Source organism: Homalodisca vitripennis, chromosome 4, assembly GCF_021130785.1.
Source record: "Homalodisca vitripennis isolate AUS2020 chromosome 4, UT_GWSS_2.1, whole genome shotgun sequence".
Classification (NCBI taxonomy): Eukaryota; Metazoa; Arthropoda; class Insecta; order Hemiptera; family Cicadellidae; genus Homalodisca; species Homalodisca vitripennis.
The window spans coordinates 56,881,476-56,953,564 of NC_060210.1; the positions used below are offsets into that span (position 1 = coordinate 56,881,476).

Consider the following 72,089-nt stretch of genomic DNA (forward strand, 5'->3'; position numbering starts at 1 on the left):
GGCCAAGAAACGTTTGTTACGGTAGTGAGGTGAACTGTCGGCACTGATTGATCATGTAGGTTTGATTTAAATAAAGAATTAAATAATGCAATCTCAGAAAACAAAAAATCAATGCTAATCTTTTTAGACCTCAAAAAAGCCTTTGACTCTGTTGATAGAAATAAGTTAATAAATAAATTAGAACAATTAGGCGTTAGGGGCATCGCCCTTACATGGTTCCAGAGTTATTTTACCAATAGAAAACAATATGTCTCAATTTGTAATGTTAGTAGCGATGCAATTAATGTAGACTACGGTGTAGTTCAAGGGAGTACACTTGGGCCAATTCTGTTCTTATTATATATAAACAATATTGCCAAGCTAAATTTAAACGGGAAAATAACATTATTTGCCGACGACACACTTATTTTTCTAAAAGGAAATATATGGGCGGATGTGAGACGAGAAGCATTAAGTGATTTAATGTTACTGAAAAAGTGGTTTGATCAGAATGTCCTTTCCTTAAATATAACTAAAACAAAATTTATGCCAATCTCTTTGAATCCTCAGTCGGATTATGTCTTAGAAAATCTGATCATATATAATTGTGGAAATCATAGTAACAGTACCTGTAATTGCGAAGCAATCGAAAAAATAAACTCGTATAAATATCTTGGCGTTATTATAGATTTCCGTTTGAAATGGTCAGATCATATTGAATATCTCAAACAAAAGACCCGAAAGTATATCTTTGCCTTTAAGAATCTTAGGGTTATTCTTGCTGTTCAAGAAATGAAAATGGTATATTATGCATACGTGCAATCTCTTTTTGCATTTGGGATAATTTCTTGGGGGGCAGCTTATAAATCAAGTCTTGATCCTCTGTTTACGGTTCAGAAATCAATTTTGAAAGTAGCTTTTAAAAAATGTCATAGATTTTCAACATCCATTTTATTTCAAGAAACTAAAATTTTTACAATAAGACAACTTTTTATAAAATTTCTTTTAATACACATGTATAAAAATTTAGATGATTTATTTGAAAGAACTCAACACACCCATAACACACGTTATTCTAGATCAACAGGAATTCTACCACTGCAATTAACTAAATCTTATTCAAACACCAACTCATACTATCTAGCCCACGTGCTTTTTATTAATATAAGTAAACAGTTTCCTAATTTTAGTTTTTTCAATGAAATTTCTACAATTATCTTTAAAAGGAAAGTTAACCAGTGGATATTATCATTGTCTATTGAGGAGGTCGAGGCAGTGTTGTCTACGAACTACGGGCGGACAGTTTGACATGTGAACAGCCACCACTCCTATCCCATCATTATTCATTATCACTACCCCATTATAATCTGCGGTGACCCTGCTTATTTACCCTTGTTGCTAATATGTAAATGTTTTTAAAATTAATAATATTCAATTCTTTAAAACAGGTACATATTAAAATTACACGGTTTTTTTCCTTTTAATATATTCATCCCAGATTCACGTGTGTATGTGGTATATAATAGTGTATTATTTTGTATTATATTTTATATTCATTTTTTTAATGTATATCCAGTCCGTTATTTCTTCAGGCGTGAGCAACTCGAGTCTGCGCACAGGCATCATAGCCCATGCAGGCTCATTTCCCGAGGACAATGTTTATACATGATGTTATTTTTATGATGTTTATTTTATGATGATTATTTTTTATGATATTTATTCTTTGTTCTCATTTCAAACTACGTTCGGTAATGTAATAAAAATTTTTTAGAAGTTAATTGTAAAGTTTGGATTGTAATATTGTACATATATCTGGGAAATAAATCAATTCATTCATTCATTCAGGTAAAAAAGTTGGGGAAGGGGCGCCAGGGACTGAGTCGCTCCATGGCGCCAAAATCCTCACTACGCGACTGGCCAATACATTTAGAGATGTATGAACATACACAATTCCATCTTAATTCTACTTAGACAGGCAGTTGTAAAGTCTGTTGAATAAGAGGAAAATATATTAACAATTATACTAAAGCTGTCAAAAGATTACACTGTACATACAAAAAATATCTGGATTGTGTTATTAATAAAGAATTGTTTGATTTACGGCTTTGAGACTTATTATCTTTTTAAATAGTTCTGCCGTGATGCTACACACTTTGCTCTGTGCCGTTTCTACTTCTTAGAGCATGTTTTGAATTTTTTTAAACCTTGAAAACTTGTTGCGTCACATTTTATTATAACTCTGCAATATCTTCAAATCTGTGTCCTTTCACCTGAAATTTAATCTGGGGGAACAAAAAAATCAGGTTCTTTTCAGAGCATTGGATGAGATTTTCAGCACCTTTAAAGTCTTTTTGCTAAGGTGAAAGCAATTTGAGGACAATCTTTGGAGAAACATATTTCAAACCCAAATCATTCGGTCAAAATTTGTGAGTCAAACCAAGATTCCTATATCCTTACTGATCTGCATTACTAATTCCTGCATTTTTTATTGTTTTCATAACTTTGACTCATCATGGGCTTCACTGCGCTTTTGGCACTTCCGCAACAGTTTTTTATGCATTTAAAGCACTCGTAAACTTGCGTACAACTCATACAGTTTTCACAAAAAACATTTAATAACTTCGTAAGTATCTCCAAGCGTTTCACAACACTGACTACCGATAAGGCTACCCTGATTATTTCCGACATCAAAATACAAAGAAGACCTCGATACACATGGAAACAAACTGATATAATGAAGGAAACAGGATTTTTCCGGACATTTGCCATCGTTCAGTGAACGCTTTGGTATGATTTGATTATTTTAACCTAGTTTGTAATTATGTATTAGGTTAGTTATTACCTGAAGAAGAGATCATATTGCAGATCTCGAAACGTAGTGTTACTGATTTCTTGTTTCACTTAACGATGGCAAATGTCCGGAAAAATCCTGTTTCCTTCACAATCCTTCTATCGTCAAAAAATAGCCTTCAAACAAAAAACTGATTATGTTGATCAACAAAGATTCACCAAACCTTGTAAAGAAGTCAGATAGAGTACAAAATTCTACTCTAATGTTTTGTTACTCTGCAGTGTTTATCAACAGAGGTTATGATACCAATCGTGATACTCTTTGAAAAAATTTTATTTTAAGTAGAAAAACATGAACCATTTTGAACTCACATTCATGCTGACTATAATTTTTAAGATTTTTTATTTTACAGGTAATATTTTGTGTGTATCTTAAAATCAAACTGAAATTTTTAATTCAAGGTCTTGCTCCGGCCTTACTAAAAGGCGTTCAGAGCCTATTGTCCAGGAGTCCACTGTGTCATTCCCAGGAATTCCTTCATGACCCAACACCTAGCAAAGGACAAGTTTCTCCTTGCCAGTTCCATTAAAGCATTCCATTGTACCAATTCATGCTTGTGTGCAATTGTACGGAATGCCGAGTGAAAGGATGTAGTTTGTAAGATAAATACCGTTAAAAAGTGGTATATTGACTATTGATTGCAATAGCCTACAGTGTGTTCCAATTTTTATGCATCTAAGGATTCTTGAAAACAGATACAGCAATGATTACATTTTTCAAACTGTTACAGCTCTCTTATTACTTTTTACATGAAACTTCTAGTTTTTAAATATAATGAAAAATCTCCAGAGACCAGTAAGTAAGGTGTAGTTACAGTACATTTCTTTTAATACAAGGACTCGATTTTTACGGGAAAAAAGGAGATTTGTTACTGATTTAAAAAATACCATATGTGTTTGCAATTTGCTTGTGGGTTTCGTCAAATAATTCAAAAACCCTCGTTTTTGTATGGTTGAAGAGAATTTTTATTAGACTATATGGATGGTTAGTAAACCTGTCTTATATTTCACTACACATAGCTTGGAATCAGCTGTTTAGTGAGGCAGAAGTTACATGACAAGGTTAGTCTAAAAGTGACAGAAGCACAGTAGCATGCTATTTTAAAATGTCTTTATAATCATATAACAATAAAAATCATCATATAAAAATAGTTAAACAACCTAATTAAATTTATAATGCAATTTTGTTTATTCTAACTAAAAAAAAAATTATTTTCAGAATGACCCCTTTTCTGTATCGTGTACATCTTATGGTTTTAACGTTAAAGTACAATAAGTTGCGTTAAATATACTCTACGTTTATTAAATGAGTTTCTTTGCCATACACTCAGGCATGTTAGTTATCATTTCGGCAACAAGGATGTTTTTGTATTGCAATTTGTCCTGAGGAGTAGGCTTTAACACTTTTCTACTCTAGTAGTTTATTGCAAAACATTGTATTTTATGCGACGTGATCTGTGAATGAAGATTAACATGTTCGTGAATCCCACCTGACGTTAACGCTGAGTTATGAAAGGTTGCCATCACTTGTATAGTGAAGTTTATCTAGGTTAGTTCTATCCTAGTGTTACAGCAAGCCCCCCCCACTAAACACGCAATAATCCATTGGACAATTTAAGTTGAACAACCGATCGTCTCAGGTCTCTGCCACTATAATAGGCAGAGCGGTATTGGCCACGATGCAAAATGGTAATTTTTGTGTTTAATGTTTATTCAATCACCGAAATGGGGTCGCCAGACGAAGTTTTCCAACTCTTATTCTTGATTGAAATCTGCATTTAAAAAATACGTGTTATATCCATTGTGCAGGCATGTACAGTGTTCACCCTATAAACGGACTTAGAGTTCGGTTAGGTAAATATTATAATCTGTTTGACAGTTTGATCAGAAATACAACTCGGTTTTCTAGGAACACCAGAATGTCGGTTGGAATTTTACGAGACTTGACAGAGACGAAAATAGTGGATTTGCGACAAATAAAGACATGATGCATAGAAGTGACAGAATGAGTTGAGGGTTGAGTGGCAGAAGTAAGTTTTAATGTCTGGATTTGGTGGTGGTTCAGTGGCACCGTATGGCACCACCCTCACGTCAGTTGAGACCAATGTCAAGCGTTCTCCATAAAATGTGCAATCCAAACATTAAAATGTTGGGTCGCCGCTCTAACATTCACCGGACAACGCTCGTATCGCAGCAGAGCCTAGGTTTAGTCTACGAACGCTTGTTCCTCAAACACACGTTCCGATTGGTCATCAGGGTACATAGGTTAAAACAAATTAATTGATGTAATGTTTTGATATTACCTTCACATCAAAACCTTGGCTGAATCAGCTGTGTTTACACTGGTGAAAAGTTACTGGAGGAAATTCCATTAGTTCTCTAATTACCTATTCGTCTGAACGATTTCTACACACACGTAACGATAAATCGGACAGTTTTAAATATTCAGACAAAACAATCCATCGCGTATGAGAAGCCTGCCTCATGTTTTGTGCCCATGACTATAATCTAACGAAAACACGGCTTGAACCGCAGCCTTTCATGTGTTTATTTACATTTTAATGTAAGGAGGTTTCTGGCTGTTAAGAAATTTACAGCCTGTCAAACCTGATTGTGGGATTATTTTCGAGGGTTCTAAATAAAACTGCTCTGAATATTTACCGCTCAAATGTATCCTTTCGATTTTGATTGACCTTGTTTTTGAAGGCTCAGATTCTATAGGTCAAACAGAAAGTGTTCAAAGACCTTCAGTTCATCATAGGAGGATTAATTGTGTTCCCTACCTGCCCAATCTAGTCCTGTTCGTGTACGATATCCGAGTAACCTATTTACCTAAACTAAACTTCCGGAGATCGTAATGTACCGACCCAAAACTCAGTGTACAATGCTACTTCCAAGAAATCTAATACTTACGGTCTTACCTCAATCTCGATGAACGCCTGCTGCTAAATTGGGACTTACAATCAAGTAAGGTACTGTAAGTATCAGATTATGTATCTGTTTAACAAACTTCGGGGGACATCACCGTTGCAAGTAACTTAATACTTACGAGCACAGCAACACTTCCTTCTACCCGATCTAACAAGTTGTGGAAAATGAGCTTGAAAGTTGATAGCCTGAATAAAAAAACTTACTATTGAAAACTTCACTTACTAGGCCTAAGAAATTAAAGAAAACCTTTTCCCAAATTAGGGCTATTAAAATTTATCGCCGAAAATAGTTTTCCCCACCACAAAAAATCAATTAAGAAGCAATTTGTGAAGAAAGACTTTGTTTATATTCAGTTTATATATGATATTTTTCAAATATCAAATATGAACTTGAATTCATTCGAAAACAAATTTTATTGATAATTTTGCTAAGGTGTAATGCGGACAGACAGACAGAAAGGAAACTTTTACATCCGCGCGCAGGCAAAAGAGAAATTGTGCCAACCTACTGAGTGATGGCTTAAATGATGCTCAGCCTAATCTCATGTATGGATATGTTCATGTGCGGCCATAGAACATATTCTTGTATATGTAAAAATTAATTTTCATGTAATTATTTAAAGTTTACAGATGTAATCTTTCTTTAGATATCTTGCCACCTGATGCATTCAAATTTATAATCTTAGATATTTATCAAATCCAGAAAATTTGAATTTTTAAGCATTCTGAACATCTGATACTGATTATCAATAGTATTCTGCCACAAATTTAGCACTACATCCTCAGATTATACTCAGGAGGCTAATAACAATAATTAAAGATTACTTGTAGGTCTTTGTGATTGTCTTCAATCATCATGTGTTATGTTATCTTGGTGTTTGTATTTGTTTCACATGTCACTTGTCAACAATATACTATGGTTATGAGTCACTTCAGCTGTAGGTATAGGTTATGTTAGAGTGCAATATTTCACAAGAAAGAATTTTAAGTTTTAAACTATTTTATTACCAGTAAAGTGTATTACTTAAGGATTGTGTAACTTTTTCTAATAAAATGAGCTTCCTTGATAGTATATTTGGGAAGAAACCTACTGTAAAAGGTCAGTTTAAAGGCTTATTCTTAGTTTGTATCAGAAAAACATATTTCTGAAATTTAAGAAGGGCAAAGTTGAAAAGTTACTTTGTTTGGATTTAAACTTATTAGTTTATATGTCAGTACCATTCCTAGGGTTTGTGGTGCCTGGTATGATGTCTCAAATCCGCTCTCCACTAATATAAAATGTAAAAAGTTAAATTCATATAGCTATCTTTACCTAAAGAATTGGAGAGATTTTAATAGCGGCCTTTACTTGTTATTCAATAGTTAGGTATTTATTTATAATAGCGTGACCATGGAAAATGGACTTTTTTTCATGGGTTGGGCATTTATAGCCAAGTATTATTATCACAGGTGCATATAAACTGGGGGGAAAGTATATTATTGTATTATATTGATGCCTCTCGGGCATTATTGCATTATATTGATGCCTTTGGGGCATTATTGCGTTAAGGAGCAGGGGCATCACGTGATCTGGGATTCGAATTTTGCAAGCTCGAGTTAATTTTTTTTCTAAAAAAGCAAGCAGTGCGCAGCAGTAACTTATCACTTACCTTAATGAACATCCAACACAAAGGTGTGCCATTACCACTACTGAACTAGGAGGTTAAGAATAGACACGGAGGAACAAAATAGTTCAAAATGGCGTCGCTTCTTTATTTGAGAGAGCCGCGGAGTAATACCAAACTGTCAAATATGGATAGTGTAGCCAGTCGTACTGTCAAAAACAGAATTTTCAGAGGATTTAAAAAAATCGTAACTCCTTTGATTTTCGTTGCCGATGAATTTTTTCTTCACTATTATTTTCAGGAAAAAAATTTAACATACCTTTCCATGGTCACGTTATTGTAAATTGATACCAATAGTTATTATCGAACAATTCAATTTGATATTATTTAATCCTAATTAACAAGAATTTTTATATTAACAACAAGAATATTCCCTTGCCAGAATCAACAATGTAACCGTTTGTTGGGTTCCTGGTCATGAGGGGATTCTTGGGAACGAAAGAGCTGATGCCCTGGCCAACCAGGGCTCTGCGGTGTTCCAAGGTGTGAATCCTGTAGGGTTGTCTCGAAATGGATTTGCGCGGAGCATGGGAGAAGATGGAGGTTGCATCCGGGTTTGAGAGTGAGTAGAGTGGTATTACAGTCACCTTCTTCCAAGGTGGCTTCGGACCTTCTCTCATTAAACAGATCAATGTCTTCTAAGGTCATTGGTCTCATCACGGGGCATGGTCACCTGAGGAAGCATCTACACAGAGTTGGCATCCTTCAGGAGGATCCGCTCTGTGGAAGGTGTAATGAGCAGGAGGAGACTGCTGAGCACCTGCTCTTTGATTGCCCTGCAATAGCAAGAGAGCGGTATGCCATCTTTGGTAGCATGGACAGGGGTGGTGAATTTTCCCAGGAGGACCTGATAGGTTGTTTTCGGCGGTTTGTTGAACTGCTGAAGTTGTAGACTGGTAGGCCTCATGGCGTTTCCGGGGTGCGCAAAAAGCCCTTGAGGCTTAAGTGCATAGCAGTAGGCCGCCCCAAGGGGAAAAAAAAAACCTTTTGAGTGCCGCAGCATCGCTAATTCTGACGGTACAAAAAGTGCATAAAGTGGGCGTTGCTAATTTTGACCTTTCGTATTTCAATAAATTTTATTTAGTAGCCTATAAGGTTATTTCGATCTAACCAGATATATTCAATAGGTGCCAAACTATCGATAAATACGAGTTTTATGTTGTTTCCCTACTCTTAGATTAGTGAAACATATGTCGTTTGGGTACTTATCAGGAAGCCACTATTTTTGGACAAGTTTTCCTTATGGGGGATATAGTAAATTACAGTATTAAAAAGAACTGACTTTCTTTAACCTAGGCTATTTTTAAATTTACAAATTATTACGTCAATCAATGAAAACAAAAACTAAATAAATGTTTTATTATTCGAAAGTGACACATATGTTTCATGCGTCTAGGTCTACTTGAAGGGTTGCTCGTGTAAGTGTATTTGCAGGCGATTTGGCGATAGGAAGTATGACTCATTGAGAATTTTTTTATTTATTATGGAAGAAAGAAAGTATTAAGAACATACAATGAAGTTTATTTTGGTTCCCGATAAGGAAAACTCGTCCAAAAATAGTGGAGCTGAAATAATACCGAAGTACCTATGCGATGATTTTGTCTTCCAGTTACAATGTAACGTACAAGTACTGTGTTGTGTAGCGGCCATTCTTGTTGTTTATGTGTTGATAACCATGCATTTGAGTAAATACAAACTAAAATAGTAACTTCTTTATGAAAGTAATGTAGTGATTTGAGTTTTGTCCAAGCGACAAACGTGAGTTTTAAGTGTATAATAGGGTTATTTTGGTTTCTACAAAGTTGCTGACACCCATACAAAAAAAAAAGGAAGCAAGTATTTGTCTGTACATTTACTAATCATATTTATTTGTACATTTACTAATCATATTTATTTGTGTTTTCTTGATGTTTTATTTGATGTATTGTGAAAACCACACTATTATAATGTAATTTCTAAATTCTGACAAATGAAGTATAATTTATAAAATGTCGGTACCGGGCAGCATTTTGTTTATACATATAATTCCATGTTTGTTTTTATTGTAGAATGATATATTATACATGATGGGTTTTATTTAGAATATAATGGCCTTTATCATGGTATAAAGAAAAAAATCTTAAAAATACCGTATATACACTAAAATAGGTTCAATCTTCTTTTCATAAAAAAGTAAAAAAAATTTTTGTAAAAATTTAAATATTTTTATAAAGCAAAGTTTGTTTGTAACAATTGTCTTATATTCTTCATTTAATTAGAAAACAAAAAACACAAAAATCATTGAAATCTGTTGGATAGTTGATTTACAATCAGCTTTTTTCCCAAAAGCTTACAAATATGCTAAAAATAGCCCAGCACTTTATGCACATGACTTGGGAAAATGCCTGGGGCATTCGAAGGATTAACAATTACAATTTTTAATAAAATAAATTGAACAATAACATTACAAAATAACAAAACCAACTTTGGCCTAGACATATATGACAGAGAAACTTATATATAATTGGTTGTTATATTATTTATTTAGGTCTAAGATAGCATTGATGGCATTCATGATATGTAATAAATAACTTTAAACGTAATCTGTGCTGTATATAATAATAATAATAACAAATTATTGAGTAGCTGTAATTTTATTTTGTATGAATACAAATTATTCTTCACATACAAGATTATTTATGTAAACGTAAAAGAGCCTTTAACAGATATAAAGGGTTGTCATCGCCCCTGCAAAGTGTCTCAAGCTCGGGAATTTTAACTATCGTACACGAAAATGCGCAATCAGCAACTAATAAACTCCAGGAGCTGGAGTTACTCTGTGACGAGCTCAAACCGGATATTCTGCTTTTATCCTAACACGGTTTTAATGACAAAAATATTGATCTCTTTGTTATAGAAAACTACACACTTGCCAATAGTCTTAATAGGACCCACTTTAAAGGAGGCGGCATTGCTGTTTTTGTCAAACCATGTTTTGAATTTAAAAGGTTGGATGCTACTCAAGTGGAGGTAAAAAGGTACTTGAGCTCTCGGGTATTTCTGTTAGTCTCAGTAATGGTCGCTCATTCTCGGTTTATGTGGTTTATAGATCTCCAGAAAGCTCAGAAAGTAAATTCTTTGAATATCTTGAGAATTTCCTAGTAGAGTTAACGTCAAAAAATCGACAATTTCTGGTAGCTGGAGATTTCAATATTAACGTATTGAATCAGGGTTGTAGCAAAACCAGAAAGTTCCGAGATTTACTGGCTAGCTTCAATCTGGGATGGTTGGTGAATTCACCAACAAGAGTGTTTGGTGGTTCTCAGACAGCTATAGATAACGTTGTGACCGACATACCCGGGACGTTCGTGTCCGTTGTAGCCACTGCCATATCTGACCATGATGCGCAATTAATCAAAATCAGTCAACAGGTTAAAAAGACACAAGACGTCACTGTATATAGAAGAGATACACGTCCTTCTAACATTAACCTGTTAAACAAAGGGTTGAATCGAGAACTTTGGCAATTCAAAAAAACCCAAAACTCGTCAGAAATGTTCGATTATTTAAATGATTGCTTCATTTGTAACAATCTAAATGTATATTATCCATTAAAAAAAAATTAATTATAAAGAGAAAAGAAAAACTAATTGGATTACTCCAGGAATAATTGTTTCTAGAAATAATTTACGGTTGTATTCAAAAATTCAAAAATTTTGTAAAAAAGTATAAATTAATCTATCGAAAGGTTATTAAAGCGGTCAAAGCCTATGAATTTAATAAAGCAATTAAGGAAACAAAAAATGTTCAAAAAACCGCTTGGGGATAATTTAAGCACAAAACTAAGGCACTCAATAAACCTATAGAAATTGAAATCAATCGGGAAATTATTAAGGACCATTCAGATGTGGCAAACATTTTTAATGACTTTTTTTGTAATGTTTCAAATCAAAATCTTTGCTGTTCTTTTGAAACGAGTCAAACGCCAAGTCCCGTCATGTCAATGGTGTTAACTCCTGTAATAGAGGAGGAAGTGGCTGGCGTGATGCGTTCTCTAAGGGTGTTGAAGTCAACTGACGTAAATGGCGTGTCGACATGGCTTTTCAAGCAATGTTACATGCCTCTGCTGAAACCACTGACAATGATAATCAATACATCTTTCCAAGAAGGCATGTTTCCTACGGCACTGAAAAGAGCTGTAGTAATTCCAATTTTTAAGAAACATGATCCGTTGAAAGTAAATAATTATCGGCCAATCTCAATCCTACCAGTGCTAAGTAAGGTTTTTGAAAAACTTTTCTTAAGTAGGATGCTAAATTTCTTTGAGAAAAATAATATATTATCTCCAAATCAGTTTGGCTTTAGACAAGATAAATCCACAATCGATGCAATCACGCATTTAATTGAGCTGATTGTTGATAGCTTGGACAAGAAAACAGTAACGCTCAGCGTTTTCCTTGACTTGACTAAGGCTTTCGATTGTGTAGATCACAGCATTCTCCTCAACAAATTGCACAGTAACGGTATTAGAGGTTTGCCGCTGAAGTGGCTTCACTCATACCTCTCTGATAAAAAAACAACAAGTATCAGTTCAAAATTCATTTTCACGTACAACCAGTCTTAGATATGGGGTCCCTCAGGGATCCATCCTCGGACCAGTTTTGTTCCTGGTGTACGTAAACAATTTGAATTCAAATATTCATAAAGGACACATAGTCCAATATGCAGATGACACGACTCTCTCTTTCACATGCAAATCAAAATTTCAAGTTGAAATTCAAGCTTACGAAGAATTAAATGTATGTACACAATACTTTGAAAACATAAACTTGGAACTTAATTGTTCGAAAACAAATTACATGGTTTTTGGTGGAAGCACTGCACCATTTCAGTACAGACCTACTGTGATGTTGGACGACAAGGTCCTGGATGAAGTTGACTGTATGAAACTCCTGGGAATACACCTCCTGGGAATACAACAATAGAGGGTTGATTTGGAGGAACCATGTGGACAGTGTTTGTGCGAAACTATCAAGTAATATTTATCTCTAGAGAGGTCTTGCCGAATACTGTTCAGATCAAATAATGAAAATTGCATATTACGGTTTGGTCCACCCACATTTATCCTACGGTATTATATTGTGGAGTGGCTGTTTAAATGGCGACTTCCACAGACTTTTTGTCTTACAGAAGAGAGCTATCAGAATTATTGCTAAATTAAACTTCAGAGAGTCGTGTAGAAATTCATTTAGGGAGCTCAAAATACTAACATTGCCATGTTTGTATATACTGGAGACTACTGTACATTGTCGGTTTAAGAGCCAAATGGTTCGAGGTCGTGACATTCACAACTACGATACAAGGTATCGAGAAAATGTCAGACCTGCTCAGCATAGATTGAAGATACGAGCAACTTCCTTCTCAAGTCGGCATAAAGTTTCTAAATGGGCTCCCTGAAGAAATAAAATCAATAAATGATCTAAATCGGTTCAAAATTACATTGTACACTTTTTAGTGTCTCATTCATTTTATACAGTTGTTGAATTCATGGACCATCTCACTAGCTTCAATGTGCGGTAGTACATGGGCGCTGACATCCAAAGTTATTCTTTATTATATATTAATTTTACTGCTTGACAACTTTTATTGTTAACTAAACTCGATATTGTTTACGATATTTTAAAAATTAAATTGTTAGCATAAGACATTTTATTATTTTAATGAATATACAATTATTATTATGTGACGCATGCTATGCAATGTTAAAATTGTTTCTGGCAATAAAAAGTATATTGTATTATTATTGTATTGTACTGGGTGGCGCAAAAAGGATGGTCGGATTTTAAATAACTATAACTCCATCAGTTTTACAAATTAATTTTATTCAATTATGTAACTAAATGCTCCCAGGCACCCAATTACAAGAAATAACCTCCAGAATTCATGTACGGAAAATAACTTCCGGAAGATGATGTCCTTCCTCGGTGATGCATTCCACAAGTCTTTCCTTGAAATTTTCCATCACTTTCACTACAGTTCCTTCTTGAATTGCCATAATTTCTGCACTGATTGCCTCCTTCAGATCAGTTAAGTTTCGGGGCTTGTTTACGTAGACTTTTGACTTTAGGTATCCCCAAAGAAAAAAATCACAGGCTGAGAGGTCAGGTGATCTAGCATGCCAGTGGACATCTCCAAAACGCGAGATGATGTGGTGGGGGAACATCCGCCTTAAGACACACATAGAGTCATTGGCTGTGTGGGCCGTGGCCCCATCCTGTTGAAACCAAATTCGATCTCGATTTACACGTAACTCTCGCAGTTTCGGCCCCAAAAAGCTACGTAGCATGTTAACGTAACGTTCCGAGTTCACAGTGACTGTAGCGTTGTTCTCCCCAAAAAAATAAGGACCAACAATCCCCAATTTTGACATTCCACACCAGGCTGTTACTTTAGCACTATGAAGAGGCTTTTGGTGCAATTCTCTGGGATTAGTTGCTGCCCAATACTTACAGTTTTGTTTGTTGACATAGCCGTCTAAATGGAAATGGGCTTCATCTGACATTAAAAGCACAACATCATTATTAGAGCACAAAATGTCCAACATTGTTTCACAAAATCGTCTTCGGTGCTCAAAATCACGATCATAGAGCTTTTGCGTGATCATAATTTTGTATGGGTGAAACTGTAACTCACGGCTTAAAATGCGCTGCAACGAACGACGGCTGAGGCCTAAAGTTTGAGCACGACGCGTAGTGGAACGACGCGGACTGTGAAGCACTGACGCTCTAACATTCTCAATGTTCTGTGGAGTAACTGCCGTACGTGGACGCCCAGTAGATTTACCACTCATGACAGACCCTGTTGTCCGGAATGCAGTCACCCAACGTGATATGGATCTGCGATCTGGAATGGGTTCATCGCGCGCTACAACAAAACGTTGTCGAAACAATCGTTGCACAGTAATAAAAGATTCATTATTTCTGAAAAACTGTTCCACAGCAAAAACATGATGCTCGACTGTCCATTGTGCCATCTCATGGCAAACTGGGTGTAATGGCCGACTTGCAGACGGCCGGCAGTGGTCCCCCCTCCTCACCTTCCACTGGTACTATACAGTTCAAATCCGACCATCCTTTTTGCGCCACCCAGTATTTGTAGTAAAAATGCAATTTGTTAGTCTGTTATTGGTGATTAAAATATTTAGTTATTAAATAGCGATTAAAGAAATAGGTTTAACTTGATGGATGACCTACAGTTTTCGGTCCTTTTATAAACTGGCATCACTTGTTTGTGGCTTCATTCAGATGGGTATCTAACTCGTTTGATCATCTTATCAAACAAAAATGGGTACTTTGGTATAACAAGTCCTCACGTGATCTGAGCTTGGATTTGGGTACTAGGGACGTTTTCCTTTTTCGCCAATGTGGTGGCAACGAAGCTTGCACTGATAGCCAGGTGCATTTCTGATTGGTACTTTCCCGACCTCAGATCACGTGCCAGATCATCCAATGTAATCTGACATTGGAATAGTTGGATGATCTGGAACTTGATCTGAGGTCGAGAAAGTACCAATTGGAAATGCCCAGGTGGCTATCAGTAAAAGCTTCGTTGCCAGCACGTTGGAAATTTAGAGATGGAACCAAAATTCAAGCTCAAATCATGTGAGAGCATGTAAGAGTTATCTTTAACTTTAGTACTACTAGTAATATATTTATGGTAACCTAAGTTAAACCTACTTATATCATGTAATAGGTAGACGTAGTAGATAAGGACAGAGTGCCCTCGATCTTGCCGACATCACTTCCTTTTGCGAGACAGGAAACAAGAATCGGTCGTCATAAGGACATATAATTTTCACAATACATCAAATAAAGTCTTTTTTTTTAAATAATAAAGTCTTTTAAGGCCCTGGTAAGAAAAACTCTTTAAAAAATAGTGGCTTCTGGATAATACCAAAGTATTCAAAATGGTTAAATTGGGTCCATTGTCACACTTAAATTATTTCTGTTTTCAAAAATTTCTCATGTGGTATGAATTTTACTATATAATAGTTGCAATATGTGATTGTTGTATATATAGTTTTTACAAGCAGTTATCCGCAGCTCCACACACAATTTCGTAGGCTTTTCACATGAATGAGTACTTTTGGTTCAAGAGAACTATGTTTTTGACGCCAACGTTGGGTTTACCTTGTAGCCATAATCAAGAAAATCTATCAAAAAGGATATATTAATGGCCATTGTAATTTACTCTGGTTTTAGTATTTACTTGTTCCATAGTTGATTTTACCTTGTTTCTCGATTAAGAATAAATATATATATATATATATATATATATATATATATATTTATTATATATAGAAGTAGGCTTGTCAGACCTGTGTATGTATGTATATATATATATATATATATATACATATATACATATACTTGCTCCCGGCGGAGCAAGTACTTTTTGCGATTCAATGTTTATTGAAATTATATATATATATATATATGTATATATATATGTATATATATATATATATATATATATATATATATATATATATTACTTCTCTCAAAAGACAACTAAGAATGGGTTTTATAACAGTTTTTAAATTTATAGATAAAGTTAGGGATAATAATTTTGTTTTTGATATTTGCATTTCAGTACTTACCAAGCACTGCATATTTAATATTTGGTAACATGTACTGATAGTATATTTTTACTACAATTTATATTTTTTTGTCTTGATAGTTATTTTACTCTATGCTCAACAGCGTTTGCAGAAAAGGCTTAAATAAGACGTGTTTTTACTACCAAGCTTACTCTTATATTTTCAAGACCATAAATGTAAACAAATTGAAAATAATGGTTAAATTAATTAGACATATGGTTGTGCTGTCCTAAAGCAATGTTTAAATAGAAGAGTTAATTACATTTGACAGGCACTTTAATTAATATTTGACAACTTTGAAACCAAGATGAGATATTTCACTGCTTTAGTAATCAGTGAGGGGCGTAGCCCAGTGGGATTTTTGAAATAAAAATAGGTCTTTTTATATCTCGGGGACCTTAAGAATGTCCATGTAAAATGTCAATACAATCAGTTGAATAGTTGACGTGTGAAAGCAAAACAAACAAATACACATTTATAATATTATTAGGATTTATTCCTGTGTGAACCTAACATTGTATTACAACATATTAATAATTAATGTTAATTTCAGAACAACAACGTGAAAATGATAAAGCCTTGCGAAAAGCTGGACGAGAAATTGAGAGAGATCGTAGAGAATTGGAGAGGGAAGAAAAAAAACTGGTGAGCAAATTAACTTGAAAGAGATCTAATTTTGTACCATAGTATTTTGCAGTAGAATGATCATAAACACTATCCTATCCAATATGTTGTTGTAGAAATCTAAACTTAAGTGGTATGGATTATTTTGTGCAAAGAGAATTTGAATCATGCTATTGCAACAATAAACTTCAATTTTTAAAGATTTCCGATTTATTGTTCTATCTTTATATCTCCATGTGTTTAAGTGAGATAAGTTAATGTGTAGAGAAGTTTTCTGATGTTCATCACTTTCCTTAGTTAGTAAACAGTTCACTGTTTATGTTACTGTTCCAGGAGACTCCTTTTTGGAGGTAAAGTAAAATTCGTTTTCAATCAGCTATAAGGGATAAAGTGCAGACAAATATTAGGTTTTCTATAGAGTTTCACCAAATACCCGGATATGGTAGGAAATAATTAACATTTTTGTTTTATTCTAAAATGTTATAACATGAATCCAGATGATGCAAGTGTATTCCATCTTGGAAGAGTAAGATGATATATCATGCAGAAATTAGGATATTTCCAGTGTTTATCACTTATCCTTGGGATGCTTGAATGCAATGATAATAATAATAAATCTTTATTGTGCAAACAATTTTTAAAATTTCATACAAGCATCAGTATTTTGTATTTCTGTATACAGAAATCATCACATACAAATTTTTACACTTTGATGTTTCAGCGATCAATTCATTTTTAAGTTTGGAATTTTTGAAATTGATGAAACATTGAGTTGCGTTGTTGCATATTTAATAATGCCCCAGGCAGTTTTGGAAAAATTTTCATAATTTATAATTTTGTTTCAATTTTATGTGCTTTGGCTGATTTTATTGTTTTACGATAGATCTTTTTGAAATTTCAAAGAAAGTTTTGAATTGTTCATTCTCAGTAACATTCACGTTAGGTACAAGACATATATATATATATATATATATGAAATTATCCGATAATTGGTAAAATGACTCGTGAATCCAGCAATGTCATTTACCAATTGTCATGTAAAGACTGTCCGAAAGACTACATTGGTCAGACCATAACTCCATTGCACATTAGAATGAACAAAAATCGCAGCAATACAAACCTTTAAATTAAATCCAATCCTATTTCGGCCCATGCAATGCAGTATAACAAAAAATTCTATGAATGCTTTTCTCTAAAAAGTATTAACAAAATTCAGAACCCCCATAAACTTAAAATAAATTATTTCGAAATAGCTCATCAGAGGGTGCTACAAACTAAACATCCAGATGGTCTAAATTTAAGATATGGATAGCATTATGTATAAATTACACTTTACAATTTTAATTTATAACATTACACATTTAACTACAAATTTATTTTATAACTTTATATTCCTTGTATTAAGCAAAATTATTTACTCTTTGTACGTAATTCAAAATTAGTTTTATTACCATATGATGTTTCTTTTGTTTATTATTTTTTGTTGATATATTTACTTATATCTCTTGGAAATGTTTTAACCCTTCCCATGCGGAATTTATCTTTCAATTTTGACTCATAACACCTAATTAACTTTAAATTTTTTTTAAACATTTTACCAACTCTAATTTTTTTTAGTTAGTGGTGGCTATTAGGAATAAAAAATAATACAGTATCACAAAATAATCAGACCCCTATAATTTTTAACAAATTTTCAAATTTTACAAAAAATTGTCAGGTTTCGCCATTGCATAGAACAATATAGGTCTATAACGACACAACAAATAAAGTATTAACAAAATAAAAAGATAATATAATGCTAAATACAATAGGAACACGAACAGTAAATAAGGAAATATGGCAAAACAGCGTTAAACACTAAAATATGCCGTGCCGGGATATATCCGTTTACCGCGTAATGGTTCGCCGCGGACTGAGGCTAAATCACGCCACGAGGGACAAAGCCACGCCCTCCCACCACTGTGATGCGCCAATGAGGTTCAAACTGTAACATCTGCTTTTCGGAACAAGTATTAAACACTCCCTTGAACTCTAGCGGATTCGATGGCAACTAAAATTTATTAAATAACACAAAATAGACTTTGAAGGATATATCCGTTTACCGCGTTTCGGTCAAAATTAGGCCTAACGGATATATCCGTTTGCCACGTGGTAAGGGTTAAGACGAAACATAGAGGATTTTTATGTTCCTTTTTTCTATTTTTCTATTCTTATTGAAGATATATATATATAATTAATTAATTTGAGGAGCATTTCAATTTTGAATGTGATGATTTTCATTCTTAAAAGTAAAATTTCACAATATTTTGTCAAGATTTCAAATTTATTTGTAATAATGTAATACAAGAAATATCTACACTGGATGGTCTATGTAACATCTTATTGTAGTGCATATTCTTGTTGAAGAACACAATAGGTTGAAAACGATTGTGATCAGCACATTGAATGTTGTAGGAAATGGAGATAAAGAAACTCGCTGCCCAAGGAAACCACGATGGGTGCAAGATGCTGGCAAAGCAACTGATACAGATGCGGAAACAGAGAAACCGGACCTATGCCGCAAACAGCAAGGTGCGCTATTGATTTTTTACATAAAGATTTTCTTTAAAAATTGAAATTGAATTGTCTTAATTTAAAATTTAATTATTTAAATAAAATAAATTTGATTGTCCCAAGTAGAGAGGTATATTGTAAACACACAATTAATTATTAGGCTTAAGTAGTTTTATTATTTAAATTACTGAAGACATAAAATAAATTACCTTTAAAATTATTTATTTCATGGTGATAAAACAGTTTATTTTGAATCTATATATTAAAAGGACAACTCATATAATTAAATTCAAAATCCTTCATGCAAAATTTGAGATAGCTAATAAAATATAAAACTTACAATAATAACCTTACGGAGTCCTAAAAGTATTTTAATTTTTAGTTTTCAATTTATTTCATCAGTGAAATTCATCTAATTATTTGCAATTTAGAGTTATTTAAATAACAAACAACGTGAAACTCACATGAGGGTTTTTTATAAAAGTAGATGCTGATCCCCTTTTAAGCCTTATTCTGCTCGTCTGCATAGTCCAATTGCCTATCAAATAGAGTAAGGGGGAGAGTCAGTACAGTTCAAAGTCAATAGTACTGATAAAAAGTGCTATAGTCACAGACAGGTTTTGACCCTATGCTGTATCTAATTAAAGATCCAAAGTCTGAATTCTTAGACCTCTCGGCCATTGACTCTCCCATTTTAAGTATGAATATAGTAATAACACATTAAACTTTAATCTCTGTTCTTAGATAGTAAAGTAGTACTTTAAAATAATTAAATGATGATACATAAATGGAAAACATTTCCTTATTCCATATATAATCATACAAAACATTCTTAGAGTCGATGGCTTCAATGATTCAACTCAAATTTTTCCAAATAAAGTCCTCTTTCTCGTGTTAGCATGGAAACATCCTAGTGTTTGAGGAAATTAAGGAACATCTTCAAGATTGACTGGTGGGAAAACCCACTGTAAAGAAATACCAGAATTATTTTAACCTCATGTAACTTTTGACGATACTTTCTGATTAAATGAAGGCCACCCATACTGGTCATGCTGTGGCTCATAAGCTTTGTGGCGTCTGCCACTTTTATTTTGATGGCCTGTTCTCGGCCACAGCTGGTTTTGTTATTTTGCTTTGGCTAGGTTGTTAACCTCGGTTAACCTCGTTAATAGATCAGCTGTTTTGTTTACTAGTGATTACCTGTTGCTTATGAGTTGATTAGCAAGAGGTTTTAGCTCTCTTCTCCTTCAACAGTCTTCGGATGAAGACGTCAATTGCCTCTGTGGACTGAAAATTAGTTACTTTCTTCAAAGCTGGCTGCTCTTGACCAACTCAAGAGCTGTGTACAGTATGGGACCAACAATAAAACTCAAGTGTGTACTTGTTGGTTGGCTTAACAATTCCCTCTAAAAAACTATATCCACTAGCAGTGTGAAAAAACTAATTGGAGATTTTTCATCTGGAAAAGGAACTAAAAATCCTTCCTGTCTAGTAAAGGAAATATTATTCATTCAAATCCGGTTGTGAGTACTTGAATGAGTCTGTCTGGTACTTCACATTGTCCATATTGTCATCCTCATTGTCTGAACTCAATACTGGCTCTGTTGTACGCTTAGAACTTGTTTGTTGTACACCACTTGGTCCCGGGGGAACATCCATTGTGTTGCACAATCACTTACAACTATAAAAACATAAAAAATTATGAGAAAGTCTAATGTGAAAACAAAGTGCATAAAAATGCGGGACAAGTACCTCCCGAGGAGTGAAAAATACGGCGTTGTAATAGCTCGACTGCTGGCCGCATACTGACCTCATTTCAGAACAAAGGTTCTGTGGTAACCATAGTTACCGCCCGCTCCTAGCGCAGCAAAGCAGTGGTAACCATAGTTACCGCCCGCTCCTAGCGCAGCAAAGCAGTGGTAACCAGAGTTACCGCCCGCAGCGAACTTGTTAAATTCAACCCTAAATGTTACAGCTTTGGAAAGCCAAAAGTCTTTGTAAAAGAAACTCTTGAATGAGTTTAAGAGTACCTAACCAGGCTGACAGAAACACCTCTGGCCATCAGCCCAGGGCAGCATTGATGAGATGTAAACAAACAAAAACATCTCTCAGATAGTATCTATTAGTAAAGTTTACAAATTTCAGAGGATCTGATCAAAAATGTTTGAGAGAGCTAAATTTACAAGATAAAATACAATTACAAGATAAAACATGTAATATCGAGTACAAACGAGCCAAACATATAGTTTTTATACATGCACTGTCGCAACATGGCCAATTGCGCTTGATCTTGAATGACTCTGTGCATACTGCTGGCCAGATGTAACTTACCCCGACCTTGATAACTATCTTAAAGTGAAGAAAAAACATATCCTATAATATTTACAGTATGATTGCCTAACCATAACAGCCCAGCATGCTCCGAATGGGTGGCCTTTGTTTAATCAGAAAGTACTCCTTTTACTCAATTATATTTCTGAAGGATATATCAATAAAGATTTTTCGAACAGCTTGTTTGACCCTTTTCAGCCATAAAGACTGAAACTGAGCTGGTATTTACTTTTTGGGGAATTTTCGATGAGATTTAAATAAAAGCTATCATCTCATTAGTACAAAAATATTGAGTAGAAATGGTGAGATTGCAATACTCAACATATAAATTTCAGTAATAAAATTACTTTATTATCGCAATTTATTATATAATGAAATGTTAAAATTGATTTACTTAATTATACTAGAGATTGTTTGGAAGAGTTTAATACAGGTTTAGTTGTTTTATAATCAGTACGTCTTCTTAGTGACTACATTTATAAAGTTTTATTACTGATAAACAGCCTTTTTTAATTAGGGCAGACAGGTAAATGAACAACTACGTAATATGTTAATCAAGTGATCAATAAGTAGCATTCATAAAGGAATAATATTTTATGGATAAAAAAGTTACTTGTATTACTAATAGCCTATTACGTTTTATAATAACTCACCTTGTTATTTAAAAATGTTATTAATTTATAAAGTTACTTAATTTTTTTAAGAACTGTATGGGTTTGATTATCTGAGTAAATTTTGTTTTATTTGAGGATTCTTTTTTGTTGTTATATATTACAGTTTTATTGTGATGTATGGTTTAGATCCAAAGCATTGGTGCACAAAATAAAGCAATGGGAGCAAATGTGGCATTGGCCGGTGCTATGTCCACCACAGCTAAGACTATGAAGAACATGAACAACATCATGAAACCTGAGGAGGTGGCAGCTAACATGCGGGAGTTCTCCCAGGCCAACATGAAGATGGACATGACAGAAGAGATGAGTGAGTTTTGGTGTAAACTAGTTTTATATCAAGTACATTTTTAACCTTTATGTTGATAACAAAGGTGTGGTAAAAATGTATTTTATCATTTTTATGGCCATTTAAACCAAAGTGCATAAATATGTACTCTTTAATAATAAGAATGAACTGTTCCAATACACACAGTATATAGTAGAAAGGATAACTATATGAGATCTGTCCAAAAAGTATCCGACTGCTGACCAGTAGGCGGCCGCGGCGTAACCAAAATTTTGAATAAGACACTCCACATTTTTCCTAATTTTTGTCTCTGTGCATGAGAAGATGGGAGTTTTACAATGGATTTCTTTAAAGTAATGTACAAATTTGATGGCATTTGTGAAACAGGTAAAAGACTGTGTTTTTTCCAGTATTTTAATGTACTCCATTTATCGTAATATGCGTACAGCATTTTATAGAATAAATCTATCTCATACATATATTTATTATAATCTAAGATCGTTGCAGGTTTTTTTTATCTGTAGCAACCCTAATATGCCTTCTTTTCGAATGTTCAGAGTTTAACACATTCACTTCCAGAGCTTACGCAAGCTGACAATGTTGCTCAGTTTAAGACTAGACATTGTGCCGCCTGGGAGCCGAAGTATTAAAGAAACAAGTATGACTTTTCTCTGTTTGCTAACATTAAAATTTCATTTTGCATACATTGCACGTTGAACTTTAACAGCATCAGGAAGCTCTTTCTTTCTTTTTAATTGTCCTAGTGAAAAATAAGTTTCATGGTTATAAAGTATTTTTAACTAGGGAATGTTGGTAAAGAAATTGTCAGTGAAAATTGGAAGCCTTTTTTTAGGCTTTTGCACATAGTAAGAAGTTATTTTAAGTGCATAGTACAAAATACCAATATGCTTAATTTTTTCCCTAGCCACTTTTCTCTTTGTAACAAAACAAGCTTAAGAAGTCATTTGAAAATGAATCACATAATATCCAGAATTTGATCCCCCAATGGTGGTGGTGTTTGTTGTGGTTGCATTAGAGATGTTTTGGACTTTGTTCCTATTAGTGATCCGTCAACAGACAGTTGTTGGTGTCCTACATAAAAGCATTGAAACAATAAATTGCAGCGGTCTGTAACAGGCTGGAATTTAAGTGTATAGTCAGGTTGTGGGAAACTTTGTACTGTCAGTAACATAAATGAATTGCAAGAGAGCCTGAAATCTATTTTGTATAAACATATTTCATAACCACAGTGTAAATTGAGATTTTTTTTTGTCCAGTAAGAAGCTGTGGTCAGGTTTTTTTATAAGACCCATGTTTTTTGCAGTAGTGAATGCCCTTATTTCTGAATAGGTGTCAGGAAGCCATCCTTGCAAGCGGCTGAGCTGATATATTTTCTCCTTTGTTAGCAATAGTTTGATTAGCACATTTGTTGGTTTCAGTGACCAACATCAAGGTAAGAGTTTATGTAAAAAATAAGTTAAAGTATGAAATAGGAGATGCAATAACTGAAGGGATACGTTTATGACAAGTTGTCTCATTATAAGAAAAGTCATGAATAAAATTGCTAGTCCATTTTACAGTAAGATTTACTGCCAAATCTCATTAGCTTCATCATTGTCTTATTCAGACAACTTTTCACTAAAGACTCACCTGTCAACTGTAGGCCTGACAAAATAGGCCTTATTGAGTGTCTAGGTTGAGTTGAAAAATCACTGTCACAATGTGGGCCTATGATCAGGGGATTACGATTTAAAAATCTCAGTTGTGTGCCCTGTTCTGATGTGTAAGTAGGGTCTTATTCAGTGTCGTCATTAAATATATCAGATGATGAAACACAATAAATACCAATGTTTTTTTAGTTTTATTTATTGTGTTATTAATTTATGACATAATTTGTTAATTAAAAAAAGTCAGTGAAAACACATTGGTTAGTAGAGTGAAACGCCGCCTACCGCATCAGAATACGACGATCCAGTCAGAAATGGCAGCGCATAATGTACTTCACAATGTGTACCTAAAACAAGCCGCCATTTCTGATTGGATAAACCTTTTGAGATGCGGTTTGAGGCATTCAACTCTACTAAGTGAGCTCTTTCAAATGAGGTATCACTCGACCCATGCTTCAATTTAAGATTTCCATGTTTTCCTCTGTGGGCCGTCCCCCCATGGTTGGCATGTCATGGTAATAGCAAGGAAAAATAGTTTACATAGCCATATGACACTGTGCAAAGTTTATAGATGTTATCACCTATGGTTTTTAAAATATTAAGCCGTACCCATACTTTTCAAACACCCTGTATATATATATATATACTAGCTGTTTCCCGCGGCTTCGCACGCTTTTCGTAAGTTTTGCCCGCGTATGAGCATTTCTGGTTGAAGTAAATTATATTTCCAACCCCGATGTAGATTTTACCTTGATGTCACGATCAAGAAAATATGTCAAAAATGTATTGTACATGCATAATGTATTTTATTACAAAGTGGTCTACCACTCAACCTTTAAGTTCAACCAAAAATTTAGTTTAGACAATTATACATCATAACTTAGCGCCTTCAAATAGTGTTTCACTGTTTAATATACGTATCTATCTCGTAATTGCAGGTTATAATGTGCAGGCGCTTTGAAAACTTTTCTTCATTTTATTCATTTATATTCACGACATAAGCGAATAATTCAGATAATAACTATCCTATCTTCTAAGTTAGACTAAATTACGGATACATGTGAAATTTGATTGAAATTGGTTCAGTCGTTTTGGAGTTTATTGGCAACATACATCGTGACTCAAGATTTTTATATATATAAGATATATATATATATATATATATGTATAAATTTTACAAAGCACTTAACAGATGCTAACCTCTAAAACGAGGTAAATTCATCAATGTGACTGAATAGACTGATATACACAGCAAGTTTTGCGCCAATCAGGCGCAAGCTGATCACTGCTAGCTGCAGTTGCAACTTTTTTGTGTTTTTTAATCATAATCAATACAAGGTAGTATATGAATTATATATGTTTTATTCTAGGATAGATAAGCAATTAAATATCTTTATAAACATTATGGAATGTATAAGGGATTAATTAAATTTATGAAAACAGTCGGTGATGACAGACTGTTGCCCTAGTATTTTTAGCAGGGTTTTCCAGCAATAAAGACTCATTGTTGTGGCAAGCAAAAGGTTGATATATTACTCTTTCTTCCTTATAATTAATATATCTCCTAGTGTTATCAATAACTGCAGTGGTCTAAGTTTATTTTATTGTTAATTATCTTTTACATTTTTAAATTATAATAATTCTGAAACATTAAAAAATGTGTACGGTGTTTGTTTTAGTAAATGAGACTTTAGACGACATGCTGAATGAATCAGGAGATGAAGAAGAAAGTGATCTCATTGTAAACCAAGTGCTCGATGAAATAGGAATTGAAATTTCGGGAAAGGTAAGATTTGTTTTAGAAATTAAGTGCCTTATAAGAATAAAAGTATGGATGGTTGGTAACATAGTGTTGTAGTCAAGACAAGAATTGGTGCGCCATATTTTTGCCTCCCAAAAAGTAGCAGAAAGAACACTTTTCTTCTGCTTTGAATTATTGTAGTCAACGATGAATTTACTATCAGATGTCTGGTTTGTCTTGACAACTCTACGAAAATCTATTTTTGATATTTTGTACTCCAAATTTTTTTATTATAAGAAATTGAAAAATTATAAAACCATATGTTTAAGAATGTTTTAATTCATGTAAAACTTGCAATTTTTAAGAATTATATTATGAACTAATAAAAATAATAGAGTAATAATAACACAAAAATTTAATAAATATTAATAGAATTCACAAAACTACCAGGGGCATTCAGAAAATATTACATGAATGGAATGTAGATTAAACAATTTTTTGTTCTATAAAACAGGTCGTTTTATACTTTTCAACATAATTTCCACCACCATTTGTGACAGGATACTAGTTTTTTATGTTGACTGCTAAAAATCCCTTTTCTTGGTGTTTGAGCCAATTTTCCAACAATTATTTTGACATCCTTGTTATTCTAGAACTTCCAACTAATGCCTCCAATAAATGTGAATTACGTGGTGCTAAATCGGAGCTGTAAGGGGGATAATATTTCCCAGCCCATTTTTCTATGGTTTTACGAATTAGTTTAGTAGTTAATAGTTTCACCTTCTTCAAAAGTATATCTAAGTGGTATTGACTATTTATTGTATGCAGTTATTCAAGTTGTGCACAAAAAACAACACCTTCAGCTAGGAAAAGGAAACACTCTACTCGGATTAACAATATTTACATTGCTCTTCGTGTAGCTCTTAACCAATAACATCAATGTGATATCCGAGAAAAGTCAGAAATGTACTGCAGTAAACGTGGATTACTACAGTAAGTGTGCAATAAGCTGCCGTTTATTCAGTGTTTGTATTGTTGTGTATTTAGTGAGAACCTCAATGTGCGCCATATCTTGTCACAGTAAATCTGCTCAAAATCAGCTATTTATTATTCAATTTAAATAATTTCAATGTCATTAGATTTTAGATAAAATCCTATAAAAATTGTTATTTTTGTAATTCTTTAGAAAAATCGCAGGTTCGTAAGATATTCAAAGTTTAAAAATTTTAATGGCCGCCATCTTGAAAATGCTAAAGATAATTTCATGATATATTTTTCAGTAACTGGCCTTGTTATCATAAACATTTCAGCCAAATTTGGTATATTTGAATTTATTAGTTTTTAAGGTATTACAGTTTTATTAAAAAAACACATACAGACAGATGGATGGGAAACTAAGCATGGAGACCCATGTTCATTGGTGAAATATGTTTGTCTTGAGCTGAGAAATCAAGTATACCCTTGTCCAGAGAGTTATGGGACACCTGTATAGAGAACGTACTCGACCAATGGCGCAGTGTAGTGGGTACGGCGGTTATCGCAAGATAACCAGATCAAGCAACATCGAGCGTGGCTGCTGCTTAGATAGGTGACCGCTGAGCGATCCTGTCCTTGCAAGCAGCTTGCCTGCCCGGCCATTGGTGGTGGTTCGGAAGTCACCTTTAAGCCGTTGGTCCCCGGGTTAATTGTTAGAGAGGGCTTCTTAGCCCCAACTTCGCCTGGTAAAATAAGACATTCTTTACTTTACTTTTACTTTTTTTAGAACATATGTGGGTTGAATTTACTAAATTTCTCCATTCTGAGATGTAAATATGTTATAAATAAAGAAAATTGTAATATTACTCCACATTTATCAAGCTTTATGACTAACAGGTGTTTGATGCATTACCGTGTCTTCAGCATATCGTGTCATCATTTTATTATTATCTGCTAAAAATGTGTTTATGAGTCCATTTTTAGTTTTTCTAAAATATTGTAAAATAATTAAAAATGTATATTTATGGACCTAAGACTAAAGATTTTTTTACTTAAAAAGAATGTTCAGTGCAGCACATTTAATTGATAGCAGTGACTATGTTGTAAAAGAAAGATAAATACATTCAATCTGCTACATTTTATGCCTAAATTCAGCAACCTTTTCAACAACTGCTTCTTTCCAAGCTTATCATTGTTGAGCAAATTAAAAACCACATGGTTAAATTATAACGTGTCTGAGTTATTAGGAGTTGTTTTGATCATACTTTTTCTCTGTTTCAGATGGCCAAAGCTCCATCTGCAGCCTCTGATAAAATTGGTGATAAGAGCAAAGCAAGGTTACCAACAGATGAGGAGATCGAGGAGCAACTTGCCAAACTCCGAGGATAAGTGCCTTTTAATGCTTATTGGGGATTTTACTTCAATTGTATGTTAGTCAAATTGGTCAAATCAACGATTCCAGATAATTTTTCCAGCTTTATATGAATTATTGATGTTGCTCTTACTATTTTAGTAGGAAAATGGACATATGGATGTTATTTATATAAGGATGTTTGTATAATTTTTCATGTAATTATAAATGTAAATAAAAATCATATTTTAGAAATTTTCTTTAAAATCCTTTAATTACCAATGATTAAAAAAATATCTTTTATCACTTTCCTGAACAATTCATGTTTGATATATTTAATAACTACTAACATATATATATATATATATATATATATATATATATATATATATACAATAATAAATAAATTAAATATTCTGAATAAGTGATCGCCACATTTATTCGGCTAAAAACTATAAAATTAAAATAAAATTCCTTTGTCACTAAACGAGATAACCTGTTTTTTAGTAGTTGGACACTTTCTGTATCATCGCCAAAGGACCACCTAGCTCTCTAAATTATAAAATATTTTTACTAAACTTTCACAATTTTTATTTTTCTGTGTACTCTAATACATTCCAAGCATTTCTATTCACTTTCGTTGAAACTGTACGGTCCAGTAGAAAATTGTCAATCATGTTTTTACGACTCATTGTTTATAAATATCACTGAACAAACAAAAACATAAAAAACTATACAAATATATTTAGTAAAGTACTAGCTGCTTACGATCACCGTAACTCACGGTCAAGTCATTGTTCTAATTTCACACAGACTAGAACATACACAAACGAAATAATATAAAGATACTAACACTACAAACCCATTTACACTTAAAAACTTTCAATATTTACAATCATTTGTGAAATAAACACCAGCGCATACAAAACATGTGACGGCTCGTCCGACTCTAAACTCGATTGACTAATTTTCACTTTACAACCGCCGTAAAAATCAGAATCTACTCAGAATACAACAAAACCTTCATCAAAAGTTACGTTGAAGCCTTCAGAATGCGTATGTATAGTCATTGAGCCAATTTAGATAAATACTATATAAAATATAAGCGTTACTGCAGAAGTCACAAATAGCGATTCTCATTTCTTGCATATAATGCAGGATCGTAAATAGCGATGCTCCGGCACTCAAAGGGTTAAACAGGTCTAATTTCAATGTTCATGCAGTTAATAAAAATTTCAATTTAATTTGGTTTAGTACTATATAATGATTAAAATTCATACACCCAAAAAATTCACATTTTTATTGTAAAATGATTACACTTTTGCCAACTGATATTGAACAAGCTATCAGAAAACAATTAATTAAAAGTCTACTAACTTAAAATGCAGGTGCAAAAATGTTGGATGTACATGACAAACCTTGTAAAAAACCCTATAATAATAAGTTCTGTTCAATATGATAATTTAAATTTTAGATGCAGTATTTTTATGTGCATAACACCTTTTTTATAACTTTACATGCTCTTTTTAATACAGATTGGGTTATTTTACTTTTTTTGGAAAAACTGCTTATATTACAAGTTTGTCACAGCCTAATTAATTTTAATACCATTGGTTCACATTCAAATCATACAAATTAACTAAATGGAAACTTTTAGTTTTGTTCTCTGAGTTATGACTTACAAAAAGGTATACCTTACCTTAGGTATGCCTTTAAATACACATAGATTATATAATAACATTTTACAATTTATTTCTATAATAATACATATTTTAAATACATATTGTAGTTAATTCAGACAATTCTATGCAGATAAATAATTATATCTTTTTACTGTAACCATATTTATCCTTTTGTTGCTAATCTATAGGTTAATAGCAATGTTGTTATTTAATCAATGTAAATTTAAATTATTGATGTTTCAAAACTCAGGTATCTAAGCTCTCTTATGTTCTAGTACTAACACATTGTTTTATTTTGTTTAATTATTTACCTGAAAGTATTTAGTTTACAGATTGCCACTTTGGCAAATCAAAATAATATTATATTCTCAATGTTTTCTAATACATGTGAGTTATTATAATAGCAATTTGTGGATTTGACTAAATAGTATGGTTATCAAACAACATAACCAAAAATTAAGTTAAAATTAATTAACAATTCAGTTCCTTAATCATTTAAATAAGATTGTTTAATCATTGTTATACAATAAGTTTTATTTTTACTTTTTTATAAGATTATAAAATAGGATATAATTTGAACCTAACATGCAATAATTGTGCTAATCAGCCACAAAGATGTCAGTAACAGTAATTTTTAGACTGACCTTGACATATAATTTCTGTGTTTCACTAAACAGTTTACACACCATATGCAGTGAAATATGTCAGGTTTACCAACTATATGAATTAATAAACATTCCCTTCAAAAACCATAAAACACAGGTTTTTATGAATTATTTGACAAAACCCTCAAGGAAAGTGTAACATGTATGGCATTTTTGAAATCAGTAAAAAATCTACTTTATTTTTTGATTAAGTAAAGAATGGGTGGTTGCAGTAAAAAAAGCTTGAATCATACATCTCATGCTTGCTGGTCTTGTAAAACTTGTAATTATATATCTAAATTGTAATATCTAAAAACTAGAAAAACGTAATGCAGATTTCATGTAAAAACCTTCCATTACAGATACTAATAAAAGAGCTGTGACAGTTTTACATTTTTTACAAAATAGTTTTGAGCAAAGTAAGTGAACAACGCAACCAACAACATTGATTTGTTGGTTTTTTTGATCATATATAACTTTCTTCATTTAATCTTTGCTGTACCTCTTTTTCAAAGATCCATTCAGTGTGCATAAGATTTAAAACATACTGTATAAGCTAAATTTGTATATTGGATTTACAATTTTGAATATTAATTGATATGTTGGTGTACTTGTTTTATCAATAAATTATCTTTATTATGTATAACATGGGTTTTTTAGAAAATATAAAATACGTAAAACATTTTTTGGTGTAAAAATATTAAACATATTATTGTTCATTTTACTTTTATTTTTATTTATATTTCTTAGTACTGTATTTATGAAATCGTAATTGTTATTTTTTGACATCATCATTTTTGTAAAATAAATTTGTTTCATTTTATGACAACAGTAGTAACACAGTCAGTAATAATTAAAAAGGTTTTTGTAATTGGCTTCATAGAACATTTTCATTTTTATTTCAAGAAATGTTTGATTACTTTTATTGTACTCAGCTGAGTATATATTACAATATATGGCAATGAATATGAGCTACTAATAATATACATTTAACCAGTTTGTAAATATTATGGGTTCGTAGATTTTAGAGAGGAAATTTAAATTTTTCCAAATTTGGGATTACATGTATCTGTAGGTATATTGGAATGGTGAAAGTGGGTTTTTTTAAAAGACACCTTTTTTGTGCTTGGCCAAGCAATTTAACTGAATTAATGGCAAGTCCAGTATGTGTGCCACTGGACTGATATCACTATATTATTTTCATAAATTAAAAAATTGTAAATTTGATACAGTACGGAATAATTGAAGTGTGCCGTATTCAGAATTGTTCATATTGTTCATAATTGTAGTGTAGTTGGTTATTTTCCTGTCTTCATGATCACTTTGTAATACTTTGATGTTATGAAGCTATAATCGTCTGATTGTTGTTTTAAAACAAACGGTCATGGTGGCAGGATGGAAGCGAGTTATCAATGAAGATATTATTGAATATTTTCAGATTTATCTTACTACATGACTGTGTAAGGAATGCAATGTAGGCCAGTGCGTATCTTTGTATGAGAAACTTTCACACTCTTCGCTATTTCTAGCAACCAATATGTGCAAGTAAAGTAACAATATTTGACTGTTTTCATTTATTCTTCATTTTTTTACTGTAAAAGGCATGTTTAATTAAAAAAAATTGCACCAAGAACAATTTATGGTAACTAATATTCATAGTAACTGAAAAAACCTTTTAATATCATAATATATACACAGAGTGAGTTAAAAGTGTGTTGTTTAGTTTTTACTGGATAAAGATGGAGGGATGGAACTCAGGACACCTTTCTAGGAAATAGAAGTGTACATTTTATGGCTACAACTGTACCCATTTCCTTAAAATGGGATTTTGGGGGGTAACATTTTTAAGTGTAAAGACCCATTAAGTGACATCTTATTTGAAAGGTCTTGATAAAAGAAGAAGAACATTGGAAAGTAGATCTTTCTATTGCTGCCTGTTTCCTGGAAATATTGGATTGTTTTTTGAACTTCTGATTTAAATACAGGATTTCGATTGGGGATAAGTGTTATTAAATAAATACCTCACTTCATCATAAGATCTCACCCGGTCTCTGTAGCCTTGCATCATCAGGATCATACTACGCTCTTGTTCATTTAAACACTATATTTCAACTTAAAGTATCACAAAACCGCCTCAACCTTGTTAATTCCAACCAGAATCTGAACATGATACTGGACTTCCTCAAAACTGATAAGATAGGGAGACCTGCCCTGCAACAGGTAATAACTGTTAAACTGGTTTGAGTTTGTAAGGAAAGTGGTTGTCTATTGAAGTTGTTTACCCTCTGAATGTGGATGTTCATGTTTTGTCTCAATTAACACGTTAGCTGCCGTGTCGGACCAATCGGTCCTACAAGTCTAAGTTCATATAATGACATGTAGGACCGATCGGCCCACCTTCATCTGTAGGTTATGTTTTGTTCAAACACCCGTATCGGGGTGTCAGGAGACATATTTCTTATAACAAATTTTACACATTTTCCTCAAGCGTCTTGTTTTTTCCCATGCCAACAAACACTTCAATCTCTTTTAGGTAATGTTGGCCCTGTGTTCCATTTGTAGGCGTATAGGAGGTTCATTAGGTCTATGGCAATGCTTTCCTTGAAGGATGTGATGGACATGCATTTTGGGGTAGGTCCATGATTGTTTTTGTAAATGAGCCTTGCATTTACAACACAAGACCCAAAAAGGACATGTTCGGCCACTTTGTGGTACCACCGTAAGGTTTTTCTCACAGCAGAATTGTATGAAGCCATTTGATCGGCTACATCAATGCCCATTTTTAGCTCATTGTAATCATATACAACAAGTGGCTTAAAAATTTTATTCTTTTTTCTGTCAGTTTTTCCTGTGTCAACCATATCAACTCTGTGCTTAGTAGACAGCATCAGGACTCTTCTATTGTCCTGCCAATTAGTTATTACAATGCCATCTTTATTTTCAGCCACAACCATTTCACCACGTTCTAGTACTTCACCAAAAAGTAAATCTGTTGGCAAACCAACACGATTTGGTTTCAGAGTACCTACCAGATGGGTTTCTTTTTGTAAAAGGCACTTTGCTAGTTCAAGAGAACAATAATAGTTATCAACATAAATGGTACTTCCGGAATGTAAGTAGGGCTCTACTAATTCCAAGACAACTGAAGTGCCCATCAATAAATCTGGTGTTACATTTGATCCCTTTCCAGCATATATTTTGATGTTATATGTATAACCTGTGCTATCGCAAAGTTTAAACAGTTTTACACCATTTGTTCTAATACATTTTTTCTTAATTTTTGGTAAGGTGTTAAACAGATTAATAAAAGAAATAAAAATTATACATATTTATAAATATATATGTATATATTATGACCTAAACCCAGTACAAAATGGCAGCTTATTGAAATTAATTAAAAATTAACACGTTAGCTGCCGCATATATAATGCCCCATTATATTTTTCGCATCTACAGTGCCAAGATTTTATTGATGTTATATTTACTATATTTCCATTGTATTGTTTTCTGAATACTATAATAACACCCGTTTCACGTTGAGATATAATTAGCATTATAGAGTAGGTGTTGAAATTTTCCTCTGTTGTGTCTGAAATTGTATTAGTTACACAAGGAAGGATCCTATTGTATAATTTAATTCTTCATATGTTTAATCAGTAGTTTCACTGATGATATAAAATTTGTAACTGTTGCTCTTGATCTCATCTAGTGTTCTGAAAATGAGTACTAGAAAAGAGAAATACAATAAAATATGACACAACAACTTTTCAATGTTTCAAATAGCGACTTAAAAACCTGCTTCAAGCAGTGGAAACAGTGTTTGGTGAAATATTGAAAAGTTGATAATCTACTTATTATTGTTAAAACACAAAATGAGGACCTAAATCAAACAAATAGTAACCTTAAACAACTGCGTAAAAATATAGTAATATTATTCTTGTAGATTCTAATAAATCAATGCGACAACATCACACGAGACATGGTATGTATCTCAGCACTCATGGGAAAAATGTGGCTTTCAGAAAAAATATGTGAAGCGATAGTAAAATATAATCAGAAAAGAATTGGGGACTCTTCATTTTACCCTCAACAACTTATAAGTGATGTGGACGTAATGAATCAGAAAGACTTGGGAAACACATCCACTTTAGCAAATAGAAGTTCAGCTTGAACATTCACAAAATCTTATCTACAGAAGACGTTGGCCTCAACATAAATCGATATTAAAAAATATAAATTATGTCATGTTATATAAGTAGTAAAAATGTAATAAACATTACACCACTTAATTTAATTCACTTAAACATTCAGCCATTAAGAAAAAAAGTTGGAATGTTAGAACTAATATTGAATGAATTTATTAATGTAATTAAAAAAAATTATGGTTGCCTGTAAAGTCGGTTTTACGGGCGAAGATTTTACGTGACAACGTCTTTTTCTCGGTAGAATATTTATTGATATGAATATTATTAAATTGCACAATAGGAACAAGGAATTGAATGAAAATAAGAATTGCACAAATTTTAACTATAGAAATATATTTTGTTTACTAAAACATTGTACATAATTTGAAATTAATTAAAATTTGTTATTGTAAATGGTAAAGTTGAATAAAACATTTACTAAAATAATTGGAATTTGAAATTCTTGCTAAACACAGTTAAATTCTAACTCCGCGCGTGGTGATTGGTCGGTTTAGTTCGTTTGTTTGGTCGCACTGTTATGACAGGTTGGAGGTTATAATTTGTTATTTTAAATGTTTGACTAGCAATACGCGCTGTTTCTTCTCAATCGACTGAATTACGATTGATTGCAGAGTGATTTAAACTAATAATTTACTTAACACTATCAACATTTGTCAATAGTATGACATAACCTATAAACTCAGTTTCTCAACTTATGTATCAATCTAACAATTAATCAATCAATCATAGTTTACGATAATGAAATATCAGTGTACAATTATTTACCTTTATTGTTGTAGTTGTTGTAAATGACGAATCTAAGCACTCCACATTTTCACGAATAAACATAGTTATCTGCTTTATCCCGTGCGGCGGACCTACAGTTATCTGCTTTATCCCGTGCGGATCCCGTGCGGCGGACCCACTGGACGGGCATCGTAACGTTACCGGGCGTTACACTTTTTCATGAGTGACTCCGAGCCGCAACCTAATTTAAGACGTTGTCACGTCAATAACTAAAACCCCTTAATTAAAATATTTTAATTACATTAATATATAAAGATAACCCTATAAGTGGAGTTAATATCATAACAAATATGAATGAATTTAATTGTAATATAGTCAGTTCAGTTTAAAAGAGCATTGGCTTAACTCATATAAAAAATATGAGGACTGTTCCATATTTTTTAAAGAAACCCTCAGTTTTAAAATACTAAATTTTAACTGTTTTTTGTGCGTTTTAAGTATTTTTTTAAGCAGTTGCTATTGTTTTAAAAAGATACAACATAGTTTTAGCTAGTATATATTGTACTCCTTAGTGTGATAATTACTTATTTTGACAAAATTAAACAATTTTTTAAGTTTTCTCACCAGAAGGTTTATGCCTGAATATAATTTGGTTATCACAGGTGACTTCAATTTAAATATTTCATAAAACTCACAAGAGTCTCAAAATTGTTTAATCTTCTGACATCTTATAACTTATTTTGTTTACACAAAATCCTACTAGAGAATAGGCTTGTATTGACATCATAACTAACATTGTACATGATGTAAGTGAATATAGTTTTCAAACCCCATATATCAGATCATGATGGCCTTTATTGTATATCTGTAAAGGCTATTAATTCTGTTAAATATATGTTAAATAAGACAGACAGGAGCTATATGCTCTGTGAGCGGAATTTAGAATTGCTATTTACAAATGTGTTAGGCTATCTTAGAAATTCCTTTGAGCAATGCTGTCCTATAAAAACTAATTAAGTCAAGCATAATGAAATAAAGCAAACAAAAAAATGTACAACGATTAATTGAAAAAATTAAAGAAAGAGTAATTGTACGCTATAACAAAGTAGCAATGATTAATTGGATAGAAACAGACAATTAAAAGAACTGTATCAGAAGGGAAAATATTATAGATTAAAAATTAATGAGGCTAAAGTGTTACACAATAATGAATTTATTGAAAAATTCTAAAACCAAGTGCAAAGCAGTATGGAAGGTACTCAGAGAAGAATCTGGTGGAAACAGTAGAGATCTTGAGTGTCCAATCAAGTCAAACGATTTTAATGACTATTTCATTAATGCACCAACAGAAATGAACATTAACAAACCTATTGATGTCATGGGAGCCAACCTTACATAATCAGTACTTTCATAGTAATCTAATAATGCAAAGAAAACATTTTTGTGGCATGCAATAACTGAACAACAAGTAAAAACGATTGTCGGTAATTTTAGCACATCGAATAGTGAAGACATAATATATGGGTTAGCAAAGAGAATATTCAAAGAAATCATTGTTTATAATTAAGCCATTGGTTTCTTGTTTAATAGAGCTTTAGCTGAAGGTGTGTTCTCAGATGTGTTAAAATTTACAAAGGTAATACCAATCCATAAGAAAGGAAAAAAGTTTGATTCATCAAGTTACAGACTAATAATATCATTAATGCCCTTAATAAGTAAATTTTTTTAAGTATGTATTAAAGATCAATTGTATAATTTCTTAGTAAATAATAATTTTCTTTGTGCTGAACAGTTTGGTTTTATACCAGGCTTGAATACAGTTAAGGCCATTGAATGTGTACAGTAGTTAATTATGTTTTGAAGATAAAAAATTGACATATGCTATACTGAACCATGTGCAATTTTATGGTTTAGGGAGTAGAGAACTTAGCTTAATGACATCATACTTGCGTAACAGGAAACAAATAGTATGTCAAAATAATGGTGGATCTAATTTTCAATTAATTAAATCTGGTATTCCTCAAGGATCTGTCTTGGGATCTTCCTATTTTTAATTGCAATAAATGATTTCACAAGTAATATACTATGCAAATCAGTATTATATGCAGACGATACTACTTTAGTTTGGAATGGAAAAGACATTGGAAAATTGTAAGTCAATCAGAATGTATGAATGAATACTGCAGAGAGCTGGTTCAAAACAAATCATTTAAATATAAATAAAAAAAGACAGAAACAATTATTTTTTCACTAAGTAAATTAACTGAGGCAGAGTCTGTTAAACTACTTGGCCTATACTTAGCAGTTTGAAATGGGATGTACATATACAATATCTTTGTTAAAAGGTATCTAGAATCACTTATTTACTATGAAAACTTAAACTGTGTGTTAGTAGTGATATGTTTTTTAATGCGTATTTGCTTTTTGGACTCCCAGATTATGTATGGTATTATTTTATATGGAAATAGTACTTATATGGAACAATTTTTTCGATGGCAAAAATAGACTATAACGATCATAAAAGGACTGGACAATCGTGAATCTTGTTTTCCCATTTTCAAGGAGTTAAAAATAATGACACTCTCAAGTTTATACATATATATAATATATATATATGTATATATATATATATAATATATATATTATACATATATATATATATATATATATATATATATATATATATATATACATAGTTTATATATACATGCTAGTCTTACAAAAACAAATAACAGCATATTTGCATGAAACATAGATTATTCAACGAATTGTCACAATCCGCTCACACTGTCACTGTTAGTAAATTCAAAAATTGCTTCAAAAAATGGTTAAAGGAACAAGTTTTTTACTAGGTTGGCGACTATCTAGCTACTGATTATGGTCAATTAAAAAAAAATCTTTTAATCATTTTGAATTGGAGGCTAAATTCAGATTAGATAGTTAAATGTATGTATTTTTGATAAATGTTGATTTAATGAATGTAGGCTATTCATTGTTTTAAATTTTGTTAGTTTATTGTTTTTTATTTTTTTTAACTGTTGTATAATTATTTATTTGTTTTTAATCTGTTAATAATTTATGTTTTTAATGGTAAAACTATTACAATATATTTTATATAATGTTATAATTATGTATAATCTTATTCTATATTTATTTTAATTTTCATTTAAATATAGTTATAAATAGAATGCAACACACAATGAAAAAGTAAAATTGTGTTATATTGCTGATGGAATCTATTGCATCACTTTAAGTTTAATGATGAATAACATCTTGAATCTGAATCTTGAATCAGAAAGCAATACTAGTGCAATTAATTTATTTTGCCTCAAAGAAAAAAAAATTATGAGTTATGGTTTTTAAAGGTGCCTGAGGTTTGCTTTGTTTCTAATACATTTATTAATCAAAACACAATTGACTGGCAGTATAGATTCAAAGTTGGAGATTTGATTAATGAAATTCAATGGTGCTGTGCATATCAAGAGTAGAATTTACAATAAGGATTTAATCAGATGCTGCATATGACACTGTCTAAGAGCGATGTAATAAAATCAATTGTAAAAGTTTTATATATAAGTACCCTTAGAGTAATTTAATCACAGAGGAAAACCAGAGTTAAGAGAAAACTAAAATGCTAGTCTATGAGATCACATATTTAGAACGTAATCACCAATCTTTATTTTTCCTATTTTTTGAAAGTTTTAATTTTAATTTTTAAATCAACACTGTTATTTTTGTAATTTGTCATGTTCAGATAATATTAATTTAAAACTTAACTGAAAGGATTTGATTTATGTTGTAATGATGTTTAAATATAAATATAATATTGATTTTATAATTAATCATACAATTACGCTTGTTTTGTGATCATGTCGTAATAAGGTTTTGAATGAGAACGTTAGTGTCTTAGCTTAACATTTATACTACTGAGAACGTAAATGCTTATACTACATACAAACTTTAAAAGTGAGTCATAATAATTATTTTAATGGACAAAGTTTTGAGTTGTTTCACAGTAGAATTCAGTCATGAATGCATAAGCCAAGTTTTTATAAAAACATTTGGCTAACGCCCAACACAAAGGACTTGCACAGATTTTGAGAACTGCTGAGATTGTGCCAGGAATTAATTTACATACTTGCCACATTACTGGATCTACCATATCGCTGCCGTACCATTAATGCTTCACTGGAAGCCTCGTTGTACTCTACTTGGTAAAGAACTGAAGTATTCCTCTTAAGTGCTTAATTTTTAGTATGGCCATTCTCTTTACCATATTAAAATACTGTTTTTAAACTGAATAGTTAAATTTTTTATCATGGATTATTTAATATAATTAAGAAGTACAGCGATTCATTTTGTTGAAAATATTTGCTTGAATCTTTTATATCTGTCTAATAGTTAATTGTTACTTGATATAGTCAACTATACTTTCAATTTTTATGTAGGCGTCTGACGTTTAAATGTTGGATTTACAATCCTGTGTTACTAGATGTATAAAATAATCTATTAGAGCTTGAGTTTTCAGGAAAAAGTTCCACTGGTATTTCAAAGGTTGCTATACAGTACTGTAATAAATTACTTATTTATATACTTAGAGGTAAAAGTTAAGTATAGTAATTTTTCTGTAATAAATGTTTTGAGAACTTTGTGAGTGGGCCATGACGTAACCAACATTTGTATGTATGACGCCTCAATCATTAGGAATTGTCAGTAAACAAACAGATAATATAATTATTATTTTTAATATTATGTAAATCATTATTTGAGATTTAATTTATAAAACATACAATGATGGTAATACAGCAAGTACACACAAAAGTACTATAATGAGTACTATAACACTAAAATTAATTTCAGTTCAATTATTCAAAATTTAAAATAAAGCGTGTTTTTATAACTGCAAAGAAAGTGTTTGATTTTCCACAGTTGAACATCAAACTAAAAGTTACAAAAATAGCAGTCCCAATCTATCATTCAAAAGGCTTGGGGCTGTTTGAGGCCAATTTTTCATCTCTTGACAGCTGTATAATGCAACAAGCTACTGGCAAGTTCTTCCCTAGGCGTCATTGTTGATTGTTCTTTAGCTATTGATATTTAGCCAAGTTTTTAGAGCCCTGTGGTTTTATTTCTGATTCATCACGGTTGCTGGGGCTCTTCATTTGTTAAATTGCATGGTAAAACAGTCCGCAAATGAAAATGTCTTTTAGTATTCATGTTTATACATTATACAATGTAAATGGATTTACTCTATAACTGAATAAATAAATGTGAAATAACATAAGATATAATATATGAATTAATAAAGCAATTTCTGACATGGTAGAATCTTGAATTAAGAAATAAGTCGTAACAATAAAATCTTTGTAATATTTACTTTTATAGTAATCCTAGGGGTATTTTGGAATACAACATAATACATTTTTCAAACTTACTTGATCTATGCCAAAATCTTGACATATAATTGAAAAACTCAGATGTAAAGCGCAAAATTTTGTTCTTCTTTAGAAATTTACAAACTGTAGTGTTTGAAATTTGTTCAAGCTCCAATTTCACATGATATAAAAAATAATTTCTGTCATCAGATTATAACGTATTTTAAATTTTTTAATAAATTTGAAGAATAATTTAAATTACAAAATTTGAAGAAATATTAGATAAAATCTTATAAATCTAGATAATGTTAAATAACTTTTGCATATGCATATAATTTGATCTCTTAATTTTCAAGATGGCAATGGTTTAAAGTTTGGAAAATTAACATTTATATGCATTATTATACAAATACTCAAGTTATTATGCATCATAGAGCAATAACAATAAAGTATTTTAGAAATCTCAGTTCATTACAAAAGAACAATTCCTGTGTGTTTTTTTAATATTTCAAAAGGTTTCGCGATAGCAGCTATAACAAGTTTTAGAACTTTATTGAATCATTGTAAGTGAATTTGATTACAAGCACGTCTGATTAATTGCAACTAAATCAAGTCCATATTTTTTATAAACAAAGAATGCATTATGCTTCTTTCAATGGAAATGCATTATGGGATTCAAATCTAATCACAGTGCCACGACAGCTTTATTGAAAATCATGAATGATATTCGATTGGCAATAGATGAGAGACTAGTAATCATTTAAATACTTTTTGAATTTTCTAAGGCTTTTGACTGCAAATGCTACATCCTTCTTCTCATCAACTTAAAGAAGTATAGTTTTTCTAATGGTTGTGTTAACTGGGTCGAGTCTTACCTTATTGGATGCCGGCAATATATAAAGGAAGGGGATAAAATGCCTGACTGGAAGACTGTTACGATGGGACTTTCACAGGACTCTTCTTGGGTCCCTTCTATTCTCACTTTACATACATATTACAATTTTATACAATAGCCATTGTCAAAAATACTTATCTAAAACATTAAAACACATAATAAATAACATAAATACATCCATAATTTATAACATGTTGACATGTCATAAGAAATTACTAAGTCACAACCAATGCTACCAATGTCTACAATATTTAGATAAGAAACGCCAAAAATGTTATAATGAATTAATTTAGAATACAAACTACAACCAACAATAATCATAACAAACATAACAAGACACTTATACATTCAAACATCGATAAATAAAATATAAACATAAAATTGTATACAACTAGTTAAAAAATTTTGCCCTTAATACTAACCAATTCCATCTACCTTATTCCAACCAAGCTCAAGCTAAATTAAATTAAAGTTATTTATGAGTTCGCAGGAAATGAAAGATTTAAAAATTCCGCAACGGGAAAACAATATTTGATTTCAATATTTGAAGTATACTCAATTTAAATTTCAATAAACTTAAGGATCTTATGGTAAAAGGTAATTTATTAAAAAACTGTATTTGATGAAATTTATGACTTAATTTTGTTTTGCTTAGTCTAATTTGTGACGGATCTAAGTTCATTTTTTCCCTTGTATCATACATATGTATTGCAGTTCTATTCCAAAATGCACTTTCATTTTCTTTAACAAAAACTAGATTAGATTAGATATACAATGATGGTAATGTTAGAATATTTATTTGCTTAAAGATGGCTATACACGAATACCACTAATCAATCTAATAGCCTTCTTTTACCATATGAACACCCTCTCAGCAACACCTGCTCCATCCCATAGCCTAATTCCATATGTCAAAAATGAATGAAAAAAGCTTTATGATGTTATCATTAAGTCTTGTGTAATACAAGTTTTCAGTTAACTGAGCAGATAGTAAACTCTGGAGAGTATTTTACAAAGATTTTCAGTATGGTCATCCCTTTTCAATCTGCTATCCAAGTGAATAACTAATGACTTAACGGATTGATTTTCTTCACTAATATTCAAATCACTATTCAAACTAAAAAATATTGTTTCAGTCTTATTGTCATTGACTGTTAATCTATGTGCATCAAACCATGACTGAGCTAGGTTGAGAGTCTTTTAGAAAGTGATTAAGTTGTGTTACATCTTTGTATGAGCTGACAAAACTTGTATCATCAGCATATAAAATACATGTTGGTGTAACATTACTATTAAAGTCATTAACATAAACTAAGAATAAAAAAAGGTCCAATGAACAATCCCTGAGGTACACCTACTATTAAAGTTTTAAAATTAGATCCTATATTGTTCAATTTTACACATTAAGCCCTATTTGTAAGATATCTTAAAGTCTACAACTTGCTTCCATTAATACCATAATATTCTAATTTTTTATACAAAATATCATGTGATGAAAGCGGTCAAAATCTTTACATAAATCAACAAGCATCATTCCAGTGGTTTCATCTTTTTAAAAATTATTTAGAATAATGGAAACAACAGAATCTAAAGTTAACGTTGTAGAATGATTCACCCCAAAACCATACAGATACAGATATAACATATTATTGCATTGAAAATAATTAGAGAACTGAGACAACATACAAAATTCTATGGTTTCACTGAAGACCAGAATGCAGTTATTGGATGGAAATTTTCAGGGCTATTCGTATTACCTTTCTTAAACATAGGTGTTGTTACTCACATTTTAAGACTATTTGGAAACAGACATTGAGTAAAATCTATATTTACGAAATACATCAGTGGTTCTAAAATTAAGTGGATATTTCTTGTTAATAATTCAATTAGACAGACCATACACATCCTGACTCCTGGAACCACTCACATTAGCCACTATGTGTTGACCTTGTCAGGAGAAATCAGAGCCTATTTAAAACTGGGAGGAGTTTGATTAAATTTATAATTATTAACAAAATCAGCTGCTTTGATATTGCCTGCATTATTGGTAGTCATAAGGGTTGAAGTGCTATCTACGAAATAATTAGAGACTTGGCTGGAGACTTATTTTTAGTCTCTTTATTTTCTTTGCCAGTTTCCTTATTAATAATCTTCCAGGCAGCCCTACACATATTCTTAGAATATTCAATAAAATTGCTGTTTGATTCTATTTTAGCATTTTTTTGTAGCCTTAATATATACTTTTTTGAATGACTTAAATTTATTGTTATCTTTATCATGCTTATTTTGTACTTATCATACAATGCTTACATGAAAGAGCGCATCGCTCTCAATTGATGTGTAAACCACTGTTTTCCAACATTACATGACCTGTTTTCCACATTAACTATAGGATATTTCATTATAACAATTAAATAACACATTGATAAAATAAGAAAAAGCTAAGTTAACATGACACATATCCTAAAGAATAGACCAGTTCATAAAACTTATACTATCTAAAAATGTCTACAACCTAAACTATCTAGTAATTTCTACAACCTATTTTTTGTTGTTAATCTTATTTCATGGAGGGTGATGTCATCATTTACTTTATTTTTAGTTTTGACAGGAAACCAAGTATTAAACCAGATACCTGCACGATTTGACAGTATATTTTCAGGCAGCAGAGATACTAATTGGTCCTCTTTCAAAACATTTGCAACAAAATTATCCAGACAAGAACTCTTTCTAGTAGCTTTTATCATTGGCACAATAAAGATTAAATTATCTCAAAACATCCAAAAATTGTTTGTCTTCTGGATAACTTTTTGGAATGTTTATATTGAAATCACTAGATATAGCCAAGTATGCATTTCAATACTTATAAACTAATAAACTAATGATTTTTTCCAAGTATTCTAGACATAAGTTAAAACTAGAGTTAGGTATGCGATATAGTGTCATTACTATTAGACTAAAATCAACTAACAAAACTGCAACAGCCTCACATAAAAAAAGGAAGTATTAAATCACAAGACATCTGTCTCTTTGAAAGGCAGTGAACTGTCTAAATAAATTGCACAGCGACCTCTTGTGTGAGGAGATTTTCTGCAATAAGTTGAGGCAGTACAGAAGTTACTGGAGATGTGTAATTGAATCTCTTTATCATTAAACCAATGTTCATTAACATTCAAAACATTACAAGGTATTTTGTCAAGAATTAGCTCTAGCTGTTCCAAGTTTATTTTTCATAGATTGTATAGAATTGTGAAATAATTCTAAGTTCTTATAGTTAGTTTTGATAAAAGGCCACTGATTCATTTCTTTATGAATACTATCTAATATAGTCTTGACTTAGAATAAAAGTTTACATTAATATCTAAGATTTCAGTTTTGTCTTGAGCGTATGATGTACTTAGAATCTTTGATGAGAATAAAGATGGTGAGGTAGGATCCCATGTAGGTAGCACTGGTGTGCTGCTGCGTCCAGAAGTCATGAAGGCTGTTCGTCTTCCTCTTGCAATAGTTTCACTGTAGCTGACGTGTTGTTGCGAGCTTGGTATCTCATAGAATGATGAGAATTTTCGCTGTAGGATCAACAATTGCAGCATTGAGACAGAACTCTTCTCCTCTGGTAGCAACACTGATGTCTTTGTTTGATGTTTGTGTAGTTATATTCACATTACTTGGTGAATTCCTGTTGTATGGTGTGTGTCTTGATGCTCCAGCTTTTAGAGTCCACAATCAATTTTGCCAAAATATATTTTCTTGATTTATTCATATGTAGTCCATGGCTTGTATAATGTTGTAATTCCACCACAGAAATATCTATGGATGAGCAATTCTGTGATTGACTTTTAACAATATTATTTACATTTCTCACAGCAGCATTAAGAGAGGGACGATCCATTTGTAGCGTAGATAATATTTTTAAATTTGTGTGAGAAGGTACATTACATAAATTGTTGAAATCAAAGTGATTAGTCATATTTGTAATGTCTGGACTGTTAATATCATTTTTTCCAGGTAAAATAATTTTATGATATTGGAGAGTGAATCCCTCAGTAAGTTCTATTAATTTACTGGAAATATAGTTAAAGGGTGCTTGGTACCACCACTACATTGAAATAATTTCCAAGCTTAGACCGAAGAAGAATGGGACCAAGATTTTTCCTGTGACTCTTTGATATCATGCCTTTTTTCAAACTGTCATTTATTTTGTGGCTAGCTTTCTTTTTTGTTAGTGATGTTTTTATAATTCTATTATTTTGGTTATTTTTACTAATACTTGATGGTTTCTTATTCTTACATGGATATTCAACATTTATCCCTTCGACATTTTGAAGAGATTCAACACTATTATGTACCAGTATACTAAAATTTATTGATAAATCCTGCTTACACAAGCTATCAACTGGTATTGTCAATATATTTTAAATTTAGTTGAGTTAATTCTTTTTGGCACTCTACTACCTCCTCTTCTCTTTGAAAAACTAACATCTTTAGGCAGGAGGTTTCTGTTTCTAATTTTTTTAATTTTTCTGTTTGCTTCCTTCAGATCTTAATTTACAGTTTGGATTATTATATTTAGGTCTGTAATGGTTTCAGAAACTGTACAATTTATTTTGTCTGTTAGCAAAGTTTCAGTGTCTGTTAATTTTTACTTACAGAAGAGTTTAATGAAATACGGTCAAAGTCTGCTACAGCACATGTTTCACAATTCCATTGTTTGATGATTTTAAGTTCATCCACTTTTAAATTGGTACATTTATCATGATGACAATTTGTACAAGGCCCATTACACAATACAAAAAGTGAAATTTTTGTTGAGTTTTTATTACATTATCCATAAATTAGTTTTATCTTTTTCCTCACTGATGTCAGTTTGTAATTATTATCTGAAAAAATAAATAAGTAGATAAATAAATTTCTTGCTTGACAAACAATTTTATTACCGTACTTATATATACATATATATATATATATACATATATATATATATATATATATATATAAATGTATATAAATGAAATTGAAACGCAAAAAAATGTTGAGATTATGAATGAAATTAGAAATGTCAAAATATTCTACTTTACAAACACTTATTAAAATATCAACTGTTGATTTTTTAAATGGTTGGCAACAATGTTTAAAAACAAATATTAACATAACATAAATTCAACTCATAAAGCAGTGGAAGTCGTCTATTGGGGTTAAGATATTTCCAACAATTTAGTCTTCAAAAAGTGAATTAAAACTTCTTATTTGTAATAAATATTTGTTTCAAATCGATTTTAAGCACTTAAAATCATACTTTCACTTTCACAAAGTAACATTTTATTTGATAATTTAGGCCTTGATAAACCTCACTGCACAAACAGAGTATATATTTCACCTTCACAGACCAAACATCAGTACAGGTTAACGGCCAAGGTATTACTTATGATACAAATGATCTATAATCTAATTTAGGCCTAATTACGATATACGAGTATAAGATATGCGAATTCAGTCAGTTGTATAACTGTATAAGCAGCTGCTATCTGCCAGATGTATGAGTCTACTCTATACATCTCGGCTATCTGCAGTATTGGGCAGAGCATCATATTGAGATATGTTGAGTATACGTTGTGGAGTATAATTTTGAGTAGGTTGCAATTTTCATAAAGTCGTTTAGCAGTATTTTTGTAAAGTCGGAAATGTTGTACAAAATAAAATAGGTTTAAAGACCACAGATTTTTTTAGAATGGTTATACCTCCTCTAGTGTTCATAAATCTTTGAAAGTAAATCAATTATGCATCAAAGTAAATTAAAATAAATTGAATTTTCCACACAGAGAGGCTAGTGCTAAACCAAGTTTAATACTTGCTTTTTAATGAAATAACGCACACAATAACACAATCAACTGTAAATAGATTACTGAACAGAGCAGGAGAAAGGGGACATGAGTATGTAACTCACGTTTCTCTCATGACGACGTTTTTACGTTTGACAGTCGTCAGAGTCGATCTAACTACATGGCCGCGCCCCTCAATCACGCGGTATAAACCACTCTAACTAATGTGACGATGTCAAACAACACTTCTTACTGATTTACAACAGAACAGAAACGTGATGCTGTAAATAAATACATAATAAAATTATAGGGCTATGTTTGGAATAGAACAGAATACGAAAAGTATATGAATAAATTGTAGCAGGATTCTATTAAAATCAGAATTTTTAGTAATCCTGAATGAAATTCATGCGAGGATGTCTAATCGCATTACTGAAAAGTTCGCAAAAGATACATTTCAAAAGCTCCATTTTAATGAGTTATAATTTCAAATTTAATACCTTATAGAATACTGGGTGATTTACTTTATTCTCTAACCCTTATGTAGTCGGGACTGATGAGGAATTTTTGATTTTTTTTAACGTAATTATCGAAGTATAAAAACTCATTTAATTTCTATCGATGTGTATTGTTCTTCAATTCATGTTCCAAAAGATAAACTAAGATTTTAAATATTATAGTACATATCTTTTATTTAAAAAAACTTTAACTTTATATTTACAGTCGTCAGAGTCGATCTAACTACATGGCCGCGCCCCTCAATCACGCGGTATAAACCACTCTAACTAATGTGACGATGTCAAACAACACTTCTTACTGATTTACAACAGAACAGAAACGTGATGCTGTAAATAAATACATAATAAAATTATAGGGCTATGTTTGGAATAGAACAGAATACGAAAAGTATATGAATAAATTGTAGCAGGATTCTATTAAAATCAGAATTTTAGTAATCCTGAATGAAATTCATGCGAGGATGTCTAATCGCATTACTGAAAAGTTCGCAAAAGATACATTTCAAAAGCTCCCATTTTAATGAGTTATAATTTCAAATTTAATACCTTATAGAATACTGGGTGATTTACTTTATTCTCTAACCCTTATGTAGTCGGACTGATGAGGAATTTTTGATTTTTTTTTAACGTAATTATCGAAGTATAAAACTCATTTAATTTCTATCGATGTGTATTGTTCTTCAATTCATGTTCCAAAAGATAAACTAAGATTTAAATATTATAGTACATATATTAAAAAAAACTTTTATATCTTTTACAGTTATTGTTTGGTTGTAAGTTTACAAGTACATTTATTAAATCTTTATATTTAAAATTTCGATATTAACTATTGTATAGAGCCATATTTTATTGCAAGCATCAAAACTAAATTGATGAATTATATCTACAGCAGGATATAAGACAAGCAGGAGATAGTACTGGAAAATAGAACCGATGCAGATTAACGATGCAATAACGAGCTACCCGATTATCTGGTCTTGCCTGGAGCAGCATGTCATGTCCTGCCACTGATATTTATGCTACTCACCGCTCTTTAGCTACACGTCTGTTATAGATTAAATGCTGTACGCAAATTGTAGTCGATGCAGATTAACGATGTAACAACGAGCTACCCGATTATCTGGTCTTGCCTGGAGCAGCATGTCATGTCCTGCCACTGATATTAATGCTACTCACAGCTCTTTAGCTACACTTCTGTTACAGATTAAATGATGTAAGTAAATGGTAGTCGATACAGGTTAAAGATGCAATAACGAGCTACCCGATTATCTAGTCTTGCCTGGAGCAGCATGTCATGTCCTGCCACTGATATTAATGCTACTCACAGCTCTTTAGCTACACTTCTGTTACAGATTAAATGCTGTAAGTAAATGGTAGTCGATACAGATTAACGATGCAATAACGAGCTACCCGATTATCTGGTCTTGCCTGGAGCAGCATGTCATGTCCTGCCACTGATATTTATGCTACTGACAGCTCTTTAGCTACACGTCTGTTATAGATTAAATGCTGTACGTAAATTGTAGTCGATGCAGATTAACGATGTAACAACGAGCTACCCGATTATCTGGTCTTGCCTGGAGCAGCATGTTATGTCCTGCCACTGATATTAATGCTACTCACAGCTCTTTAGCTACACTTTTGTTACAGATTAAATGCTGTAAGTAAATGGAAGTCGATACAGATTAACGATGCAATAACGAGCTACCCGATTTTCTGGTCTTGCCTGGAGCAGCATGTCATGTCCTGCCACTGATATTAATGCTACTCACAGCTCTTTAGCTACACTTTTGTTACAGATTAAATGCTGTAAGTAAATGGAAGTCGATACAGATTAACGATGCAATAACGAGCTACCCGATTATCTGGTCTTGTCTGGAGCAGCATGTCATGTCCTGCCACTGATATTAATGCTACTCACAGCTCTTTAGCTACACTTCTGTTACAGATTAAATGCTGTAAGTAAATGGAAGTCGATACAGATTAATGATGCAATAACGAGCTACCCGATTATCTAGTCTTGTCTGGAGCAGCATGTTATGTCCTGCCACTGATATTTGTGCTACTGGCCGCTCTTTAGCTGAACTTCTGTTACAGATTAAATGCTGTATGTAAATAATATTTTATTTAAACATATGCATTAAAAAAAACCGCTTACGCCAACTACCAAAGCTTAAAATACGTATATGTACTTAAGATAATGATAGTTTATTGCAAACTGATTTTTCTTACCATGTTCAATTCGTAGCCGTGTAAACTAACATCCTTTAAGACAGATAAAGTAATTTTTATCACTGCGTGATGATTTACAGTCTTTGTAAATGGGCGATGTTGGTAATTTTTCAATCAGGACAAAATAAAAACTGTTGTTCACTACAATTAATATTTTATATTTTAAGGAAATTCTATACTTTAAATGAAATATAATTTAAGAAATAACCTTTTTTATGATTATACTTCCTTAAGGAAGTTATATGTTATAAACACAAACGCATTCTCTTAAGCCAATTACGACTACATACGGTAAAATTCACGTTATTATCAACAGAATTTTTATGTAAGCTTGATTACAAAACTACCTAAATTTGCTGTTGAAGCCCCTGTAATTAATTCCTCGAGACGTAGTAAAACACTTTTTTCTAGCCTAGCATCGATTCCGAATTAATTCAAAGGCTCCGTCTCGCTGTGCAATTGTGTCAGAATATTCTCGAGACTGACAAGAACACTCCGGTGAAGTATACGAATTTCGTGCACGTATGAAAATATTTATGCCGTAATATATGAAGTCCACTCCGCCATAATCAGTTTCGCTGAGTGGAGTGTTCAGTCTGTACGAACAATCATCCGCACCAACTTCAGGTGAAGCAAGTCCGGTCTATCAGATTGTGTTATATCAGCCTGCGGCCACACGGCTCTTCAGATTGTTATAGTCGGCCTTTCTTTTGCTGCAGTGGGTATGTTTTTCTCTAATATAACCACTTATGGCTAACAATCAATCCACCATCTTCAACCTCTGTTTCCCGCCATTGACTCTTACACATTGATCCATCTACCGCTCGGTTTCTATGACCCATTGTAATGACTAGTTGTTAAACAATGGTTTGAGGGCTTAATATTACGTCAGGAACATTATTTTTCAGACAAGGAATGATTTTAAATTGAGTTCATATAAAACGTTCATTGTGGAGGGACGTCTGTTGAATATCATATTACAGTGTAAACAAATTATTCCCCTATACTTCATTCCAACACGTAGCAGTAAACATTTCAACACCTGTGGCTAAGAGGTGAAGAGCAGGGCATAACAACAATGGTAATGGTCACACTGCTGATTACATGTAAGAGTGCATAATGATGCAATAGGTTTATTCTATAATACAGCAAGAAGTATTGTTAACTGGGTAGTGTGCTACAGAACGCTGTTTTGTTATTTGTAATCACTATCCATCTACGATCTTATTACGACCTGTAATCCTAACCCTAATAATATTATAAATGCCATAGGTGCCTTTGTTTTGCTTTCACGCGTAAACTACTCAAAAGATTGTACTGAAATTTTACATGGACATTATTACAGTCTCTGGTATGAATATAGGCTTATTCTTATTTCGATAAAGCAGCAAAAAATCCTATGTTTGTCTCTAAATTTTGGAATTATAACTAAAAAGAGCAATATTCAATGTAATCAACTGTTCTGTGTAAACATTGTTTACTATTTTCAATTTGTTTACATTTATAGAGTACATTTTCCATTATTTTTCACTCCGTTTTTGATTTCAGCGATTAGAGTGCTCATCTATCTTAGAAACAGTTCTAAACACAAGATGGTCATAATTTGACTCGAAGACTCCCTTATAAGCAGTAGGCAAGAACTATGCTAGATGACAGTTAGCTGGACTGTGCTTTCAAACTAATGCACTAATTACAGCTCTAAATGTTCTTAAATATTAACAGTTTGTAAAGAAAGAAACGCGTAGTGTCATTGGTATTTAATTTTAACTTTTTATCAAATATTAAGTATTAAATCTAAAAGGCAATGTTACTATCTAACTTTTACTTCAAATTTAAAGACTGATATAAAACCCATCTTAGTTAAAATTTAACAGAAGTATGCTTCTTTGATCTGTGATATATATATTCAAACAAATCTAGTTTTATATCTTGCATGGACAAAGAAAACCCGCAAAAAGAACGTAAGGAGCTTCGAATATATCAGAAATTGCAGGTGAGAAAAATGAGAAAACCCGCTATTCTAATAAAGTGCTAGGTCAATAGAGTGAGCGCCACAAAATTGAGAATAGGCGAACTTTTACTGAGATATATGGTTTTAATTTATTAAATTTGTATAAATGACAATAACCTAATTTAATCTTTTAATAAACATTGAATAAAAAATAGTAATTGTTCCGCCGGGACTCGAACCCGGAACTTTCACTTGTCGGGTGAGTGTCCTATCACTACACCACAGAGCCTTTACTTTAGTGATTCACCTGACATTCGTAATCCTTTATATATATATATTTTTTTTTTCCTTTTTTTTACGTAGGGGGAATGCAATTGCGCACAGTGTGGAACTCCCTTGCGGACTACCCACTAAACCCCCTACGGGCCACGGAGGGCCCATTCCATTTCGGATGACATCTTGCCTGGTCCGTGTGTCTTATGTCCCATTCAGGACAAAACTACTTGTTTCGGAAGTTAGGGGTCAGCCAGGCATCCGTCTTCACGCTTCTGATGAAGGATCGCATGTACATGAGTGGTGACTGCATTCCATGCGTCCTCACTCTGCAGCATCAGCTCCACAATGGTGTCTGCCGAAACATCGCCAACTGTGGTGGCGAGCGTTCGCCTGGCCTCGGTGAAGCGCCCGCAAGCGAAGAAGGTGTGATGAACATCATCATCCTCCTCCGGGCAGTAAGCACACCGATGAGACTTGACTTTTCCCATCCTGTACAGGTACTTCCTAAAGTAACCGTGCCCCGTCAGGAACTGACACAGGTAGAAATCTATCTCCCCGTGACCACGATCTATCCAGGGTTGAAGCTCCCGAATGAGGCGGAAGGTCCAGCGACCGTCCGATCTTTCCGTCTACCTCCACTGCCAAACCTGCAGAGTCTCCACCCTGGCAGCAGCCAAGGCATCCTCTCTACCCCGCTCGGCAGCCTCCCGAAAGACGGTCTGTCTCTCGAAGGCTAGAAGATCAATAGGAATCACCCCAGCCACGACCACCACGGCCGAACCGGAAACGGTGCGATAGGCGCAGGCTACCCTAAGTGCTGCTCTTCTCTGTACCGATAACAGCCTTTGACTGTATCGCCTTATCCTCATGACACCCGCCCAAACCTCTACGCCATACAGAAGGGTTGGGTTTACAGTAGACATGAGGAGGCGTCTCTTACTTGACCTAGGGCTTCCTATGTTAGCCTGCCGAGAGACGTAACCACCTTAGAGGCTTTGTCACACACCGCCTGAAATAAGGCGTAATCCTTTATATACTGTTCTCTTAAATTAAGTTTATTTCACTCTGTAAGAAAATTGGTTTATTTGCATCGAAACCCTGTCTTTATTGTTTTTGTATAGATACTTGTTAGATTTTGTGCACTTTGCAAAAATCAATATCGCTCACCCTGTATGACAGATCAAGAACAAAACCATACGCCCAGACTTCAGCCCCTCCCACGCCACCGCTACCCAGTCTTTCGTTTCAGATGTACCACATGCTACATAATTTGCTTATGTGATATTTCCTCAGTCACTCACTTTCTGTGGAGCGTACAGCATATTATTTGTAGTACAATTATTGTATTTTGATGTATTATGGGTTGGAATTCTTCACATATGCATTAACCTCAGGTACATACGTGAATGTTTTTTTCGTAAAACTAGTTTTTGTCAAATCTGTTTACTTTGGCGAGTCCATTGCCTTATTTATATTTGTTTCCATATCCATTTGATTTTTTAACACCTGAAGAAAAGAATGGATTACATTTCTTGAAATGTGTTCTATGCTTGCAATTTTTAACGGTAATTGAAAATGTCCAAAATCCTGTTAATTTTTAATCTAAGCAACCTAAATAAAGAAACGATATCTGTAAATTTATGATGCCTTTTTTAATGTGAAGTGTTTTAAGTTTAAAACGTCGACAAAACTACCGCTAAGTGAAAAATAATTGTTTAATTTCTTTAATATCTCTATAGGTAAAATTTCATAGGTCCTTTCATCAAGAGAGCCGTTTCAAGGGATCTATAACGTTTGGTTCAGGTATATGAATGGGTTTGTGATTTGACAGATCGAGATTAGAATGTAAACTATTATTTCTCGCTTTGGAAATAAACAGTAAAGAAACAAATAAAAATTTCAGTTTTGGCCCTTGAATGTATTGATTTTCTAACATTGAGGGTTATTCTTCAAATTATCGCTAGTAGTACACATCATTGCAAGCCTGGGTTGTGGGTATTAAACGTATATTTAACGCACTTACGCCTGAAATATTCGTTTATTGTTTAACTTCACATTGATATAAAAATGTGGTTTCTTCTAACAGCACTGGCATTACAATCATTCCGGTCATTATAACCTATCCAGGTTTTCAATGATGTGTATCGTACTGTAGTAATTACTGTTTTATTAACTATTCTTAAAACATATGGTAAACATACTTACCCACACACTCATACATACATTGTTCGCTTGTAATATATTGTAAAGAATGGACGATGGAAGTAAAGATTGTGAAGGAGTAACTCGAGTGTTGGATGTCACAAGTGCTGAGACAGTCTCCAATGTCCGATACTGTCTCACTGGGAGAGATTTAGCGGACGCAGTGTGCCATAATGTCCCTGGACCTTGTTATGTGATGCACCTGTTGCAAGCTGCTCCGCCCATTGACCCACTTCGCTCAGCATTCCTTAGCAATCTGCAGACATTACGTTGCTGGAAACTCGAAACCAGTTATTTGCAATGTGTCTAAGGGCAGGAATGAAATACGTAGTATTTATATCTATATTTATTCATATCCAGTATTTATATGAAAGTTAGCGAGAAGGATATAACGAAATATTAAGGACATTTTTCATCTTCTTTAAACAAGTTGAGACTAAGGACCAACAAATGTGGCTTGGGTAGTACCTGGAATAAGAAAAAAAAAAAAAAAAAAAAAAAAAAAAAAAAAAAAAAAAAAAAAAAAAAAAAAAAAAACAGAGACAAACATGTATATTTCAGGGTTTATTGTTATTGGTAGTGAATTGACTGGGAATATTTACGTGTCGTCATGGTAGAGAGACGCACAGAGATTCATGATCAATCGCCATGGTAAATAAATACGTAACTTGTACCTCTATTTAGTATTTAACACCTTTCGATCTGTCTGACGGTAACATTGTTTTTTAAATTACAATCGTGTAACATAATAGTCTAAAGGCTATTTGGTTCTAATTGTGAACATGTCTAGCATCTATGCCTGCCTCAACGCTACCGTTCTTTTTATTTTGTTTGTGTTGAATATGGAAATAGAAAAATAATATCGCACGTTTATTACATTTTGAAACAAATTTTGAATAAAAGTTGTGAAAAAAGTGTAGCGAAATGGGCGTAAGAGCTGGGAAAGAAACACTGGTCTGCGGTTTTCCTCAATTTGAGCTACACCAGCGCGATGGACTATAAAGGAAATCCTTTAAATGCTGCTTTCGAGCATTCATGTTAAGAGAAGTAAGAATTTATTAAACATAAGATACCATACTAGACTATTTGCAACCAGAAATGAAATAATTCGCCCCACAGCTCGGAATACTGACGTGATGGGATTGAATAAAAATATCCACTTTTGACTGGCTCCATTTTTCCTTGCTGTATAACAGAGGCCTCACAAGTAACAAATGTTAAGTTTCATCTCAAGTACTAAAAAAAAACCGTTGGGATGTAAACCCATCTCCAGAACCACGGAATGCATAATTTCACATATTCTTTAACGATTTAATGTATAATTTGGAAACCAAGACGAAAAGCGAAGGAGAAGCGGATATGAGATAAGATAAACACGTCTATTTAATCAACTCTTGATGTTTCTTTGGTCCTCTTATGCAAAACATAACATTCTGTTAATTCCTTCGACATCGTTATATTGTTTTAATATCAAAATTTTCTAAAGTTCATTTCGACACATAGCTTCATTCTTTAGTACATAAACAAACTAATAAATAATTCTTGAAACCGATATTAAATTAATATTTCTATTACTGTATGTGTTACAAAATAAAACTGTTGAAATCGCTTTAATTAGGGGGCTATGTAATGATTTAACAAGACACTACAATTTACTGAATTCAAAATCGAATATCCCCGTATATTACATTAAGTCCGATTAGTCATAAAAACAAATGATTATTGCCTTTTAACATTATAACTTAAAATGACATACATGCTCTGAATATTGTTATGGTTTGCTGAGTCACGTGTATTCCAATCTAAACGGCAACTATATTACTAAATGAAAGATATTCTTTGGGTTAGCGTAAATTATAATTTGTACCACAGTACCACTTTTAGCACATTCACTAGAGTTACAGTTCAGATAAAATTAGATATAAATTAACTCCTTTCCAAAATCCACAAACCCAGTATTCCCCTCCGGCATCCTCATCATTAGTTCTCGTATTTCTCCTTGCAGGGAATTGTCTAAAGTCCTTTTAGATATTTTAACACCATTTACCAAAGAAACACTGGAAAAACTGTCTCATCACAAATTGCAGAGATTTTCTATAAAAGTCAAAGTCCCTGAAGTTAACTGAAACTGATAAAAATAAGTTTTGACGTTGAAAGTATATTCACAAATGTAGATTACCAGTTCCAGAAACTCTCGAAATCATTAAATCACGTCTCAAAGAAGAACAAATATCAAAGGAAAGAATTAAACTTCCCGTGCCAGTAATTATGGAACTGTTAGAACTAGCACTCATTGCAATTATTTTGAGTGAAAGGGTAAAATGTACCGTCAAGATGAGGGGATGGTAATGGTAATGGGGTGGATGTCTCCTATTTTCACCAATATCTTTATGGAGGGTTTGAGCAAAAAGCTTTGGCTTCAGCTCAGTTCAAACCGAAGATTTGATGGAGGTGTGTGTATGTTACCTTTTTTTTATTTTTCCTCATGGAGTACTAAATTGAATGAGTTTTTGAATTATATTATTAGTATTTCGCCTTCCATCCACCTCACAATGGAAGTGGAAGTCCAAAACAAAATTTCATTTTTTTGGATGTGTTTGTATTTAGAGATAGATGTCAATAAAACTGTTGTTTTCCGAAAGAAATCACACACAGGAAAATATTTAAATTATCAATCAAACCATCAAAAATCTGTCAAAGAAGGAGTGGCTTACTCGTTATTTGATAGAACAAAGAGCTTACCTGTATGCTCAGATGAAGATGGATTAAAAGAGGAATTTAAGAAAGTTGAATCGGACCTTAGACACAATGGATACCCTCAATTAGTAATAAATAAGTGCAAACGAACCTGAGGAATCATTCCTGAGTCAGAAAAAGAGAATAGTATTAGAACCCCGTTTAAAACACACAATACTCGTAGACAAATTCTCGTAAAAACAAAACAAAAAATGGCACATAGGATTCGAAAAAAAACTGTGTTTACAATGTAAAACATAGTTGGAATAGGGAATACATAGGCGAGACAAAAAAATCGTGAGGATAAAAAATTACAAAGAAAACACAAGAAATGGTATAACAGAAAAGTATAAGTCAAAAATTGCACACCGTTGTTGGTACGAAAACCATCATATGAATTGGGATGAAGCCAACATAATACATCGGGAACCTCATTTCTTTAAAAGGAAATTAATAGAGGCGACATACATTAAATTGGCAGACCAAGCAGTCAGTCAACCATCAGTCGAGATTAGGCCGCTTTGGTTGCCAATTCTGAAATATGAACTAAAAAGAAAACCAAAAGTATCAAAGACATTAGATATTTGTAAAATACCAATACAAAGTCACAGTATGGTTTTAAGAAGTTCATCTAGCATGAACCAATAATAAAAAAGGGCCCACTCCTGTTCCCTTCCTTCTTTGCCACCATCTTGTTTTTGCCGTGACGATCGCCAGTTGATATTGCCATCTGCTCAGTCGTAGGTGGTTGGTCGATGAATGCAGACCTATTGTGACCTGTATTCTGTAGTTAAGTTTTAATTATTAGTGGTGTGTTCAGTTTTTTATCAAGTGCATGTTTTACAGTTAGTGAAGTTGATACACAACATGGTGGTTGTGATTCCTGACTTACGCATGTCAGAACACTCTGATATGATTTGTTTATTTTAAACTAGTTTGTAATTATGAGTTAGGTTAGTTATTTACCAGAAGAAGAGATCAGATTGCAGATCTCGAAACGTAGTGTTAATGATTTTTTGTATCACAGAACGATGGCAAATGTCCGGAAAAATCTTATTTCCTTCTTCCTAAAAAATGACTACAAATCTAATCTTACTCCAAAACTATGTCACATCTGCTTTTTCAAGGCATAATCAAGTCGATTGCATCTACCTAGACTTTTCCAAAGCATTCGACAGGATCAACCATGATCTTCTTGTCGCAAAACTTAGGGCCTATGGTGTGTCTGGGTCTGTCTTGAAATGGATTTATAGTTATCTTCGTGGGGGTACTATGATTGTGAAATTCGCCAGTTCCCTCTCCAGCACTTTTTAAGTTACCTCTGGTGTTCCGCAGGGGTCACATCTAGCTCCTTTCTTATTCAGTCTATTTATTAATGACATCGGCAAAGCAATTTCAAAAAATATATATATATATATATATATATATATATTATATATATTGTTCGCTGACGATGTCAAATTATTTCTTGAAGTTTCGTGTTTGGAGGACTGTGAACGCTTGCAGAGCACTTTGATATCTGTTGGATTGTGGTGTGAGCATAATGCAATGGATCTTAACACTCGCAAGAGTGCTATTCTCACATACACTAGATCAAATGCTCCTATCACCTTCAACTATCAGTTCAATGGTGATGACCTGAGTAGGGTCAACACATTTAAAGACCTTGGAGTAATGATGGACTCCACGCTTAGTCCTTGGGACCATGTCGTTCATGTGTGTAACAAAGCTAACTCGCTACTTGGATTCTTGTGTCGAACGTCAAGGGATTTTCGTTCTCCATTTACACTTGCCACTCTTTTCAAGTCCATAGTCAGACCGGTCCTGGAGTACTCTTCCGTTTCTGGTGTCCTTACCAACTTGGACATATTGCCCTTCTCGAACGGCTGCAGATCAGACTTTTAAGGCTCATTCGGTTGCGTCTTGGATACCAGTACCTGGAGACGCCGGTTGATGCCCTTCGACCATCCCTTGGACTCCCACTTCTGTCAACTAGAAGGAAGATTGCTGATGTGATGTTGTTGCACAAGATTGTGAACGGCGCAATAGACTGTCCTGATCTTTTGACTCTGCTTGAGTTTCGTGTGCCTCGGGCAACACGTTCACAAGACATGTTTTGCAGGCGTGCCTCGCCCTCGCTCTACATCCAACACAGCGCCATTCCTCGACTGATGAGGGAGGGGAATGAACTCTGTAGAAATGTGGACTTTTTTGGTTCATCCTCTCAGCCTTTCCGCAGGTGCTTACTCAAGATCATGTGTAGTGCTAATCCGTAGGTGAGCGAGACTGGATCATGGTTTGAATTGTTGAGAAAAATTTGCCTGTTGGGTTGCTTGAATGTTATTCAATTATCTGGCTATAGTTGTTATAAATTCTGTTTATGTTATTTTATTATTGTTAACTGTAGATTTGTTGCTTTATTTATTGTTGAAGACATTATAGTTTTATTCTTGTTAAATATTGTTATGGGTTATTTCTATCTGTTCATAGTTTAATTACCTTGTTATCTACCGTCTATAGTTATTCTCTTTGCTATTTCTGTGTATAGTCATTCTCCCTATTACGTACTGTTACATAGCTTTCCTTTGTTACGCTGTTACAAATAGTTCATTTCATGTTACTTTGTTAGGTATTTAAATTATGTTCAGGTTATTTTTGTTATTTATTTGTATTTTCTGTGTGAGGAAGAAGTTTGAAATTATTATAAATTTGATCGTGAATGCTTAGTGTGAGAGTTATTATTCTATTTGTGTTGCAACTGACTTGCTTTATTATGGTGTGTTTCACTTGGTAATATTATTATTTATAATTATAGTTTAGTAAGTGTATTATGGCAGTCTTTCTGGTCAGTTGTTTCTATGTCTTATATTGTAAGCTATGCCATCTTACTGTGTGAAATATTGTGTCAAATATGTTGTAAGAATTATAATGGTTTACCGTTGGAAATAAATAAATAAATAAAAATGTTTAAAACACATCACATTTAATAAATGTAATTTAATAGCTTTATTTTTTAGTAAAGAATTTTATGAGTTAAAAGAAAGATCAAGTTGAAGTATGGTAGAAGATGACAACTCTCACACCACGCCACTGTCTCACAGATGAGAACAATAAACGTACGATGAGACAATCTCTCATGATGTCTGTGACATATGTGGCTATTTACTGTTCCTCTTTACCCGTAAAATGTTTGGATGAGAATTTATGGGAATTGTACGACTCCCATTCTTTATATTAAAGTTAAAAGCATATTCGATATCAGCTTCTAAAAACTCCGTGGTTAACATCTTGAAATAGGTTCTAATATCCTAAGAATATTCCATAACACCACTCTGTCTTAAATGAGAGCATGGGTTGAGTAGTACATAAAATTAAAGGTCTTTATTAGTAGCGTACAGTGCTGTAAATCCTACTTCAAAGAGTTCACTCTTTAAAACAATTATGCTGGTTAAAAGTCTGAAACATTTACAATGTAGGTCCTGTTCTAGATGGTTTAATATTCTTGTCTTTGCTCAAGTTTTGAAAGTTAAACTTAGTAAATGAATACTGAACTTAAGAAGTTTCGCATTCTTTTCTAAAGTCTTGGTAAATAGACTAATTACATCTTGCAAATAAAAAGTGATAAATCAAAGAAAACTACTTGAACAAATAGTCGACAAAATTTAACATCATAAATGTAAACACTTATATCATAAATCTTCCATTTGGTACTATACAAAGCAACTTACAAAATTATTACACACATACAAGCGAATATACACACAAACACACTCACATATACAGTGCAGCATAGGAATGTACATATAGATACCATACATTTGAACAAAACTTGAGTAATAATAACTCAGCAGTTTAAAATGGTAATAAATCCTCAACATTTTCCATTTCACATACCCATTTTTAAGTTTTAAGGTGTAAGAAATGTTTGTGTTATGCTGGACAAATCTGTTTACAGTTAAGTTATAAAGACGTGGTGCATTTTAAGTGTAAAATTGCTTATACATATGTAAATGTGGTCTTGGAAGTGAAATAGAAAAATTATTTCGTAATTCATAGGGTTTTGTAAAATTAAAACGGTTTGTAACACTTCTGAGAAAAAACATTTTTAATACATTATAAACATAAAGGTTTTGAATAAGCAAAACATGAGATTGCAAAAAAGCATCCCAGAAGGTTCTATGTTTCTTCATAATAATTATCATAAGACATTTGTGCAACGTAATTATTGGAGGGAGTGTACTATTATAAGTACCACCACAACAAGACAGAGCATAACCCAGTCGATATGTCCCTAAGCATTGTAAATTGAAATAAGAATCTTTTTGGGTTAAAGGTCTCAGAGAAAATAACATTTTCGATAACAGTGTATATTTTATTTTTATAACGTGTTCTTTCCATGATAAATTGGAGTTTATAACGAACCAAAATATTTAATTCCACCCACCTGTTCTATGCATTTATTAGAATGTGATTGTGACAGATGTGATTGTTTACACCCGTCCTAATGGTGAAAGACCATTTAACGTGACTGCTTTCTTTTTTATATTAAAAATCATATTTTAGTTTTGTCACTTAGGATAAAAATTCCTATTAAACGTTGTATTTAATGACATAAGGTCTTTTTGCAACCCACTGTCTAATCCATGAGTCTGCAAAAGCCGTAACTGAACTCTTAAATTTACCCTGACAAGACATTTTTATATAAATGTTATGTAAACAGAATGGGCCCCAGGACAGATTCTTCAGGCACACTATACGTGTGTTTATATCTTCTTTACTAAAACTAAGAACTGGAGTTATTTGACCAGGGTGTCTTAGATGACTGGCAGAGGAATGCGTGATCCTATCCAGCAAGTATATAAAATATTTGAATTTGGAACTGTCATTTATTAAAACATAAATGCCACAACATGCTTAGAATCTTGCGGCATAGAACTGGCTCCTATAGGATGGAAACATGAATTTGATTAGTAAGTAATTTAAAAATAAACAGCATAATAAGCTCTTAGACAACGATAAACAAACTATAAAATAGAACACACCGAAATACGAGTTTTTAACTTACAGGGTATCAAAGTTAATTGTTCTTATTATCACAGAAACGTGGTGGACCACCGTGGAATAAAGACAATCGTGTGGAAAAGTGATATTTCGACACTCGGATCTGTTCAGTGGAATAATCTAGGTCTAACCAGACATCATAGAGAAACTTTGGTGTTAAAAAAATAGATAATTACAATAGTTTTAAGAATATGGTGGTGCGACTGACTGGCAACATGCAGATTTCAGTAATTCTGGCGTAGAAGTTAAGTTACAAAAGTAATATTTACAGTGTTCAATAAAATTAATTAGCATATGTCATAATATAATATAGAAAAAGCAAATTCTTATAATTTCAAAAATTCTCAATTTGGAATTCGCAGTCACTGTTTTACATGTATGTAAATAACAATCTGCAGTGAATTTAATATAATTTTTAAGTAAAACTAATACACATTCTAAAATTTGGTTAAAATTGGAAAAGTTGAGTTATAGTCAACAATAGTTCCATATTTTGACTGTAATAATAGCCTGTAAGGAGTTTACAGAACTTTATTCAGAGATATGCAACAAGAGTTTTATATCTCAGTGGTAGTTTGGGGTATCTAGAGCACTACCACTCCTACTTTCATACAGCAACTTTTAACTCGTGTATGATAGATAATTTAAACGTTTAGTTGTTGTTTTTCAGAAATTCCCTTAAATAAATTTTAAAAGTACGAAGATAAAAGTTTGGCAATCAGAAAGTTCTGGGACTCAGTTTTTGTCTAACTTGTTGTGTTGACGAGAACTTCTAGCGTTCTTCGTTAAGCTTCTCTAGAAGACAACAGAACTAATGGATGTCATGCTTCTAACTTAGGAGAATTGTAAGACAATGGTGTTTCTAATAATAAAAGCCTAATATTTCAATAAATAAACCCCTATGAAAGAGTCCATAAACGCTCTTATAATTGGTAAATTTTAAAATCACAATTGGATTACAAACCCAAGCCTGGAGATTTGCTAAACCTTCTACATATAGACAAATTAAAATTGTAACAACACTTATCTTGATCATGTATAAGATACACCTTAGTTTGTTTATTGTGTTATAGAAACTCTTTAATGTTGATTTTATATTCTAAATCAGCTTATTACAGTTGTCCACAGTGTAGCACTTTCCACATAACTTCACTAACCCAGAACCCAAAAGCACCTCTTCAAAGTTTAAATATGCTATATAACGTAGAAACAATAACTGTCCTGAACAAGCACAATCAACTTTAAACTTGGTACAAAAATGTATCTCATGGATTTCTTGAGTATAAGTTCATTGGACAGCTAGGTACGCTATATCGATTTAAAGCGGTGTTTATTCAAACTAAGAAATCACTTTTCCGTTATTAATGGACCTTGAGAAAAAACTAAAAGTGTTCTGGAATGATTATAACAAGTAATAAACGTATTGTCATAAGCAAATTAGTCGTATCTTGAACGAATTGCAAAGTATTGTAAAGAGTATATGTAAATCCCATGAACATATTTTACCTGTCACCATATCTACCCACTTCTCCTGACTAAGCCTGACGAAATATGTATTTTATACTGCATTTTAATGAACAAAACATTAAAAATAATAAAAAAATGTCTGAACGTGGTATTAAATACGATTACTGATGAATATAGTGTTTGGTACTATACATTTCGTTTTTTTGTGGCATTCCTAGTTTATAAATAAAACCTGAGCTACTAATCTGAATTTTAATAAGACAATTTTTAAATTAGATTATTTATTTGTTTTTCACTCTTCGTTTTTTTAATACTGTACTTAGATATCAATTTTAATTAATATTAATACTTTTCATTCTCTCATTCAATTTTGTATGTGACAGACATACTGTTGTCCTTTGTTTTTGTGAATGTAAACATAGAATCGCTCATATTTGACAGTATTAAAATGTACATCCTCTTTACAAACCACATGGTAAGGCACTGGAAAAATTATTATATTATTTGGAAATTTAACTATAATACTGAATCCTAATGTAATACTCCTTATAATCATCAAATGCTGTTTGATACTACCTTGTTTATTTCAACAAGGTTGTGCATTTTGTAAAAAACCTAACATTTGAGACAAATGGGAGACCATTTTGTTTATCACTGGACATTTTCTCCCCCATTTACGCCCCACAGATATACTCGATTTTCTGCAATCTAGCAGTCGTTTCTCCCTTTCTGGCAAAAACATTGTTATATTTTCTTACCTCTCAGCTCAATAAATCCCTAAGGTAACCTTGAAACCCCGTGAATCATATTCTCTTCTCTTTATATAAAAAGAACTGTTGAAAACTCAATGACAAAGTTGGTGGTCACAATGTTCATTTATATATACAGATATTACATACACAATTTGTTCAAAAATGGTCAGTAGGCGAGACAGGGGCAGGTTTACGCATAATTTTCCTTTTGATTTTTAATTTGATCCCTTTTACAATTCAACACAAGTTTACTACAACACTTTATTTCTTGTACATTTATGTAAAACCTGGTATGAATAATATTGGGTTTTCTTAGAACGATTTCCTTAAAATAATGATTTTTTACATCTAAGTCACCTGCGAAAACGAGCCCCACATACGGGGCACGTTTTCGCAAATATGGCGGATAGTTTTCGCACATGTAAATATTATTTAAAACAACTTATTTAAAAATTTCTAAACTATACATATCCTTACAAATTTATTAATAAAATTACATAAAACTATTATTTTAACAATGACCGTACAATAATTGTATTCAGTTACTCCTAGTTGGTATCTCCTTCACAGTCACTTTGACAGTTAATACAGGTAAAAATAATGTGTTTCCTGTGGTACAGCCATCATGTGCCCACCGCTTGCATTTTGTGCACCTTATTCACTTTTCCTTAGGTTTAGATTTGGAAAATGGCTCCAAGCAGTATATACATAGACAAACTTCATCGTCATCTTCATCACTTGAGTAGTTTCGTCTCTTTTTTTATTTACCACTTCTGTGTCGTTAAACAAATTTTTACTTAAGGTTTTTTTCCATTTGTAGCGTTCAGATTTCTTTCTTTTGGTTTTCTTTTCCTTACTTGTTCTTGCTCAAGTCTTAGAGCGAGCTTCACTGGAGTATCGGTTAATATAGCCGACTTCCTTTTCTTTCTTCCCATCGGGGGGGCTAATCGTAGTTTCCTTTCTCAGGGCCGCCTTCTGCAAGGGTCGTACGTCTTCAGGAGAAGGATATCCAGCTGAAGTTGAAGGTTGGAACATACGATCGGCAAAGGGACGTGCAGATTCAGTAGATAGAAGTTGTTGATGATTGGCTAACATCATTATTGTTGATGTTATTTTCAAGGGGAATATGTAGTTTAGATGAATCAACACGAACAGGATCAGTTATTGTCTCAATATTTGCAGCAGTAACTGGTCTATCAGTAAAATATGATGTCATGAAATCTGCGTCTGTAAATATATCTGGATTTAAAGGCCAAATTCCAGATACTCTAAATCCTGACATTATGTTATTTGGTGTTAGTGCTAGTGGCGTTGCAGTTGTTATGTTAAAATAGATGGAATATCATATATTGTTAAGGGCCTTGTATTTGAGGATATCTAAGAATCACATGCCGCATTGAAGTATTTCATTAAAGGTCCATTTACACTCCGGTCCAAAGGTTGCATTTTATGGCTGTAATGAGGTAAAAAAGCTAGCAGTGTTACACCATTTTCTTTAAAATAATCTAGGATATCAGCGGAGAGATGGGAGTCTTTACTTTGCACTAATTCACTCCAGATTTATTTATGGGATAGAAATTTGGGGGGGAGCTAGTAATAAAGCTTTAAACCCACTGGAGATAATAAAGAAGCACTTTATTAGAATAATAACATTTAAATGTAAACGTGAGCCGTCCCTTCCTCTGTTCAGACAGTTGAAAATATTACCATTAAAATATCTATTTGTATTTAAAGTATTAAAAACGTTTTATATGCGAAGTGGTGATGACAATAATAAACAGTTTAAATATTATACGCGAGCTGCTTCAGAAGGTCTTTTCAAAAGACCAAAAGTGTATAAGTCATTCTTTAGAAAGTCATTTGTATTTTTAGGTCCAAAATTGTTTAACCTGCTACCAAACCAAATCAAAATTATTTGTAAAAAACATTTATTAAAAAAAAAAATTAGAATTTGGTTGCTGGAAAAGGATGAAATTACTGAATTAACAGGCATCATTCAGTGATATATTATAAACTCGATGTAAATTAAAATTTTATTATACAATGATGTAATACTTCATCTTGGGAGTAATTTTAATTTCCATTAAATGTTATGTTATGGATGAAACATTGAAAATGGTAGCATTAAGTTTAGAATATATAATATTTTATTTCTGTTTCGTAAAATTTGAAAATATGTACTGTAACTGGGGTATTAATTTTAACAAGAAATAACCTATAATTCTTAGTTTTGACTTAATAGTTTTGTGTAAATACTTTGTGTGTATATAGTAGGCGCTGCAGTGGACCGCCAGTTTAAGTGTCAAATATAGACTGTTGTATGCCAATTTAGTTGTTTGATAAACTGTGCTAGCCATCGCCACCTGTCTAGATGGCTAGAATTCCGAGTTTTTAATTATGATTTATATCTGTATTTATTTTCAAATGGAATAAATATTTCTTATTCTTATTCTTATTCTATTCTAGTCGTGATTGTCCAGGAACAGAAGACATGGACGATCCTTAGAACACCGGGTGTAGTCCACAAAGTGATGAGCAAATTTTAAAAAGTTTTGTTCCGCTATCCATTTCATTTCATTTCATTTGCATCGCCGGCACAACCAGTGGGTCCGTCATGAATGAAGTGGTCCTTAAAGTTTTCCTTGGAAACACAAAAAATGGAGGGATGCTGTTCCCAGCAGCGTTTACTGCAAATGCCACTGTGACCAAAGATCCACGCTCTGCAGAAGGAATTTTTCCTATTTGTCTAAAGCCACGGCGGGCTACAATCCTGTCTGGTCTTTGGACAGTTGTCACTTCCTCTCGTCCACATTCCATATGTCGTTTGCACCTAGCTTTACTCGCTTCAGCACAGTTTTCAAATTAGAGAAAAACATATCAACGTTAATTTTGTTGAAACTGGTAGCACGGGACATGCTTGTTGGTTGTGGAGATCTAATCGAAATTTGTTTTTTTTTATTATAAATGTTGTGAACCAGTCTGGGCTTGCCATTCCTGTATCTGACCACTTAGGTGGTATTTTACGATTGCATGCAACTTCATATGTGTAAGCAAATCTCCTGACTTCTTTGGGGGTCAGCCCAAAGTAGATGTCGGAAGCTTTCATTTAATAGTCAATCAGCATCTTCTCTTGGTCGGGATGAAACACCTGCACATAACTATCAAACCCAATAGAATTAGTTCTCTTATAGTTTATTTGTGCATATGCGTTATAACTTGCTCCCAATAACAGTAAATTATGGTGCTAAGTATTAAAATTTAACTAACCTAATTCATAGCTCTAATTTTAATAAAATAATGTAACAAATTTTAAACTAACTTACACTGTAATTTCAGACGTTACTAAATGTTGACCTGGAAGTGGTATGCCTACCTCAGTTGGAGCATCAGGGATATCATTGGAGCCACCTGGTGTTTGTCTATCATCCGGTGTAGCAGCACTCGCAATAGTGGCTACTGTAGGTTTTGTGTACTTTTTATAGTAATTTACTAGGGTTCTATAACATAATTGATAGGTTCTGGCAACCTCTCGAATAGTTCTACCTCCATGAACAGCTTTTACAGCTCCCATCATGACGTCAACTGTATAGGTGCCTTTATTCGTCTTTCTTTTATAATTTCGAACCATGATTCATCTGAAAATAAACCTTATATATAGTAAAATATATTTTTTAAATCAGCTGTTCAGGTGATCGGGGCACATTTTCGAGTTCGGGGCAGGTTTTCGCACAGTGATTCAAAATGAACAACAAATTATTGAGGAAGACCAAGATAGCGATGATGTACTGAATCAGAGTAGAATTTCTTCTGAAAACTTTTTGGGGATAATCAAGGTAAAATTGAATTGTGTGGGTTAGAAATTTTAAATAGGAACAATGGAGAAAATGCTGAACAATTTGTGGAAGGCTGTATTCGAAAACCTGCCCCGTTGCCATTGTTTGACTTCAACTTAACATCAAAAATTACACAATCGCTGTTTATGGAAAATGGGGATATCAATATGTGAAGGATAAAACGCTTAATATAATAATACTAATTATAAAATGTTAACTAAATTTCTAGATGAATAAGCTTAGTTTATTTACTCACCAGTTGTAAAACAACAAAAGACACAACAATGTCTAAACAGAGCTTTCTCAACTTCTGAAAGACACGTGGCCACTGAGTCCTGGATCGCTGCACCCCTCTATCCGACTGGTGGCGCAACCTGTCCCACGATTAACGAACTATAATCGAAAGAAAACTTGCCCCGTGCGAATACTTGCCCCGGTCTCCCCTACATAATGCTTAATGTGTAATGGCGTTAGTAAACATGTATTATTTATACCACTGATAGAATAGTGGTGTAACGAATAAAATTACTCGTAATTACGAAACTGTTGTGCCAGTAAGTAAATTGTTGCTGTATAAGTTTATTTATATCTAGATAAGTTCGAGTTCGATGATGGTGCTAGTCCTCTATAGGATTTGGCCCAGCGTTAGTGTAGTCTAACTTTAAATCTGACATAAAACTTTATTTCTAAATAAAGAAATGAGTTTGTTGATGGCATATTCGTTTTTATATCTTTAATAGTAGTTAAAAATATTTTTAATTTATAATTGTGAATTCCCATTAAATCAAATACTTTTAATGAATCAGTCTTCATTGAATAACATTAGCTCATTGTCATTCAAACAAACTAAAAATATATAAACGTTGTTTAATAGCTTTAAGCATTATTATTTCACGTCAGTATGGTTATTCAATTGGAGCTAAGCATGACAATGGCTGATATTCTCGTTCTAGATATTAAAATTAAGAACAGTAGTATTAAGTTATTTTCTAGGTTACTAGGATTCGGGAGGGAATAGCTTTAAGCATTATTATTTCACGTCAGTATGGTTATTCAATTGGAGCTAAGCATGACAATGGCTGATATTCTCGTTCTAGATATTAAAATTAAGAACAGTAGTATTAAGTTATTTTCTAGGTTACTAAGATTCGGGAGGGAATAGCTTTAAGCATTATTATTTCACGTCAGTATGGTTATTCAATTGGAGCTAAGCATGACAATGGCTGATATTCTCGTTCTTGATATTAAAATTAAGAACAGTAGTATTAAGTTATTTTCTAGGTTACTAGGATTCGGGAGGATCAATTTATTAGTGAGTTGGCTGATTTGTTACCTCTAATTAATGATCCCATAATATTAATTGGAGATGTGAATATAAATTTGTTAAAAGATAACCAACAAGTAATTGGTTATAATAATATAATGGTTAAAACAGTTTTTATCCTGTTGAAACATACCTACTAGAACTAGGAAACACTAGTAAACTCGCAAACTTGTATCGACCATATTTTTATTAGAAATAGGGTTTGAGATGTATTTTGTACTGTCCATTTTGAATTAGTTTAACGGTCCATTGTCTATTAGGACTTGTAAATACTAGGTAAAGAAAGTAGAAAAAGTGATGAAGGAAGTACAACAAATAATGAAATTGGTGAATTAAAAAGAGGAGGGGGGAGACGGTTGGTCGCTGAAGTTGGCGCACCGCTGCCCTGCCCTATTTGCACGCTGTCATACTTCCTATAGCCAGTGACGGATGAGGAAATAATTAAAATTGTCCACCAATTAAAAAATAAGAAATCATAAGATTTTGACAATTTTTCAACGTTGTTAATAAAAATATTGCTAATCTGATTGCACATATTTTGACTTTTATAATTAACTTAAGTTTTACTACTGGCAAATTTCCTGATAAGCTTAAATCTACTCGTAGTATAATCATTCTTATGCAATAGAAAGAAAATTCACTTCACATAAATAACGTAAAACCACTTAAAATGTTTATCAATCTTTTCAAAAATCTTAGAAAATTCCGTTAAAATAGATTAGTGAATTATCTTAACAAAATCAGTTTATTAGACGATAAGCAGTTTGATTTTAGACAGAGTATATCGACTGAAGACGCTTTGATACACGTAACTAAAAAAATACAATGGTTTGAACGACAGTAAAATGACAACTGGACTTTTATTGATTTCAGAAAAGCGTTTAACTTTTTAAATTACACGGTTTTATTGTCACAATTGGAAGCTCAGAGTGTGGCGCTTAGCTGGTTCCGGAGTTTTCTCACCGACCGAGTCCAGCAAGTGAGGGTTGGTGATCAGTTGAATGCACCACTACAAGTTATGATGGGAGTGCCACAAGGCTCGGTTTTATCAGCAAATTTGATTGTAATCGTTGGATTTCCTACAACAACATTTTAATGGTCATCAAAGCGATTTCTCCGATGACCTTGCTTTTTTATTCCAATATAACTGTTGATGCGCTGAGGGCGGAAATAACTCAGGATATTGTGGGCTAAGAGTCTGGTGTGAAAACAACAAAATGGAAATAAATGTGAAAAAGACAAAAACCTTAAATTTCTGGTTTTCTTAAGTTTCGATTTCCAGACATCTCTTAAGTATCACAAAATTGGATGTTTAAATTTTAATTGTAATTGTGAATAAATAGACAAAGTTAGTAGTTTCAGATATTTAGGAATAATTTTGGATGAAAAGTTAAGATGGGAACAGCACACATTGAATAGCACAATAAAATCAAATTCTCTATAAGATCATTTTACTATCTAAGAAACTTTTGTAATCATAATTTTCTAAAATACCTATATTTTGCTTTAATACATTCACGTTTGCAATATGGTATTTCATGCTGGGGAGGTACTTTCAGAATTTATATAAATCGACTAAGAATAACTCAAAATTACTTTTTTAGAATTATTGAAATAAAGATATGTGGTAGATTGCAGGTTTTTTCAATGTTACTTTTACGTTGGTTGTCTACGCAATATTATATACGCAATATAATTTGGTTGGCTGAGTATAGGTTTGTTTTTTTGGACATGAGAAGAGTAAGACAAGTAGTAGTTTTGTAAAATAAATCTTTGTTTACCATTGTACTATTATTTTTTAAATAGTTAGTTAGGACACATTGGTAATCAGTTACTGTTTCTTTAAGACCAGTTTAGTTAGTTGTACGATAAGTATCTAGTACTGGGACCTTACAATGTAACTTTGTTTTATTGTCTTGCAGACGCTTTGGAGTTCGGCATAATTGTAATTTCAGTGATAGACTGGACTCAACTGATTTACAATATTTGTAAACGCAACCAGGGTAAATTTCCTAAAAGTAATAATATGTCTTCACACTGTAAAGTATTGGAATGAATAAATCATGTATTCATTTATATTCAAAACATTTTTGACAGAGACGCTTAATTCAAAATAATTGATCACAAA

At 32.7% G+C, this 72,089-nt stretch overlaps 1 protein-coding gene across 1 annotated transcript; it reads left to right on the forward strand.

The window, feature by feature from the left end:
- The first annotated feature begins 6,629 nt into the window (after positions 1-6,629).
- LOC124359335 (charged multivesicular body protein 2b) lies at positions 6,630-28,518 on the forward strand. The gene is made up of 6 exons (XM_046812001.1): positions 6,630-6,858; positions 16,615-16,706; positions 19,140-19,256; positions 22,370-22,550; positions 25,876-25,982; positions 28,194-28,518. The coding sequence occupies exons 1-6, from the start codon at positions 6,813-6,815 to the stop codon at positions 28,299-28,301; spliced, it is 651 nt and encodes a 216-aa protein (XP_046667957.1). The 5' UTR covers positions 6,630-6,812; the 3' UTR covers positions 28,302-28,518.
- The last annotated feature ends 43,571 nt before the right edge of the window (positions 28,519-72,089 follow it).

Bases quoted from the DNA above. Each gene is read 5' to 3' on its own strand.
- LOC124359335 (XM_046812001.1), top strand. From the start codon at position 6,813: ATGAGCTTCCTTGATAGTATATTTGGGAAGAAACCTACTGTAAAAG. The intron at 6,859-16,614 runs GTCAGTTTAAAG...TGTTAATTTCAG, and splicing joins GAAGAAACCTACTGTAAAAG to AACAACAACGTGAAAATGAT. The intron at 22,551-25,875 runs GTGAGTTTTGGT...TGTTTGTTTTAG, and splicing joins GGACATGACAGAAGAGATGA to TAAATGAGACTTTAGACGAC.